The sequence below is a fragment of the Podarcis melisellensis genome (genome assembly GCF_964234715.1).
Source record: "Podarcis melisellensis genome assembly, chromosome: 14".
In the NCBI taxonomy this organism is placed as follows: Eukaryota; Metazoa; Chordata; class Lepidosauria; order Squamata; family Lacertidae; genus Podarcis; species Podarcis melisellensis.
Genome location: NC_138546.1, coordinates 21,582,544 through 21,635,940, shown reverse-complemented (window position 1 = coordinate 21,635,940; position 53,397 = coordinate 21,582,544). Strand labels below are relative to the sequence as shown.

At 44.9% G+C, this 53,397-nt stretch overlaps 2 protein-coding genes across 2 annotated transcripts; both read right to left on the bottom strand.

Moving 5' to 3' along the window:
- Positions 1 to 4,063: 4,063 nt before the first annotated feature.
- Positions 4,064 to 17,799, bottom strand: TEKT4 (tektin 4). Its single transcript, XM_081887449.1, has 6 exons — positions 16,388 to 17,799; positions 14,522 to 14,592; positions 11,173 to 11,316; positions 9,630 to 9,852; positions 7,839 to 7,993; positions 4,064 to 4,419 (listed from the first exon to the last, which is right to left on the bottom strand). Exons 1-6 carry the CDS (start codon positions 16,919 to 16,921, stop codon positions 4,203 to 4,205), a joined length of 1,344 nt encoding a protein of 447 aa, XP_081743575.1. The 5' UTR covers positions 16,922 to 17,799; the 3' UTR covers positions 4,064 to 4,202.
- Positions 17,800 to 22,107: 4,308 nt separating this feature from the next.
- Positions 22,108 to 47,403, bottom strand: HAPSTR1 (HUWE1 associated protein modifying stress responses). The gene is made up of 4 exons (XM_081887466.1): positions 46,828 to 47,403; positions 44,965 to 45,045; positions 35,394 to 35,669; positions 22,108 to 26,302 (listed from the first exon to the last, which is right to left on the bottom strand). The coding sequence occupies exons 1-4, from the start codon at positions 47,090 to 47,092 to the stop codon at positions 26,058 to 26,060; spliced, it is 867 nt and encodes a 288-aa protein (XP_081743592.1). The 5' UTR covers positions 47,093 to 47,403; the 3' UTR covers positions 22,108 to 26,057.
- Positions 47,404 to 53,397: the final 5,994 nt, after the last annotated feature.

Here is a 53,397-nt window from a genome sequence, read left to right as displayed (position 1 = left end):
GTGTGTGTGTGTGTGTGTGTGTGTGTGTGTGTGTGTGTGTATTTTAGTCATTGTTGGAAACCGCCCTGGGATGCGATGATGGGTTGCCTGTAAATGACATATTTTATATACAGTGATACCTCAGGTTAAGAACTTAATTCATTCTGGAGGTCTGTTCTTAACCTGAAACTGTTTTTAACCTGAAGCACCACTTTAGCTAATGGGGCCTCCCACTGCTGCTGCACCACCGCTGCATGATTTCTGTTCTCATCCTGAAGCAAAGTTCTTAACCCGAGGTACTATTTCTGGGTTAGTGGAGTCTGTAACCTGAAGCGTCTGTAACCCAAGGTACCACTGTAAATGATTTGCATAGGAGGGGTTTTTTAATGTTATCACACAGCCCCCAATGGAGTGCTGCATCACAATCTCAGATTTGGGTGAAGTCAGGTTTGCTTGGTCAGGGTGTGCGACACGGAGCAAAGGAAAAGGCCGGTTTTTAAATTGCAGTTCCAAACAACAGCAGGGGTTTGAATAAAGCAGGGATGGAGCGACACAGAGGAGCTGTGAGGGGATGGAGATTTGGGTGAGGTTTAAAGGGAGGAGGGAGGGGTAGGCAGGGTTGGTGAGCAATAGGAACAGGGACAGCAGCCCCTCGCGTCTCCTTATCTGATCGATAGTTACTTGTGTGTGCGGGTTTCAAATTTTGCTGAATTTCACATTCATGCACATTTCATTTCAGTTCTAGGGCACGAAAACAATGCAAGCCATGCAAACCAGACGCCATCCCATTGTGGTCCCCTTTTATAAGCTCATGTCTAGACTTGCATGCTTAGGTTTTGTTTCATTCTAGCTTTGTCACCCTGTGGTCCTGATAACAAGCTTCACTGCTTTCTATATAGGTGTGCCTCCTTGTCGCAGAATTGCAGAGTTGTTCTTTCTCTTTCACTTAATCTACTGGTGCAATATTGAGGGGAAATGATAAAATGCTGAAATTCCAGGAGTAGCGATGCACACAAATAGCTGCGCACCCTGAAGCGCTTGGAATCTTTACCAGGAAAAAAGGAGTCTGTTAACAAAAGATTATGGCATGAGACAATGGAAGGGACTTCTGAATATTCAGAAGCAAGTTTTAAATTAGTAATTACTAAAGCACAGCAGTGTGAAATATGCAGCACCAACCCCCTAGCAAAGGCTCTCTGGAACAGAGCCATGCATTAGCCTCTTTCCTGACAGAGAGGGGTGAGTGCCAGGGCAGACCCCCCCCCCGGAAGAAAGCTCCATCAGGTAGGGGCCTCCACTAACTTGGCAACCTGTTCCATTTAGGCCCCACCTGCACTACCCATTTAAAGGACTATGACACCACTGTAACCAGTCACAGCTTTCCCCCAAAGAATTCTGGGAACTATAGTTTGCTAGGGATGCTGCAAGTTGCTAAGAGACCCCTCCCAGAGCTACAGTTGCCAGAGCACTTTAACAATCAATCCCTCTTCCCAGGGAACTCTGAGAATTGTAGTTCTGTGAGGGGGAATCAGGGTCTCCTAACAACTCCCAGGACCCTTAACAAACTACAGTTCCTGGGATTCTTTGTCGGAAGTAATATGATATAGCTTGAAATCTATAGTGCATAAGGGGCCTCAGAGACAGGTGGCATCACAAGGACAAAAGTACTGGAAGGCCTCAGATGATGACCTAGGCAAGCCTTCCCTGACCGAGTGCCTTCAAGATGAACCAAAATTTCCATCAGCCCCAGGACACTATGGCCACATGGTCTACTCTTGGCACATCTGTGTGGGTTTTGTATTCCAAACATCTGAAGGGCCCCAGGTTGGCAAAGGCTGACCTAAGCAATCAGATGCTTCTATTTGGGAAATGTGTAATTACTAGGGATTTTAAAAGAGCGCTAATTGTACTTATTTCTCTGGGTGATGATTCACAGGTAGATATTGTTGAATGTCATGCTTATCAATCATGGATCATTAGAACTAAGGATCTACCCTGCAATTACTCCGCAATATTTATTTTTTAAGAGAAAAAATACAACAAAGTTTCATAACTGCATTAATGTCCCAGCAGGCGACTCGGCAATTAAGCCTGATAATCGCCTTCAATGGCATTTCAGCATTTAACTGACATTGCCTTCAGATCTCGCACTGAAAATGCAAGCGCTTCCACAGCAGCCCGGCTGGATGTTTCTATGGCATGGACCAGGATGACACGAAGGGATCGATACTTGCAAAGAGGCTATTACAAGGTCGTTTAGAGCCTGTGAAAAGATCCAGAGCTCAGACAGTTCTGATCGGTTCTTTTTTCAGCCGGCCTATTGATATTAGTAGCTCATCACCAACATTCAAACGATTCTGCGATTAACCGTCTTTTGTCCAAAGATCAATCTCTCTCTAACACCCCCCACACACACAACCCATCTCTCCTGCAAGCAGCACATTCCGCTTCTCGATAATGCCTTGTTTACAAATATTTATCAAGCCTTGTGCCTGAATTCAGCCTCAAAGAAAGATGGGAAGGCATGCTGTGTCCGGAAGCCACCTTTGGGCTTCAGGGAGGGCTGAAGTCAGAACGCAGGAACGAACACAGGGAGCTGGATTAAACCATTGATCCACTGGCAGCAATGGCTCTCTAGGGTTTCAAACAGGGAGTCTGTGTGACTCTGCAGCAGGAGACCGTGTGGTAGTACCACTCAAGCCTGTGGAAAACTGTTGCTTGCGGATGCATGCAAGGCAGATCAGGAAAACAATACAGCTCTGAAGAACAGGGCAGGGCATCTTTGGCCTCATTAGAACAAAGCAGCGGCTTTTCTTGAGTAGGGCTGGGTGATATATCAACATATCGTCCACAGTGGCGGAGCATATGTCTGTGCTGCCCAGGGTGGGCATGCTCCTGAGGGGGCTGGGGCGTGGGGCGCACTCCCAGGGGGCAGAGTGCAGAGGGTGCCCTCCCACGCACCACAGTTCAGGGTAGGAGGGGGGCAGGGAAGCTGCTACTCACTTTCCTCCTGCTCTCCGCAGCCAGGTCAGACATGACCTGGCAACGGAGCTGCTGCAGCTGGGTGCCCCTCACCATGGCTGAGGAGGGCTATCTGCCGCCAGGCACGAGGTGTGCCGCCCACTGACCTGCCATTTTGTCACCCCCCTCAGTCATTACACCCGGGGCGGACCGCACCCACCTCACCCCTTCCTACACCTCTGATGGTCCAAAACCAGTTTTGAAGTCCATATTGTGATACCGGTATCAGGTTTTGACCTGGCAAGATATCATGAATCATGATGTGTGTTAGGGCTGGGCGATATATTATCCTAAACCCAGTTTCAAGTCCATCTCATATTGGTTTCGTAATTTTTGACCTGGCAATATATTGCGAACCGGGGTGTGTGCGGTGCAAAAATCACAATGTGGTGAAAACCATGAAATCAGCCCATGCCTCTACATAGCTCCATCCTTATTTCAGACATTACATTGGTATATCGTGATGTTTAGCTGGTGATATATCGCAATGTTGAAAACCACAGGTATCACCCGGCCCTATTCCTGAGCTCTCCCTTCCTCCAGGCCAGGAACAGACAATGAGTCAATTGCTCCCAAAATAGGTCAGCCAGGGTCCTCTCAAAGGCATTCAGTTCACTCAGGTCTTCACTGCTCCAACTGCTTCAGGTTCCTTTGTGCTTCCCTCCACAGAAAGGAGGATCAGCACTCACTGATTTTAGGGCCACTGGGTCAGTTTGTGACCAAGGTGATATGGGAACACCAGAACATACCGGTAATAGGAAGCTGCCTTCTTGTCAGACTTCTTGGTCCATCTAGTTCAGCACTGTCCACACTGATTGACAGCAGCTCCTCAGGATCTCAGGCAAAAGGATCTCACTTCTCCTGTGTGGAAGTGCCAGAGACCAAAACTGGGACCTCCTGCATGCAAACAGGTACTCTACCCTTCTCTTAAGGACGTAGCAGCTTGCACTCTTTGCCACAACACCGTGTTTTGAGGACACCACCACCCCTCCCCACGTTGGCGTTTATAAACCACCAAGTCTCCCGGATAAAAGGCTCCAGTCTCCAGCAGACAACAGACAACTCCTGGCAAAAATGCCTTTGTTTTATTTAAACACAAACCAAAAACTGGGGGAGGGAAGAGAGGTTCACATTCCTATGCAACTGAATTTCTCGTCAGTCAAGGCAAGTGGGTCACTCTCCTCTACCGGAGGCAGCAATGGCTACTGATAGCCTGCTAGTCTAAGGATGGTAGGGTATCGCGAACGATGGGCCATGCATTTCTGCCTGTCAATAAAGATGCTGTTGGCCTTCACGGCAATCTCCTTCTCGAGATGCATCCGAGAGTCTTCGAGGTTGCGCAGAGCCTGCTCTGACTCTAGAAGCTTCTTCTTGAGAGCCTCAATGGATGCTGTCAGTTCTTCGATTTCACTGACCAGCCTGGATAGTGTGAAACAGAGCAACAGATGTCAGAGGTGCAGGGATTAATTTTCTTATAAAGAAAAAAAGGTTGGGCTGGAGAAGCAGGTGGTCCAGCCTGCCTAGAAACCACACCATCCAACATTTATTTCACAAAATTTATATGCTGCTTGACTGCAATAAAACCACGATGCAGTTTTCAGAAAAAGTAGAACAAAAAATTACAGTGAAGGTATCCGCCTGATGTCCATAGGCAGGAAGTTCTAAAGTGAAGACGCTGCCACAGTAAAAAAATATATATATATATATATATATATATATATATATATATATATATATATATATATATATATTTCCTACAAGTGCATAATGAGTATTATGTGGTGCCTGTAACAGCGTCAGTTTCACAGAAGCAGCTAAGTGGGAATATATGTGAATAAGGCAATCTCTTTTTCTTTTCTTTTTTTCCAGAGCTGTTAATAATGCTTCTTCTTTAAAAAAAAAATATTCACTTTTACACATCAAACAAAAAAAGAAAACAACTATCCATCACCACAAAGAGAAAGAAGAGGGGGGGGAAAGGAAAGAAAACTTGATACATCAACTAATATTCTCCTAATATTGAAATAATTATTGTCTTTTTTCTGTCGACCAGACTTTCCATCTACTCCCCACCTCAAATTCTCATTGTTTATACACTGCCCAAAGTTCTATTAAAGTTTGATCATCTTTGATCTGTCTTATCTTTTACATCATACTTAAAACTACTGCTGAAATTATTCGAAGGCTGCAACTGACCTTCAACTACAATTGTTATTTTTCAAATAAGTTTTAAAGACTTCCCAACTTGAAGTAAATACCTCTTTTGGTTTGTTTTTTTATTTTCTCTGACAAGCTTTCTAGTTCCGCATATTCGGCCAATTTTTGAGTCCATTCTTATCTCAACGGAACTTTGTCACTCTTCCAATTTGTCGCAATCTCACAGGTAAACTGACCCCAAGTTGTTAAGGGCTTTATATAGCAATAACAACAACTTGGACAGATAGTAAATGCCTGTCTCTATGCTAACAGGGTCTCACTCCTGTCAGCATTTTGTGCCATAGCATTCTAGGCTAGCTATAGTTTCTGGATCAAGCGCAAGGGACACCCCACATAAAAGTGCATTGGAGTAATCCAATCTCACATGAAAGAGGAATCCTCTTCATCCAAAGCAGGAGCTTCAGATCTAGACTGGTCAGCAGTTCTCCTTGCCTTCATTTGCATTTGCCTCTGGACTAAAACCAGCCTATATCGTTTATGGCTCACACAAAATCAATTTAGTAAGACAGGGAATGAGAATTGTGAGTCATTTTTGCATGTCTAGCAAACATCTTCTAAGTCTCTCCTTAGAGCCGTTCCATGCCCGTTTCTAATTTAGAAGACCAACAGGTGAAAAGGCATCAAGCAATTTCAGCCTTTTCTTCTCCCTTTTCCCCCCTCTCGCGTGTTTGTTTTGTACAAACATGTTGGTGACAGGAAACAACGGTGTTGACAGTCCCCCTTCCCCACCGTCAAACATGTTTGCAAGGTGATAAATGCCCACTTTGTTACTTCTGCACTCAAGAGTTGTAGATAACCTTTCTGCTGTAATGACAGGCCACAATTAGAAGCGCTGTGGTGAAAAGATCGTGTATGTGTGTAGGTTTTTAAAGGATGTATTAGTAATTTGTTGCAACTTGGAATCAATCTGTTCTGTACAATCCTGTACCCTAAGTACAGTGTACAGTCTGTCCCCTCGTCCCTCAAGTACCTTTCTGCAAGTGAGTCTGCTAACCAGAACTTAAGAGAAACTGTTAGAATTCTGTCTCACTCACACAAAACTACCACAAAGCACTTGTCTAAACACAGAGATAGGCCCATGCAGATCAGTTTCCTGGTAGCATCTATGCTGCTTATATAACCAGGTGTAGTGTGTATGTATCAAAGACTTGTTACTATTTCTTCAGCAGGGTCCCAAGAAGGTCCCTGTCTCCAGTATCCTAGAACCACTCAACCAGCATGAAAGGGGAGCTTTTTCATCCACAAGAAGATGACTTTCCGCCCTTTGTGCTGACAAGAGCCAATCAGAGTAAAGGAGGTGAGTCAGCCTCTGAGGATTGGCTCCTAGGGTCCTTCTGGAGAAGATGCGGAGGAAGAACACCAAAGGGTTGTTATTCTGTAGGCTCCAAAGCTAAGCGTTTAGGAACACTGGCAACAAAAGGGGCTCCAATTTCAAGGGACTGGTGTTCAGGTTCTGTTACGTACAATGGAACTTCAAGGAAAATTAAGTCATTCCAAAAGGATGTATTGGAGCACTCCAAACCATTTGCCCACATATAGGCACAGAAACTAGTAGATCTAGCTGAAGGGCAACACATGGAGATCTGAATAGAACATTGCAATGCCTTCCAAGTTCTTACCATTGTATATTTTTAATATTAATATGAATTCTGAGAACGGGCTGTGAGGATGAGTGGATGCAATGATCATGAAGGGATCCCGTATTCTTATTTTGCCACTACACCATTCCATGTAACATCTGAATCAAGCTGGATAGTGAGTAGCCCATCCTTGGACCTGATCTTCTTAGGCAATTTGAGAGCCAAACTGCGCATCACTTTAGAGTTTCCCGATTGGATCTGCTCGCGCATTTTGCTCCATCAAATGACAGCCAAAGGAGGCCATGGTTTGATTTAAGGTAGAGCTGCCATACACTGCAGGGATTTTAAAGGCGGAATTGATATCCGAGGAGGATTTCTGAAAGGCGGTGCTTTTGGTGTTTTTGTAATAAATTTTAAAAACTTTTTAAAAAACGGGGTCACCCCACTCTGCAACTCCAGCCCAGTCCTCCCCTTCAGAGCTGCTATTCTCCATGGCTGGCCAGCAAAGCAAAAGAGCTTGAAATGAAATCAAATGAATCTGTTTCTGGCCTCTTTCATATTTTTACCCATATTTCCATTCTGCCCTATATCCACAATAACCTATGAATTATTTTAAACCTATCAGCATATTTTTTTGAAAAATAGTCAAAATATGTGTTAGTGTATTTTCTTTCGAAATGAGCTTTTACTATTCTCTCTCTAAAAGAAGTGTTTTTAATGGGCTCCCACCCCCCTCCTGATGTGTATTTAAAGGCATTTTTCCAGAATTCATGGTTAAATGCATATTTTCTCTGTAAATGGGACTTAAAAGTCGTATCTCTCCCATATACGTATTTTTCTTGCAAAAAGGAATATTAAAGTTGCTGAGAATCATGTTACCACCTTCAGAGAAGTGCAAGATCTGCTGGGTAATTCTATTCCAATGTGCAGATTAGGTTAGTGAAAATTAGGTTATTTCACAGAAAAACTAGAATAGATTTTTTATTTATTTAAAAAAAATCCCTCAAGCCCCACCCCCACCCTGACTGGAACAACACTTACCTAAACTGGGCAGTGTCTCTGCAGAGATCCACATTGGGCCTGAATGAACGGTCATAGAGCCTCGTCTGAGCTACCTTGAGTGGAGTTTCCTTGTCTTTAATAGCTTGCTTGAGAGCTTCAATGTTGTGCTCTTGATCTCCAATTTCCTTAAGAGTCTGTTTTAAAATAATAAAAATAATTAATAATCATTTTATTATTTATACACCACCCATGTGGCTGCGTTTCCCCAACCACCCCTGGAGGCTTCCAGCACATATGCAAAAAGGGGAGGAGGACGCTTTAGAAATACTTTGGGGCATGTTTAGATTCCAAGTCTTTTATACACAAGTACCGTATTTTTCCGTGTATAACACGCCCCCGTGTATAAGACGACCCCAATTTTTTGGGACTCCAAATCAAGGAAATGGGGGGGGGGGGAATTGCCAAGAGTTATTGAGCTTTTTGGGGGGATTGCAGACAATCACTCACCTGGCCAAAGCCGCTATTGGTATGCCCGCTCGTCGCCAGCAGCCACAAATCGCCCAAACAATTGCCGCAGCAGCAGCCAATTGCCATCAGGCCTTGCTGCCGCCACCAATCACCCGCCCAAGCGCCACTGACAATCACCTGCTTGTGGCAGACACCAATCGCCCATCCCCCCTCTGCACTATCCGTGTGTAAGACGACCACCTCGTCTTAAACATGGAAAAGTATGGTAAATCTGCTTGCAGTATCCTGTTATGCAAAGGGTGGTGTTGGTGATAAGTCAATGCTGGAGACAGAGTCAACGCTTCAATTAGAGAAGCTGTTCTGAAAACAAGGAGGATACCGCAACACATCAAATGGAAACTAATTTGCAGGTGTAAAGTGCACTGGCTGTAGCTTTGTCAGCGGCCTGGTTGTCACCTAACACTAAACCAGAGGTTGCCAACGTGCCCACTACCGCCTCCTATGGTGCCCACTGGGGACCCCCACCTCCCAGGAAAAATTTTGCTCCACTTGCCCCAACACTTATTTTCTTCCCTCCAATCTCCTGTGTTTCTCCTCATTTGAATCTCCCTTGAGGTGAATACTGGATGGAGAGCAGGGGGCAAGTCAGCTCTACCAGAGAACAATATGCTCCTGGCTGGATAGCTAGACAAAGGGGGGTGGAGCAATAAATATCAATTTTACCTTTGTACAGTAGGCTAGTTTCCACACACACACACACTCCATTCTCCATCAAAGCAAACAAGGGGCATTATGGGAGTTCAACGACACACATTCCAGCCAAGCAAAAACACTCAGGGAGGATGTGAAGCAGGCCCAGTGAGGGCCTGTGGCCTAGGGACAGTTCTACGGGCCACATTGAGGCCTTAGGTTTCCTAGCCCTGCTTTACGGCATGCCTGGCCTGGTGTCAAAGGCCAGCCTAGTCAGGTATCTATCAAGCTGCCACTGTCAATGTCATACCCTCCAACATGTTGAGTCCCCAAACCAGAACACACATCTTCATGTCTGTGTTCCTGTGCGAGATCACAGAGCCCACGCTTTTTCTAGGACTCAAAAACTCGTGTTCTTGACACGAGATCGGGGGGTGCTAAATTGTGCAAGATCATGGCGCCCAAAATGGCTGTGCTCTCACAGGGGGAAATGGGATATCCTCGTTTTTCCCCCAGGACACTTGTAGGGTATTTCTCCCCCTGAAGAAGTAGATTCCCTGAGGGAAGCTGCCTTGCTCAAGCAACCCCCCCCCCCAACCCAGTGCTGATATTTGGAGTGGACCAATCCAGGAAGCTTCTCCCGCTCTGGGCTGTAGCAAAGGGGCCACGTACTTTCTTCAGGTGGTGCTCCAGTTTGTGCTTGGCATCCTCCAGCACCTCCAACTGCTGGGCGAAGGCGTCGTTCACTCGGTTGCACTGCATGCGGAGGTCCTCAGCTGTGTCGCGGAGGATGTTGTCGATCAGGGCACGGAGATTGATGGACGCCAGCTTCTCTCGCTCGGCCCGGTAGATGTTGTCGTGGCTGTGCTTGGCCCACGTCTCGGGCGTGGAAGCGCTGTGGCGTGGGCCCCAGGGAGGAGCGGCGAGAGCAGCAGGAGATGGGAAACAAAACGGTGAGCGCCACAATGTCCGCCATCTCCAAACAGGGCTAGGGGATGTTTTGTCAGACTGAGGGCCATGTTCTCTTCTTGTGGGAATGCCACATGGCAGTGGTGGGCGGGGCCCAAAGCAAACGTGGGCAGAGGAAATGATGCAAACATTGCTTATGTATAGTAGGCTAGCTTCTACACAGATGCAAACAGTGTTGTCTCTCCTCAGGCATCCTCAAGGTTCAAGGACACATTCCAGCCTGGCAAAAATCAAGGAGGCCTGAGGAGATTTCCAAGGGCCAGACAGAGAAGTTCAGAGGGTGGCATTTGGGCCCCACTCCTGGACTGCAAGTAAAAGATAAAAAAGGTAAAAGAGCCCTGGACAGTTAAGTCCAGTCAAAGGTGACTATGGAGTTGTGGCACTCATCTCGCTTTCAGGCCAAGGGAGCTGGCATTTGTCCACAGACAGCTTTCTGGGTCATGTGGCCAGCAGAACTAAACCGCTTCTGGAGCAATGGAACACCGTGATGGAAGCCAGCGCACATAGAAACGCCATTTACCTTCCCGCCACAGCGGTACCTATTTATCTACTTGCACTGACATGTTTTCGAACTGCTAGGTTGGCAGGAGCTGGGACGGAGCAATGGGAGCTCACCCCATCACGGGGATTCGAACCGCCAACCTTCTGATCAGCAAGCCCAAGAGGCTCAGTGGTTTAGACCACAGCGCCACCTGAGTCCCATCTTTGGAACTGCATCTATCTGGACTGCATCTATGGGGGATTCACATTTAAAATACCATGTATGGTTCTGCTCAGCTCACCAGGGATGGAGACGATGTGTTGGGTAAATTGTTGGACTTTGGGGAGACCCAGGTTCTAATCTCTACTCAAGCTGTGAAGGTCACTGGGTGGCCTTCATCCTGTAGAGGTTAGTCCATTGGGACGAGTGGGCCCAGCAACCTCAGCCTGCCTTTAGCCAGCCCCGCCCCACCTTTCTTACTTGCAACCAGTTCAGTGGGGCAGCCCTCCCTATCAGCTTCCTCTTTAGCTTTGTACAACTCAACAGAGGGGATAGTTACAAAACAAGAAATAGTTGGCTCTGCCTGTCATCAGCTTTGGAGCCACCTGCTGTTGGTCTCCTGGCCTTCCCTCCTACCAGTGGGCTCCAGCAGCCAATGCAAGTATCTCTCAAACATACAAATGGTGACACCTAAGGGTGGATACAATGGGTTCCTTACTCTGTGCCACCATTCTTCCCAGGTATAGGTGATCCAGAGGTTCTCACCTGTCCTCGAACCTCGATGTGCTTGGATGGAACTGGATGTTCGTGCTCTGGTTATTGTACCTCCCACATTTCTCGTCAATGTTGTAAGTTTCAACTTTGTCAGACCAGTCCATTTCACAGATCTCCTTGTGATCTCGATTTAATCTGCAGAATCAAACACCGCAAACCTCAGAACAGAGGGGAGCCTTGAAAGCACACTCCTTCCCCACCATTCACCTTTGTTTTGTAGGCAAAATGCAACCTACACACCAAATTTTAGTCAGCCCAAGAAAACCTTGTGAGGTTCAGTTCCTCAGAGATTTGTGTTTCAGAGACCAGCCTGTCTAAATAGGTACTGAATGTCTAACAGCAGCCTTGCCCAGCCTAGCATCTCTCCAGATGTTTCGTACTACAGATCCCATCAGCCCCAGACAGTGCTGCCGTGTTTTGGGTTACAACTCCCATCAGCCCCAGCCAGCATGGCTGAGCTTCCAGAATTGTATTCCCATACCCTCCAATAACAGACCCAGAATTACGAAAGCCAATCTGATAGCTTTGATCCCCTGCCTCCAAGTTCAGGGAGGCAGATGAGCCGGCCATTTTCCCAAATGGCGGTGGCAGATGCAAGGGAGCATCCTGTTGTCTCTCCATGGCTGCTGCTGCTGCTGCTGCTGCTGCCACCCTCCTCTCTTGGGCAGCTTGTAGTTGTTGCTGAAGAGCGGGCAAGGAGGAGAAGAGGCTGCTGCCGCCAAGGCCCAGACCTACACAATGCGTTGGCTCTGAGGGGAAGGCAGAGGGGCAGGACCACCCTAGGTAGGAAGAAAGGTGGAGCAGAGCAGAGTGCAAGGAGTCTTGATTTTTTTTATTTTTTAAAAAATGTGCATCCGCATTTAATCTTGCCCCTTTCTAAAATGTATTTCTTGGTGTGTGATCTTCTTTTTGCAACTCTACCAAAGAATTAAATAAGATAAAATGGAGATGAAGAGGTTTTCTCAGTATGGTGGATGACATATGTGCTGTGTCCCATTGGTGTTGCGTGCTGGTGGCCCTCACCCATCTTCTGATAGGAAATGCTCAGAGGGAGAACACAAAATGGAGGAGTTTGGATTTGATATCCCGCTTTATCACTACCCTAAGGAGTCTCATAGCGGCTAACAGTCTCCTTTCCCTTCCTCCACCACAACAAACACTCTGTGAGGTGAGTGGGGCTGAGAGAATTCAGATAAGTGTGACTAGCCCAAGGTCTGCATGTGGAGGAGCAGAGACGCGAACCCGGTTCCCCAGATTACAAGTCCACTGCTCTTAACCACTACACCATACTTGGCTGGTCAGTTGGGGAGAGAGTAAGAAATGCCCTTATTTTCATTTAAGGGATGTATTCCCCAAGGCCTCTGCAGGACACCAGAATGGTGAAGGCTACCTAACAGCCTGAAAATTTTGGAGAGGCCTGAGATTTGCCTTCATACAGTACCTTATTTCAGGAGCAAATGGTTCGACACCTCAATAAAAAGACCAGTTCTAGGAAAAACCCTTCCATTTAGATCCCCATGGGAAAATTTGCTATTCACAGATAGATTTGACTGTTGGATTCGAATCCCAGTGAATATTCAAAAAAGGCCCTTTCCATCCATCTCTCCATATGACACCTGGTGGCAGTTCCAACCTTAACATTACGTTATGCAATGCTGAGAACATGTCAGACTGAAACGCTCATCCAAGAGCAAAATCCATCCTTGACACACGCTCAAGTGAGTGCAATTAAAAGTAATTAGAACATAATTTGAGAAAGGCAAATCAAGTAATTCAGGGTGCACATCAAGATCTCACTTTATATAAAAATTAGAGACAGTCGTATTTGCCAAGAATGTTAGACATTTTAAAAAAGGTGTATGGCAAAATCCAGGCAGGCAGGTGCAAAATGAGGCAGAGTTTTTTTATTCTGCCAACAAGAGGAACCTGTGACCCTCCTGGTGGCTAGACTACATCTCCCATCATCCCCAATCATTGGCCAGGCTAGCTGCAGCTGATGGGAGCTGTAGTCCAACAACATCGGGAGGGCCACAGGTTCCCTGCAGACTTATTTACAAGGCAAACCCAGACATTTGTGCTATGGGACAAAGGCATTATGCCGCTTAGGAGACCAGAAACCACCAATTCTGCTTCAAGTTTCTAGTTCTTTGCATTTTTCCAGGATGCCCAAAGGGGGAGCTGTGTTCTTTCCTCCTGCAGTGCTACACACAAGCTTCATATATTTTACTGCAGTGGGAGAGGGACACAGGCTCTGCCATGGATGTTACAAGCAAGCGTGGGGGACAGGAAGCTTCAATCGTGGATGATATTCTTCCCCGAAACCATCCCTTTCCATATTATCCAAAGCAGTTCTGCAGCTTGCCTGTGTGTATTCTTGTTTCTTAGTTCATAGTGCCATCTGGTGGCAACTATAAGAACACATTTTCCCTGTAAAAAGATATACAGTATTTATTATAAAGGAAATCGAACATTAGGATGGGGCTAGTTTTGGCTCAGTTTGGTAGCCAGCTAAAACTATGCTCTTACCATGAACTTGTCCACAGCTCCAGAAGAAGACAAGGTCAATAGGCATTACACTAAGCTGAAGACCCCGGGGACGTAGGAACACAGCCAGCTCAGAAGGACCTGGGCTTTGTACACTTGATACCAGCATCCCTTAATTGTGAAATAACCCAGTATTTCACAGGCAGCCAAAGGGGATATGATCCTCCTTTCACTGCTCTGTACAACAGCCAGGCACCTGCATTCTGCATTCTACCAGGCTGCTACCAAGGGCAGCTCCATGAAGACTAGATTGCAGCATTCTAGACAGGAGGATTATTCATGCATGAATCCCTGAGGCAAGTCTACTGTAGTCCACTAAAAAGTCTCATGCCAATCAATGATGCAATGAACCATTAATCTCCTAGGACTCTGGTGACACGCAGATAGATTTGTCTTGTTATTATCATTGTTTTATCATCACAATCAACAATTTGCAAAGCAGTTCGCACACTTATTAGTTAATTAGTTCAATTCTACGCCCACCTTGCTTCTATCATGAATTGAAAGGTGGTGTGTGTGTGTGTGTGTGTGTGTGTGTGTGTGTCTGTCTCCCATTTGGTCTCCCATCTAGACAGTGACCAGACTCAGAGCTGCTTAGCTTCAGAATGCTGGCTGGGCTTTGCATCACCAGGCTCTGCACATGATACCAAAGTTGCAAGACATCAGTTCACACATACCACCCTCTGCAGAGCACAATGCTTTGATTTTCCTCCCAATTGATCACATGTTACACCAGGACTAGGTTCAAGAGTTAGTTAGAACACCAGCAACCCGCAACAGTGGAAAGAGATCTTACTGTATCTGATTAATAGCTTGCTTCAGAGTTCGCTTCAGTAGCTCCTGGATGTTTCTGATGAGCTCGGCTTCCTAGATAAAAGCAGTAGAGAGATTAGCAGCTGGCTGGGGCTGCTGGGAGTTGTAGTCCAAATCCCCTGGAAGGCACCAGGTCGGGGGAGGCTGTCTTATAGGAACTGCCCAATCTTCAAATGAGGTTCTTCTCTGGGTGCCCCAAACTTCCAAAGGTTATGCAATAGCCTTTCCAGTTTGGGCATTCAGTGCCCTCCTCCCAATCAGGCACCAACATGAGTGTCTTTTAGATATCATATTAAGGTTATTATATTCTCCAAAGCGGAACCGTGCTACTTCTGTTTTTCACTTGATTTTGTATGGAGAAATAAGGTGCATTCAGCCACAGGAAATAATTGCATTAGTTTTCCTGATTACAGTGGTAGCTCAGGTTAAGTACTTAATTCGTTCCGGAGGTCCATACTTAAGCTGAAACTGTTCTTAACCTGAAGCACCACTTTAGCTAATGGGGCCTCCTGCTGCCACCGCGCCGCTGGAACACGATTTCTGTTCTCATCCCGAAGCAAAGTTCTTAACCTGAAGCACTTTTTCTGGGTTAGCGGAGTCTGTAACCTGAAGCGTATGTAACCTGAAGCGTATGTAACCTGAGGTACCACTGTATAACGCTAGCCCTTCTGTCCCATTTCCTAATGTTCCTTCCACACTGCAGTGACTGCTGTGTGGTGGAACTGTGGCTTTTTGACCAATATGCCAGCATTTTGCGCCAATTTTCATTCACACCAGTGGGCGTGGTGTGGCACAACAATAAATGTCATTGGCAAGATTGCCCCACCTTTTCTGCACATGCCTCCATCTCTCCCCGCCCCCCAGAGGACAAAAGCACTTCAGGAGTGGCAACAGGGCCTGCCCTAAACCACAACCCTTGTGACATGCCCCCCCCCCAAGCCATGGACCAACCTGGCAGTGGGCCAGATAACATGCAGATCTGGGAATGGGGGGGTCACTTCTCTTCCGGACACAGTGCTTCCCATAGGCAGGTTTTAAATGCATGCAAATATACACACTGGTTTCTATTTGACTGGCAGCATCTCTCTAGGGCAGGGGTCTGCAACCCGCGGCTCCGGAGCCGCATGTGGCTCTTTTACACCTTTGCTGCGGCTCCGGGGCGGATACTAGCGAGGGGAGGAGGCGCATTGTGCGCCCCGACACTCCCCACTGTGGCGGGCGCTGTACTGGCTGTGACGTCACATGGGGGCGGTGCGTGCGTTAGTCACTCACCGTCCCGACGTCACCTTCCCGCCCACTGTCAGATCGCGGCTCCAGAGATATATTTGTTGTAAATGTCGCAATGGTTTTGCGGCTCCCAGATTTTTTTTTTCCTTCGGAAACGGGTCCAAGTGGCTCTTTTTGTCTTAAAGGTTGCAGACCCCTGCTCTAGGGTTTCAGGCAGGGAATCTCTCCCAGCCTCACCTGGAGATGCCAAGGACTGAACCTGGGACTTTTTAAAGCTTTGGCTGCTTCCTGTTAGGGACATGGGATATATAACCTTACATGGAGTCAGACCATCAGTCCATCTAGCTTAGTGTTGTTTCCACTGACTGGTAGCAGTTCTCCAGGGGTTCAGACAGGAAGCCTACCTTCTTGAAGATGCAAAGCAGGTGCTCTTCAATTGAGCTGTGATGCTTCCCCAAAAGAAACGGGCCACAACAGCATGGCCCCTTGAGAGCCAGTGTGGTGTAGTGCTTAGAGTGATTGCAAGTGCCAGATCAGGGGGAAGCGGTTTCATGTCCTGATGTTTTATCGGTCCAAACCAACCCCTTGTCCTGAGCCCAGAATGAATAAGGAAATGTCCTACCTTGAGCAACTCCACCTCCACCTGGTCCCTCACCAGATCGGGAGGCTGCCGGCGCTCACGGCATTGCAGGTTGTCTGTAGCGATGCTGTACGGGATCTCAGTAGCGTCGAGGGCCCTCTCCAGGCGCAGCTTCTGGGCTGCCAGCAGGTTCGTCTCCTCCGTGAGGTCCTCAATCTCCCTCTGGAGCTCTGACTTCCAGAAGTGGATGTCCTGGAGGCGTTCGCCTACCTTAACGGTGGAGTCCTCCTGGGTGCGCTGGGCCAGCTCTGCCGTGAAGGCAGCCACATTCTGGGACTCAAGGCGGACTCGCTCCGAGTGGTCGCGGTCAGCAAAGGCTTCATGGTACCGGGTGTAGTTGTGCTGGTGCCATTCCTCTGGCAGGTACTTGGCCGTGCGGAAGCCAGCGGTGGCCAAACCACTGGAGGAATCGGGGCCGGTGTTCAGCGCCGGCTCGTAGACCTTCATGGGCAGTTCGCAAACGGGGATGGTCTGAGGAGCTGGCTCCTTGGTCAGGAGGATACCAGGGTGAGACATGGTGCCAGTAACTCTTCAGGCCAACCACGGGTCCAAGAGAACTCCACAAAGAGGATTCCCCCAGCCAGGAAAGTCCCCAGGCTCACTGGGGATGCTCACCTACTACGAGAAAACTGCAAAGCCTTGCTGAGGCTCCGTGTTGTCCTGTTGCCCCTGGTGACGCCTGAAGCCAATGAGCCACGTGGGGAATGTTCCATTAGGCCTGACACGGCCTCTTGTCGCCTAGGGAGACTGCAGCGAGCCAATGGGGCGACAGGGCTGGGAATATCATTTGCAAAAGGAAAGATTCTGGAGCTGAGCCCCCAGTGCACTAATCAATGTGGCTACAAATTGCCCTGTTAGTAAAATCAAAAATATAGCAGCATCATAATTATTTCAGCTTTGTTTTTCCTTGTGCTGCAATTACAATGGGGCTTCCCACTGTTGTCCTCAATTGCCTTGCAATTGTTTTAGTCAATTTTTTGTTCTTGTTAATTTCATCTTACAAAACCCTCCTCCCCCTGGAATTAATTTTAATCAAAGGGCAGTATTTAAAAAAATAGATCTTGTCTCAAGGCTCTGAACTCACAGGAGATCTCAGGCAAGCAGTGGGGGAACTTTCTCAACCTAGACCCTTCTGAGGGGCACGTGTCCGTGGCAAAAAAAAGGTGAAGCATCAACTCATAGAATCAGAGCTGGACATCAAGTGAGCAGCAGCTGTAGCTCATGATGAAACTGAGGTGGGGAAAACAAAGCTGTCATAGTTTACAGGTATCTCAGGGCCTAGAAACATCAAGCCCAGGGTCAGATGTGTTCCTCCAGGCCCCTTTATCTGTCTCCTGGGAGGTATAGGCCACATCCCTCATGGCTTTGCCTGGCTGCACTATGCCACTGAAATGTAAGGAAACCCTTGCTTGCATGCATCGAATGATGCATTTGCGGGAGATGGGGATGTAACATGCCACACACAAAGGATAAGAGTTGCCCCCACTTTTAGCTCCAGCCACCACCTCCACTGCCATGTGGCTCCCACCACAAGGGAATGTTGATTTGGGGCTGGAAACGGTCCCCCATCTCTATTGTAGTATAACTGATGGAGGCACCTCTGTTCGTTTCCACTGCTGTCACTTGAAAAGCACATGAATTTACCAATTATCTGTACAGGATCCTAGTCAACTCTCAAAATTGGATTTATGGGTTGGAGGGGAGGACACTTGAAACAGAAAATTCATCAAGTCCGATAGGGAGAACAACCTAAGCATCTAATGTCACTTAATCCACTATTGCACAACTTTCAAAAACAGACACATCCATTAAATTGGAAACTTACTGGTAGTTATTGAAATATATTAAGTGCTTTCCTGTGCAAAGCAAAATAGTTTGTTCAGGGATCTGCTGGAGGCACAGCAATCTTCAAGCAGTCCAAGGAAAGTTTAAAAATGGAGACTTGCTGGTCTATATCAGACCAGCTTTCCAGGGAACAGCTCTTCTTTGTGTTAGACCAGCATTTAGCTGGAAATGCAAGGGACTGGACAGGAGACCTGCCTGCAATGCAGGTGGCTCTACCACTGATCGATGAGACCATTGCAGTCAGACCACTGGTCCAAACTCAGTGCTATCCAGTGTGAGTTGTTCTCCAGGATTTCCAGCGGAGGTCCTTCACAGCCCTCTCTGGAGATGCCATGGGTTAAACCAGGGACCTTCTGCTTGCAAAGTAGGGACACTACCAAGATAAGGCTCTTCTCCAGGGAACAAGTTTGGTATTTTTGTTTTAATGCAAAGGGTTTTGTTTAGTCACAACTTCCATTTCAAGCAGCAAATGAAACAACTTGTTGCACCAGACCAAGTACTTCCAGCTAACATTTGTAGGATAAATGGTATCAGAAGAGCCCTAGTTAATGTATTTTGACAGCTGCCCACAAGGTGGTGCTTGAAGTACAAATCCTATCAACATAAATGGCTGCTTTTTGGACTTTTTGCTCCCATCAGTCCCAGTATGCACAGCAGCATATTCCTCCGGCTGATGGGAGTTGTAGTAAACCATCTTGGAGAATACAAGTCCCTTTTTTGGGCAGTCTGCAGGTAAACACAGTTGTCTGGCCAATTGGTGAGAATTTGCAGGCTAGTTTGGGATTTCTAAATAGGGGTGAAGATAGTTATTTCCACCCCTACTTGGAGATGTCTGTCAAGGATTACTCATGTCAGCTTAGCTGACAACTCTTAAACACCCCCTACAGCTTTTTGAGTTCTACAACTCTACTGGCACAATAGCTGGTGGCAACTGGGAGGATTGGAATGGATTATTACAATGTGGGTGGAGCTGGCCTTGCAAAAGATGTGAAAACTTCCAAGTGGTTCAAAAGACAGCTGCCACAAATATAACCCATTTAAAACAGCTGCATTGCTTGCCAGTTCATTTCCGGGTCAAATTCAAGGTGCTCAGGTTAGTGTTTAAAGCCGTAAAAGTCTTAGGCCTCAACTACCTGAAAGACTACCTCCTTCCCAACGGGACTTAACTACAGGTGTTAAGATCATCAGGGTGGGAGGCTAGTTTCACCACCTCCAGAGTGCCTTCTCTGTGGCAGCCCCTAAATTGTGCAACTCCCTCCCTACATAGATGCATCTAGCAACATCACGACAGCTTTCAGCCAATGCTGACAGCAAGTCTCTTTACCTTGGCCTTTGCCACCCAAGATGTAAGCCTACCTTTATGTGACTGCGTGTTTTGTAATTGCCAATTTTTAAAGATGTTTTATGGTTGTATTGTAAATGGAACCCACCCTGGGATCTTAAGGGTAAAGTGCAGGTAATTCATGGATTTTCTCTTGCATACATTTGCACTGAACCAGTGAATGAGTGATTAAGATTAGAAGCAGTTGCTGACCCAGAAATATTACTTTAGGACATAATCCACACTTTGGCCAAATACAAGGCTAGTGATATGTAATACTTGCCCAGAAACAGAGAATATGTTTACTCGGCATGAACACAGGACCCCCAGCAGCTGGGCTTAATCTTTAATAAAAAGTTTTTTTTAAAAAAAAATCCCTTGCGAAGGCATTCTTAAAATTATGCAACCAATGGCAGCTCGTCTTGGAAACCACAGAGGTGGCCATCCAAGTAAGTCTGGTAGGAGCATGGGGTCAGGACTAGAGCACTACATGTATTCTTAGTGCAGAAATACCTTTTCTTGGTGCAGAAATATCTTCAGCATAGAGGCTACCTAGTGCTGATGACTTTGTTGTAATTTGGTGGAAGAAAATGGAGGTCCGTGTGCAACTGTGTCAAGAGCGATTCTGAATTCCACACCCATGTACTATAATGCCACACGTGGCCTAGCAAAACCTGGGTTCAAATTCCTAGTCCTCAAATCCACCCAGAAGCCATGGGCATGTCAGCTCTTGCTCCAAACCTCAAAGGGTAGCTTCGAGGAAAAAGCCACCACATACACAGGCCCGGGCTCAGAGAGAAATTTACAACTTGATCAGAGAAGTCTACAACCAAGTGTGAGAACTGTCACAATCAATTATCAAGAACAAAAGGTTACCCATTTTAGAAGGAATCCCCTCCCCCACACACAGATCAGATTTGACAGAGACTGTTTCCCCTCCATTCTGCTTATTTTATGGCTTGGGCCAATGGCACTGCCTGTACATGCAACACACAGTGGTCTCTGTTACCTAAGTTGACCTGTTTGTGCATCCTACAAGTGAAATGAACTCTCTATCAGGCATGGAGAATCTCCAGTTTGCACTCTGCAGGCAAATGTTGGCCCACAAGCCCGTTTCCCCCCAAACTACAACCACCTGTCAATCAGCCATCACTAAGTGAAGCAGATCCCTCCCCTCACAGCGAGTGGGACTAACCATCTCACTCGCCTATCATCATTATGCCATATTACTGACAGGTGGGTAGCTCTGCACACTGGTAAAAGTTGGGCCTGAAAGGCTTCCTTCTCCTTTAACAACAAGGACTTTTACACCTGTGCATCTCCAACTATCTGATGTGGCAGAGTGGCACTCCCCACCAGTCAATGTGCCAGATTTTGTCCTTGAAGTGTCCCACCCAACTGCGTTGTGGTGGAGTCACTGTGGACCAGCAGCTGGTGGCTCATGGTCGGTGAACAACTGCTTCTGGGGAGCAGTGTTTTTGCTCAGCCCTTTATAGCTCACTTTCTTCTCATTCCATGAAACTTCTGCTACTTCTACCAAGCAGGGAAAGGATGCGCCGTTACAAAGCAATTCAATCCCAGCCTCTGGGCAGGCAGCTTCAGGACTGCTATTATATTCACAGCCTCAGCGTACAAACACACGTCTGAAAACAGGCAGTAACTGTCCTGCATAACATACGCACAGTATGTTAAAACAATGGTGGCAATAATGTTCATAAAAATGTAATATGAAGTTGGATCACTTGGTCCATCTAGTGTGGGGCGGGTGGAGAACATTATCCACGTTAGCATTACGGTAGTAACTAACATGGGTAAAGTTAGTTAATCCAGCCGTGGGACCACTTTCCTTATGGGCTGTCTTCCAGGAGCCACAGGCCAGTGGTGGGTGGGCCAGAGGCCAAACTTTTACCTTTGTACAATAGGCTAGTTTCTACAGACATACCTACCTTTCTTTTTCTCTTCCATCCAGCCAAGCAAAGATCATTATCAGAATCCAAGGACACATTCCAGTCAGGTAAGCACACGGGTACTAAATAATGCCAGTGGAGGTTGTGGCCTGATCTTACATCAAGACCAAGATGGAGAGGACCACATTTGGTCCCTGGGGCCCACTGATCTGATGGCAGCAACTCTCCAGCATTTTGGGCAAGAATCTTTGTTAGCCATACCTGAAGGGCTTGAACTGGGGACTTTCTGCATGCAAAGCATATGCTCTACTACAGACTTATGGCTGTTCTCCCAATGTATGTGAAGAACTATATAAACATTCTCATGTTCTACATCCAAAACAATACAAATTAGAGCTTTACATTCAGTCACAGCACAGCTAAACACACTCAGAAGTCTCCAGGACAGTGAGAAAACGGAACTACCGGTAATCATTTTCTTCTTCTTACAAGTAGGATTAGTCCTCCATAAATGTGAGATTTTAAACAGGCTATGTTTGACCTCGTTTGAGTTTGGCGATACTTCCCACCCTCTTTTCCGGATACCTAGAGAAAGTGAAGAGAAGTATTAAAAAACCAAACGAGCTAGGTTGGTTTATTTTGAATTTTATTAGGGTTTTAAAAAGGTATCTATTTCTCCAGCAGGGTAAGTCACATTTGAGGATTGCAGGAGTTCAGTTTCAGACAAAGGAAGAAGAAAAAAATCAGCTTTGCATTACTTCATTATAGCTCATGTGTTTTAATATTTAAATTGAACTTTTAGTAATATGCAAGCCAAGCTCAGCTTCAATGCAGGATACACTATTATGTAAAATCTGCCCCACATTCATGTTAAGTTTGGTTTACATGGGGAAAGAGATGAGACAAACGTCACTGGAAGGCATTCAAATTGAACCAGGTAAAAATGCGGAACTGCAATCGACTAATTTCCCACCACATCCCAAAGCGCTAAACATGTCTGTTTTACAATAGTCTTATTCTTCCAGAAGTCACAACCAATGGAAATAATCCACACTGGATATTTAAGTTAATTCGTTACACACCCATTTCCCAGATGAGGCCATCATGCAGTCTAGCTTTTTTGTTTGTTTTGGCAGGAGGCTGAATATTTCAACAGTAAATACAAGGGTTTCAAAAAGCAGTAAAAATAAAGTTTGTCGAAAGACTTACAAGCACACACACTATTAGTGCAGCTAGATTATCAAAGCCAGCTTTTCTTTTACCGAAAAGGAAAAAAATGGCACCAAAAATGTAAAAAAAAACGCTTGACAAATTTTGTTCAGAGGAGCTAGACTGATAGCAAAGCTTCAAAGCATTAGTGAACAGAGGAATTATTATATTCTATCTGATAGGGGTTGAGGGAAGAAGAACTCCACACATCAAGATCCACATTTCAATCTTTTCAAACTCATTAAGCGATAAAACAAACGTATCGTATCCTGCTCCAACTAGCATTATGGGCTGGCCCTCACTTAACTACTTTGGAGAAAACATACCACTGATCAGAAAAACCCAGTGTTTAGTGAAGCCCTAGAAAAACCTTCCTCTACTAGTTCTGTACACCTATGAACTAAATCAATTTAGGAGTGAGGGGGTTGGGGAGCATAGCAGTGGCAGACGTTATTATGCGACGTTTGTCCATTCCAGGCTGACTGCTACCAAAAATACAAGACACTGCCCAGTGTTCTGGGCTTCTCAATTAAACAGTCTCCTCCTATGTTTCTGAAGTGCCACTTTTTTGGCAGAAAAAGCTGGTGGGTAGTCAGGTTTTTTGCACTGTGGTCTTAAGCCACTACGGCACATACCAGTGTGAATTCTCACGATGGAAGCTAGTTCTAGACCACATGCAAATTACAAATGTCACACAGAAGCCGTGGTGCACTTTTTTTAGGTCAACAATAGTGAACTAGCTGTACATACATTGGCAACCTTTAGAAAGTGTCGTCTCTGGGTTTGTTTTAAAATTCACGCATAGTATCATGAACTACAAACCTGTAGCCACAAACACCACGTAACTTTAAAAAAAAAATATTTGTTTAGCAACTCCCCCAAGCTGTTTGTATTTTAGCAATACTTAAAAGCTCTACAAAAGCAAAAAAGCAACATGCTTCTTGCAATGCATGTTCCTGGCCTCAGGAAGTTATACGAGTACCCTGTGGTTCAAAGCAGACTTCTTCTAAATGGTGGCAAAAGGGCACCTGTGCCAGGACACCTCAAGGCTGAAAAGGCAGAAAAATTCAAGAGCTACTTGTGACTCAGTACCAGCCAACTAGTCATGCTGTTGCATCCCATGATCCAACAGAGTTCCCCATAGGTATTCGAAGCATAAACAGATTCCCCCTCCCCTGCCTCACAACAGCCATTTGCAGGGTGCTTACAGCCAGGAAGATCCACATGCATTTTGAGCTCTCCATCCTGTTAAGTGAAATGCGGAAGTGACCATGGGGGTGGAGACCTGGGTTTGCATATGCATTATACGGTGTAGAGAGGGTCCTGATGCCGCCTAGCTGGTCAGGCCAAGAAGTTTAAATTGAATTACTTGCAGGCTAGGCTGCTTAAAAAAGCCCCCAGTTATGGAAGCAGAAAGTAGGCAAGACATCATTCCACTCACCACTTGATTAAGACTGGGAAGATCTCAGGAACTAGGCATGGGTGGGGCCTTCTGCAACAACTGCCTCAGTTCACACATAACAGTAGCTAAACTATGGCTTAAGTGTGAATAGTTTGAACAAGTGGTGCAAGGGTCCCTGGACTGAAAACAGCAGCCACAGCCCCCTGCCCAAGGTGCCCCGCTAGCCAGAGTTAAGCCATAGCTTGGCTTAGTGTTGCATCCAAATCAGGCCTGTGGTTTTGTCTCTCCCAAAATGAGAAACCAAGAACAAACCATGGCTACAGTTCATGGCTTGTCTGCCCACTGCAAGCCCAGGTTCGGGTGCACCACTGAGCCAACCATGTCTAACGTCACTGGGCAAAGAGAGTAACAGCTGCAATCTTGGGCACAGGAACCAACCAGCCCACTTCCTCAGTTGCGCTAAGCCACTGTTTTGACTTACCGTTACATGCAAACTGGGTCACTGTCACCGGTTTCTTTCCCCCACAGGCGGAGGAGAATAGCCCTTACATGCTGGTCCTCTTCTAAGCCTCCCTTCAACATTCTCCAAGGTTCACTTAGCTGATCAAACACACCACATGACTGACATGGAGAAAACATGGTACAGCCAGAAACCTGCTTCACCTAGGATGCCACAGGGTGGCCAGGGTGGCAAGAACTTGGCTATTAGCTCACATTCAAGGCCAGGTCAGCTTAAACCCAAGACTTTTCTTTCAGTTTGCATCTGCTGCATATTGCACTGAAGCCACTGGAAACATTTCAGGATTATTTCCTAGAGAAATTTATTTCATGGGACTTTGAAAACAGTCACATCTTGCCCCTGTCGGAAGACCTGCACTGGCTGACTTTGGTGATTTAAGTCATGTCTCCTTAAGCAGCTTGGAAGTCACACACAACATAGTGGGAAAACATCCAATATCCTTTAAAAAAACAGAAACAAAAACTAGTGCCATTCATCCATTTCCTCATCATTCCACAATGATAATTTCTTCACAGGAAGCACACAATACAAGTCATGTAGTACCCAAGCCACCTGTTCGCCAGTGACAGAACATGTTCCTCTGTGGCAATTAATGAAGAATTATGCTGATTGCTTACAAGGGAATACTCAAGTAATAATGGCCAATCAGCTGAAAGACTTCCAATTAAAAGTTCTTGGGCCAGGAGGGTGTGGGAGGTGAGACTGGTGCAGCAATGTCAGAGTTCTCACACACACAAAGCAAATCCAATGAAGATCCTTTTTAGCACTGATTTAGTTTCCATTGCAGAACCATCGTAGAACCTCTTTACATTACCACACGGCCACCATCAACTGATTTGGGAACTTAAAAAAGGGTACAGGCCAATACTTAATTATAAATTTGCACACTTAACTATATAGAAATTAATGCGCCCAGTAGAACTTTTAAGAAGAAAATATTTATATATATATATATATATATTCAAAAAAAGAAGCCTGCAGGTCTTACATGCCAAGTCATGTTTTTGACATTGTTGTCAAAATGGCAGTACTGTTGAAGCAAGTATTTAAACACAGCAAGAAAAAAAAGGACAGAAAAGCATTTCTAAAACCAAATAAATGTCTGATATTTCCTTTTTCCCTTTAAGAGTACAAGTAAGGTCACTTTTTAGCCTTGGAACGGATGCATGTTCTGCCTGCGATGAGCTTGCTAGCTACTACACAACATTGGAAGTCCTCTGCTAAAGAAATCTAAATTTGAAGAAAGCTGTAGTTACGAGAGAAGAATCTACTGTCAGTACGTAAGCTTTCCTTTATGGCAATTATTGAATCTGTGTGACTTGGGAGGAGAGCGCCTCAGGTTTGTTTCCCCAGCAGTAGGTACGCTGTGGATCGAGTGCCTTTAAAGCAGCATGGGGAGGGGGGAAATGAGGAAGAGGGAGAGGTGGGGGGTCAAAAGGTTTTGCCATTTAGATCATACGATTGCGTTTATGGGTTGGGGAGTCCGTAATGCCATCACCACACTGGGCTGAGGTACGCTTTCTAGTTCCACCATTGTCCAAGTGGAGTGCCATTTCTTCGGATATGAAAGTGTTCAAGTCAACGTCATGGAGTCCATTTCTCCTTCGACTACTGTTGGAGCCGCTGCTCACATGAGTGGGTGAGCCCGGGGTACTCGAACGAACACTTATGCTAGCCATTGCACCACTAAGACCTGAAGGAAGGAAGGAGAAAGCAGAAATTAGAAAAGAGTCAGCATCCAAAAAAAGCCCCATCAGCCCAACTCCAAAGTTAGACAGCATTTGTCTTAAGGACCGTTCCCAACCCTCATGACCTAAAGATCAGCTCAAAATAGGAAGTCTCCTCCTGCAAAACAGCCTGCAACATGACTGGCAGAATCAGAAACCACAAGTCACACAGAGCAATGTAGTGTATTTCAATTTATTAACTGAGGCCTAGGGATCTTCAGGTGCTTTGTGACTTTTGAGGATCTCCAAAGAGCAGCCCAGTGGGCATAATCAAATCAGTTAGGAACATTAGAAGAGTCCACATACTTTCCACATGCAAGAAGTTCAGAACAAGTTGGGACAAGTTTATGTAAAGTACTTCCTGTGGCCACAAGATCAAGGTCAAAGATTGAATTGGAATTTTTCCCCCCTTGAAATTTCTCTTATGCAGATTAGGGTAACTTACACTGGAAAATTCTCTTGTGCCCTAATTTAGTATGTTGACATAACAACAGACCTGTTGGATCAGGACAAAGTCCATCTAGGCTCAACACCCAGTTCTCACAGTAGTCAACCAGATATGCCTCTGAGAAGCCTGAAAACAGGGCCCAAGTCTACTTGCATTTATCAAAGAGCAAAACTGCAGAGCCTGCCAAATATTGTACTTACAATGGCCATTCATTGTTATTAATGAATGTATCAAGCAGAAAACCTTCTTCACACATAAAAAAGTAATGTAATTTTGGGAAATGGGGATTTTCTGCCCCACAACACTGATCACAACCAATGTCCTAGTCCAGCCTTGTGCCCCCAGATATTGTTGGACTACAACTCCCATCAGCCACCTGAGGACTCAATATTAGAGAAGGCCACCCTAGCCCTCTTGAGGCTTGCACAGATGTGTTCTGCTTCAACCAGCATCTAATGGAAGGTACCATTTCCTGGCCCCCTTTTCCCTTCCCATGTAGAGTGCCAATTCAGGCAAGACTGGGAAGGCGGCCAGGTTCTTGGTTGCCTTGGTAACCCACAATGTTATACAAGGGGTTGGGAATTCAAAACATTTTTCCAACTCTGCGTTCTGGTCACTTGCTTAAGCCACAGTACAAGAATTCCTGAATTGGGGGCAGCTGCTTGTTGTCTTTCTGTGGTACTTAGGAATCTGCACTTTTGTTACTTGTCAGAGTGTTAGTGGTAGGTTCAACAAGGGTGATCTGGGTAGGTTTATGGTGATCTGGGTAGGTTTATGAGATAGTCACATTAAACTTGGGTAACACCAAAGTCAGTCATTGCAAAAGCCACAGCTTGTCTACCTAACATCTAAACCAGGCATGGCCAAACTTGGCCCACCAGCTGTTTTGGGACTACAACTCTCATCACCCCTAGCTAACAGGACCAGTCTAACAGGACCAGTGGTCAGGGGTGATTGGAACTGTAGTCCCAAAACAGCTGGAGGGCCAGGTTTGGCCATGCCTGGTCTAAACCATGGTTATGCTTGCTAGGTATTAATGCTGCAACATCCTCATCAGGCCATACAAACTTCTGGGGAAATATAGTTACCAACTATACTGAAAGATACATAGTTTGGGGAGGGAGGGCTGTTCTAGGAGAATATCATTTTATCTGTATATCTCCAAGAAGCACGTCAAGACTACAAGGGGAAAGAATTTCAAAATTCCATTGTCTGACAGCAGAAGGGAGCCTAAAGCACTATTCCCAAGCAAATACATGACAGAATGAGATGCCCCTTTTAAGGAACTTAGAAGCAGCCTGCTGGAACAGCATGCATTTAACTAGCTACTGGGCTTGTTGTCCAGTCACAGCTTCTACCTAAGAACCTAGAAGCCTGATGGTTCATGCCAAAGGCCCATCTAGCCTAACATATCCTGTCCTCTTGTGCTGTTGCTCAATGGTGCATGCATTCAGAGGCATATTGAAGTAGTACAACGGCACATTTAAAGTAAAATGTTTTAGTTGGTGCTAAGTTTCAATTCACCTTGGCAGATAAGGTTTCACATGTTTATAGTATTAACAATGTCACGCTAAACAGGTATTTCTAGCACAGCCTTTATAGATATGGTCTGGAGTTCTCCAAATAGTCTGTGGCCCACCCAAGCCCCATCAGCCTTATAACCATACACACAGACAGACAAGGTAGCAAGGAAGTAACATGCAGATTTATGCCTTGTAGCAGTCAGTAGAACAATTTTTAGGGCCAGGCTGTTAACCTACACTGGCACATAGCTCTAGTCAAGAATCTGGTTGATCAGTTACCACAAGGCGAGTGATCAAATTAGGTTTAAAGTTGCATATTTCAAGACCCTTAATATAGGTGCTACCAAAACCTTAAAAGATGGTGGTGGTAATACTCTGCCCCTCTGACAGGATTGTCCCAGCCAGTCTGGGCCGCTTTCTATAGAAGTTCTAAAATTCACAGAATTTATTCCTGAAGAGCACAGATTTGACGGCAATGATTTACAAAATTCAACAGTGCTCCCTGATTCAAGAGCACAAGGTTCAAATCACATCCATGTTGATACCCACTATACACCTCTGAAATACTTGTTTCATTGAACAGTCAAATTGTTATGGCCAAATGCTGCACAATAAAACTGAATGTGCACCGACAGTATGTAGTTTCCAAAGGCAGGCCCTTGCAAACCAGCATTCAAAAAACATACTGACAGGCCCCTAAACGATACTGGATCAGAATCCAGAAGAGTAGCATCAGCCTTCTGCAACAGCAACAACAAAAACAGAATGTAGCAGATGCATCTGACATAGGGAATTGCCTGAAGAAGCCTTTGTTAACGAACACATTGTTGAGTAATGTGCACCAGGGTTCTTATGTTTGCATCTCCCTGCTTTCAGATCTGACAAGAAACAGTTGTCCTTACCAGTCACCAAAGAATCAGTCACATGAGAAAAACACCTTTTGCCTAACCTCCAGTCTCGGAAATATTTCCAGATAGTGTCACATGAGCAAGTGTCCTTCCCTGCAGGAAGCCTCAGAGGTGGGGCTGGCTTATTTCCAATGAGCACCAGCTCCGTCAATTTAATTCCTAAACCTCAACCAGTCCCAAATAAACTTTTCTTAAAAAAACAAAGGGACACCTCCAAATCCAACATTCTGCTACAGAAGATTCCCAGAGGAAGGAGGAAAGATTATCTGACCAAGTCACACATTCAGAAGACTGTGTGACTTGGTCAGATGAATTTACAGTTTCATGAATTTACACACTAAATTGGGCAAATCTACCAACTCAATTGGGAGGCCACGTGGTGCCCTCTAGACATCACTCCCATCTTCCCAACCAGTGGCCATTTCAGCTGGAGAATTATAATCCAACAACAGTATCTGGATATTAAGATTTTAGACTTGCTCCAGGCTTAATTCCATGTAACCTACGCAGCAATCTGAACTTGAGAACAAAGAACTTCTTAGAGAAGTCGACAAATTCAGTCACTGATGGCAATCACTTCTCCCCCCTAAGGAGCAACTCTCTTTTTTTTTTTTTTTTTATAAATATTTTATTAGGTTTTTAATAAACAAATTTCCACTTTCAAATACATACTTCCATGAATCCAATGGACTTCCCCCATCTCCCGAGCACTGCATTCCCTGTGTAACCAAAACCTCAGCAATTTGTTGACTTGTTTTGTACATAACAATATATCTTCCATTTTATCGTGTTATCTGATGTAAACATTTCGCCTAAGGAGCAACTCTCAACCAGTGTCCCTCTGTTCCCTTATAGGAGGCTGTCTTACAGAGAGTCAAGATTATTGGTTCATCTAGCTCTGGAACATCTACATTGACTGGCACCATCTTTCCAATGTTTGGCAGAAGTCTCTCCCAGACCTATCCAGAAAAGCCACCCAACCAATCCAGTGAGTTGCTGAGAGGGACATGACACTGGGCTTTTAAGAAGTAATTTCTACTTATTCCAACATCCAATGCAAAGTGAGACAAAGTCCCCATCCTACCACCATATTCTGTACACATGGAAGACACCTGGGAGAGGAGAGGGAGAAGGTATCACTAATAATGACTGGCAACAAAGCCAAGCCAGAAAATTGTGGACAAGTCTAAAGATAGTCTGCTGCTACATTCTGACCGAAATAAATACTGTTCAGTATAGAAATCGCTTAACAAAACAGTTAACAGAATGGAAGACTGAGGCTCAAGTACCTGAAAAAAGTATCTTCTCTAGTACTGCTCTGCCCATCTATTAATATCTGTTCTACTTGTTAATCTGACTTCAACTTCTGTTGGGCAGGAGATGAAATGGCCCCACTCCCCCTAAAATTACAGAATTCCTTCCCAAATGATATTTGATTGTCCCTCATGCTGGCCTCATTGAGGCACAAGGCAAAAACTTTTATTTACTCAGGCCTTTGGTATGTAATTGGCCCTTCTGCTGCCATTGCTCTTCTGCACACTCTGTTATGATGTTAACATTTTTGTTGCTGTGACGTGTGTACAATAGTGTTATCGTTAGCCACTCTGTGCTTCCATCGGGAAGGGTAGGATATGAGTATGGGGAAATGAATTAGTATTCAAATTAACCCTACTCTTGATCTCTCCCAGCTGCCAGAATGTCACTGGAGAATAGACAGACTCCAGGCCACTCAAAGTTGCTCACAACAATATGGGAGACAAAAGCCAGGACCTAAACTGCATAACCAGTTCTCTGTGTCTGAGCAGGTAGCCACACCAGTAGCTGCAAGCCCTTATCCTACCAAGTAGCAAGCCACTTTGACAGGGAAAAGACTTTTGAAAGCTGTTTGCAAGATGGCAGGAAAGCCACATTGTTCAGAGAGGAATACAAATAGGGAACAGGGCACATCAAGCCCATCTGGGATATGACCCAAAGTAGCTTCTCCTGCAGCCAGTGTGTCAATATACTTCCACAGTGCACCAGAGAAACATCAGGTGCAGGTGCCAATGGCCCTACAGGCCTCTCCATAGGTTACACACCCTGTCAAGAAACATCCCTTCTCCCTACCAGTGTCTTCAACAGTCCTGCTTTGCACCCTCCTTGGAGTTAAATGTGTTCTTCAGCTCCAATAATGCTTGTTTGGCTGCATTATACCTGAATCTGGAATGTGAATGTGAGGTATGGGCACAAGAACATGCATGCCATGCTCCTCTCTGAACATTCCTGCATTGAATGCGAAAGCCTAAAGGGGCCTTCTAAGTGTGTTTGGGCAACTGGGGCTCCCAATTCTGGATCAACTGAATTTGCTTAGAAGCCCCTTTCAGACCTCCCTACTCAATGAAGAAAGATCAGTGAGGGCATGTGGAGAGGCCAGTGTGCACACCCACTATTTGTTTTCCGAATCCCCATTCAAGCACAATGCCTGAACAGGGCCCAATCTGCTGATGGAGTGGTTCGCAGAAAGCACAGCTTTTCTAGGCAACAGCTGTCAAAAGAGGCAAGGCAGAGATGAAATCCTCCATGTTCAGGGCAGAACTTTAGAACTGAAGTTGCTAAAGTCAATGAGAGTCTCCTAGGTAGGAAGCCCGAGAAAAGGGGCTCAGTAACACTAAGCTTTTCTATCTAGGTTTTTTTAATCAAGTTCAGAAGCACAACTGACAATATGTTGCCATGACTGGCCTGGTGCTTGCTGACCCCAATGACCCTGGTTGAGATTCAGACAAACATGTCCTGAAGATTCTTGTTAGGAAAAGGTTTAGATAATCTTAACAAATAAAACAAAACAATCTGAGGGTTTAGACTATACACTTAACCGTGTTTGCCACCCAAGTATTCTAATTTCAGATGACTGTGGGGACCTCCACTGTGTGCACAAGCTGGAAATAACCAGAGCGAAAGACCTCAAGGAAGGAAAAACCCACAGCAACCCCATGTGGACTAAACATGCTACATGGCCAGGAAATGCTACCCAAGGCAATGTAGCACAGCAGTTATGAGTACCAACCTAGGACTTGTGGGGACAGCATTCAAAAACCCCTAAGCCATTCCGCTTCACTGGGTAAGTTTGGGACAGTTATTTCTCAGTCTAACCTACTTCACCAAATTGTTGTGAGGATAAAATGGGGAGTGGGGGAACCACTGAGCTCCTTGGGAAAAGATCTGATCTAAATGTAAAAATAAGACTGTAGGGATAAGAATGGAAAGCCAGGGAAGGAATAATGGAATGGAGTATCCTACTGGGGGGGGGTGGCATGGACAGCACCCTAAACAGAAGCATTCCAAACTGCAATAATTTACCACAACCTGAAAGAGTTTCTATTCTAAAGCTACCAAAAAAGGACAGAGATTTCCTCAGTTCTATCTTCCAGACCCAGCATATATCCAATTAGCACCTCCATCAATGCAGAAACATGCCCTAATCCTGGTCAATGGTAGCTTTCAATTCAATACTGGAACTTCAGGTTGTTTCTGAAGTCTTATTCCCAAGCACAAAACCCCATGACATTACTAAGCAGCAAGGCAAACACGAAAAACCAGAAGCCAAAACAGCTCTACCTTGTTCCAAATCACAGCACAGCTATGCCTACCTAGCGCTGCATTGTGCTCTCTGACTGGCAGCAGCTCTTCAGTATCTTGAACCCTGTTTCAGGGATCATTTAATTGGAGATGTGGGGAACTGAACCTTGTGCTGAGATGTAAGTCATTATTCTCAATCCCAGACACAGCCAAATAGATGCACAAATACGTACGTAACAGAAAGCCTGAGAAGGTAGAGCATATTCCTCAGCTATATTGGCCATGTTAGTAAAGAGGCAAATATTCATTTTATAGTTTGCAGGCATTTCTTGCAACTATAACTATCTTTGATATTCATCCAGAATGAAGAGAAAGCTTGCAATTACAGCCACAAAGGCTAGGCATCAGCTTGCAACCTAGTAACAGAAGCACTTCCCATTTCCATCTTGCTTTGAAAACATTGGAAGACCAGTGTGTTTGTGTGAGGGGGGCGTCAACAAAAGGCTCTGCCAAGATACACCTGTCTCTAATTCCACTTTAGGCCAGTGGTTTGCATAATTTGAAGATAAATAGTAACCCAACTACAATCCATGCTATTATCTCAACACCTCACTATTTATGTTAGCTTACCAAATGAGGTCTTGAAGCCAAGAACACCTGCACAATCACAACCCAAACCACTAATGCATGATATTTAGTCACCACTAAACAAGCATCCACTTCAGCTCTCTTACTACTAAAGGATGATTAGTGGGACCTGTGGGAAATGCTATTAGTGATCCAAACAATGCAACCCACAAGTCTCCCAAGGCACACTACTGAATGTTTCCCTTAAAAATACACAGTGCTTTGCTCTATTAACACTGGGATTCTCAAAGTCTTTTCTCAGGCTGAAGGCCACATTCCCCTCTGGTCAACCTACTGGGGTTGGGAGTGGAGGGTGACGCAAGAGACAACAATTTTACCTTTGTACGGTTTCTACATACACACATACATACACACACCTCCATTTTCAACCCAGGCAAGCAAGTCATTATTAGAGTTCAAGGGCAATATTTCAAGAATTTTAGCCAGCCAGGCGACAACAATCAAGGAGTGTGTGAAGCAGGTCCAGTGAGGAGTGTTGCCTGAGCAAGGGAAAGAGGGGCCTGGAGGGCAGCATTCAGCACTAGAGCCTGAAGTTTCTATTCCTGGTTATGAGTTGCACCAAAACATTTTTAAAAAATCTTGCCTTGCTGTGTTTATCCAAACCTAGGCAACTTTTAGAAGGGCATCATAGCTTATGCCTCTGAAAATAAAAAATCAAACATTAAAATGTGTTTCTTTCCCTCAAAAAAATGCAAGTTAAATGTCACCTCTATAGTATGAGAAGTTAAGCAAGTGTGGGTCTGATCAGTGCCAGGATGGGAACCCAAATAAGCTATTCTGCAAGATCAGGTCAACTTGTTCTTCAAACATCCATTATTGAAATACCCACACCTCTGAAAGCTTACAACCCTGGCGTCTTCCATCTTCTCGAAACTGAGTCATCAGTAGTAATTTATAAGAGAGCTTGCAATCATTCTAAATCAAGCCTCCTCCCCCATACATGCAGGTGACTTCGAATGGTTTTCTATTTCAGTTGCATCAGCCTGCACTTCAATTTGAAGTCTGCACCACTGGGTGGCATGCACTCAAGTGGTAAGTTTAGCACTGTGAAGCAAGTAGAGAATAGCATTTCAGCAGGAAGCATGTTCTTTTCTTGCAAGGATGAAGGCGTCCAAACAAGCTAGTAATGTTTTAAATTCCTCCATGCCGCAAGAAAGCTTTCAAAGTAATAAGTACACATTCATTTGACTGCTGGCCAGCTACAGATTCCAAATTCATGTACACTTAGCCAAAAACAATCATGCATCACATTAACAAATAGAGAGCATGGATGCAAGCCTCATCTCATGATATACAAAAAGGTGTCAGCCAGTGTACCCAAGTGAAAAGTCTACAAAGCTGGAACTACTTTCGCCTAAATTGCACCTTAGACTTTATGATTCTTGCTCAAGTCCCTGGGAAGACAAAATGGCTGAAAGCATGGCTTAAAGATCCACAGGAGCACGGCTGTCCCATGGACAAACAAAAAAACGCTTAGCAGTTTTCTATCTTCAAGCAGCATATCCATTTTGTTAAATAAAAATAATCAATTAAACTCCAAAATTTAACGTTTTTGAAGTGCCCCCTTTTCCCTCTGCTAGGAAAAGTTTCTTCTTTTTCCCAACATATGTTTCTTAAGCCCTGCTCAACTATGTTCATAACAAGCAAGTGGTTTTTTAGTGTGTTTGGAGCTTGCAGAGTTAAGGAACAGTGATTCAGAGCTATACAACCCTTTGATACCAACATGGAATATTCCCTGGAAAGTGCACTAAGCGGTTTCCAGGGCAAGAAACAACAAATTACTCTACAGCTAGATGCAACTGCAGAAAATGCAAATGAGGTGTCAAGCTACTGAGAGCCAGTCCAACTGTGCCTTTACTCTTGATGTTAGCTGCCGTGAACACCTCACGGTCATTAAAGAAGTTAAAAGAGTTTAGAGGTGTGAGCTTTGAACACCCATTCCTATGAAAAGCATTGAAAAAGCCAGAACCATTACCATGGAGAGCTATGGCTTCTCGGAAGGGCTGCAAGTCCGTCTCCACAGAGGAGCTAGTTTCTGTCGAAGTAGCTCGGTTAGGGGATACTACAGTTAGTCTTGGGGGAGCTCTAGAGTTTCGTGGAGGAGGCGCTTTCCCACACAGGAAGCTGATTAAGTCTTCTCTGCGAATAGTTCTTCTGCGCTTTTTAACCCAAGCCAACACATCCTTGTTACGACGCTGATAGCCAATATGGATTCCTACATCGAAACTCCGCTGATGGGCATCCACGCTTTCTGGAAAAAGAGACAAGAATTTTAGGAGGTGCATTAGATACACAGTTAAAATCTGCTTCTGGAGTCAAATACTGACTTCATGTGACTCACTTAAAACACTTTTGAGCCTCTTTGTGCAACCTGTGAAAATTAGCACTAAATGTATGGTTTCTTTGCTTCCCTCCACCACTTCCCATGGAGTTGCACACATTTGAAACTGGTTTTTGTTTTAAAACATCTTTTTCCTGCGTGAAGTTTCTCTAAACATACAAGTGTCCTTTTAAAAGTTGTGCTTTGCTGGATGCAGCATGAAGGCAAAAACCGCTCTGGTTTGCTGAACTTGCAGGGGGGTGAGGGGAGAAGAAGCAATTCAAGTTCAGTCAAAAGAAGCATAGAAGTTAAAGAAAAGCAGCATACAAAACAAGCTGCCAGATGTCCTGGCTTTGCTCTCTGAGAATGTTTTGTGTCCCAGGGTGAGGAGATAATAAAAATAAAGGCAAAACGGGAAGCATTTATTTCATGATTATGATCATAGTTAGAAAGATTGGTCTGTTTCCTGTATCCATCTCCTCGTCTCACTCCAATGGGATTAAAATGCGATTTAATCCTATTAAACTTCTGTCTGATTAAAAAAAAATCTTTTGCCAACCTGATGCCCTCCAGATGTTTTGAAGAACAGCTACCATGAGTCCCAAACTTATGGCAAAGCTTGGCTTAAAAGGTTAAGCACATAAACCACATACCTAGTAACTGTATAGTAATGATTGTAGCAAAGTATTATTTGAATATTTTAAGCTGACAAAATCTTTTGGGGGGCAACACTGACTAAAGTTCTTGCCACACATTCAAGAGCATTGTCTTGTGCTGCTAAGAGGCATGCAATGTGCAAAAGCAGTGGCACACTCTTAGTGAACCCTGATGCATAGTGGTGCTCGTTCAAATTGGGAGGGTTAGCACAGTAATATTTAACACAGAAAAGTGTAACCTACAGATAGTGTCAATGCTCATTAACTCAAGGGGAAGATTTGAATTGAGCATTTTTGAGCACACATGTAATTTTACCCCAGGAGTTCTGTAATATCCCAAGGTAAACAGACTCTTGACATCAGACAGAAGCATTAGGAATAAGTTTAGGAGTCAAGTACAACTTTATTAATCCTCCAAAAGGGTTACCAACATCACATCTGGCAAACTATTCATGCACGCTACCTAGAACAAACTATTTCAAATTTCAAAGTGGCATGAAATTTTTGAGGAGAAATCATTTATACAGAAATACTCCTCAAGCACTGCAAACTGAACTGCTCATTTTACAAACATGAACAAACAGGAAATCATAAGACTTGCCTAGCCAACACATGGAATCCAGCAGCTGATTCCAACTGTCTCAACCCAAGCCAAATGGTATCCATGGTAGATCATTCTAGCTCTTGCAACCGGCAACAGAGTACAGTTTACACATTCATGCTTTCACATTTGATGAAAGCAGCACCCAACAGTGGCCTACATGTATGATCAAGACACGCTAGATCATTCTCCTATCAGTTCAGCTCAAACAGAATGTTTTTCAACCAAGTCAGTTTGCATATTCAGCAGTGAGACCATCAGGTGTTGAGTAACCATGCACAACAATGTGACCCGGCCCTTGAGCTGCAAACAGTGTAGAATATCCATTTATTCCCAGGAGAATGCCTAACCCTAGCCCTGCAATCTGAGTAAAGCCAGAAATGAGAACAGCCATAAGTTGTATCAAAACTACTCTGGCAGTTTGAAACTGCACACATGCCTTAAAACTCAATTTAAAAATTGTTCCATTCTTTCAATTCAAGAGAAAACTATATATGATGAATTCTGAAATAATATCAGAACTTTTGGCATATGCAAGAGGCTTGCTTCACTTAACCATTGTGCTTCACACAACTTCACCCATTCTATTACTGGATGAGTATCCATTCTTAACAAGACAATTTAAGCCATTTAGCATACTGTACCAAACCCCTTTTCACTGCTAGATGTTGGGGGGGGGGATCTACACCTATGAAAATACTCTAGAACAACTATTCGATTTTCACACTATATGGCAATTGCATTTCCAAATTTATTCACAAGTCAGCCAGAGCCCACTATTCAGGATATCCACAGCTGATATCATATCAATAGGTTATCAAGATGAGTGGCTGTTCGCATGGGGTTCAGAATTGAACTACAGTCATTCTGCTGCTGACACAGCAACTTATAATGCAGAACTATGACTACAAGGAAGAAAAAACTCCACAAACCGAAAGCATTTGTATTAGGAGAATATTATGCCTTTCAGTTTCTTCTATGAAGTCTCATTAAGAACCCTTTGGTAGAGTTACAAAATGCCTTGAAGTAACTGTTTACTGCTGATTTATTGCTGTTAACCACTGCAGGAGGTGCCCCATGGCTATAGCATTTGCTCATGGCCAGTGGGGTAGTTTGGTGTTAAGTGATGGCTACAAGCACCAGGAATAATTTACAGTAACTACAATAAATTACAGTAATCCCTACCCTCCTGCAACCAACACAGCTTTTAAAGAATTGTGTTTATTGTATTTCATATACAGTATCACTTTATTGTTGGACACCTTGATGCTTAGGGGAAGTAGATGTTTAAAGCAAATGAACTCAGTCATGAGAGCCCTGAGTCACTTCCTCCTCTCTGGGTCAACTAAAGCTGCCAGGGGTCAGTAACAGACAGATGACAGCCAAAATCAAGCCAGACAAACAGATCACAGAGGAGGATAATGGGGGTAGGCAATAAAAAGAAACAGGTGCAATCTGACAGCCACCTTTATGTTTCTTGAGAGGGAGGGTGAGGGTAAAACATCTGCTATTTAGTCCAGGCAGCACCATACTGCCACATTGTACAAGGGTTTCGATTACAGGCAACTTTTAAAGGCAATGTTGTAAGGCAGCAATTGAGGTGAGCACCACCATCAGTTATTAATCTGAAGTGCCATGGTGTTTAGGCCCATTACCACCATCTTAACTTTGTTTCAATACACTTGTCTTATTTGTATCGGTGAATTAGGAGAGTATTGGTGAATTAGGAGAGTAGACTGAGCAGTTTCATCAATTTGATCCCAATCTGAACAAAGATTGTTTCCCATGGGAAACAAGCAAGTCTAAAAGTCTCCTTACGTAAGTTTTTTTTTTTTAATGGAATTGCATGCATAGAACTAATGTTAAAAGATGCTTCCACGACACAGAAATTGCCAAGGAAGCAAAAGCAAATTTCTCTATCAATATACTAATGCTAATTACATTCAAGTTATATAAAAAGCATACTGAGCTGCTTTTCAACAGTAAATACATATCTGCAAAGGTGATACAGAGCAGTATGAGAAGTTACGCAACTCACTTAACATGTTTAAGTCTACTTTCTATGACTGCACACTGACAACCATCTACACTTGTATCTGCCCTCTACATAGATACTTCAGCTAGCATCCAGAATAGACACACTCAAGAGTTGTATGACACCACATTCCAGAGTTGCAATGACAAGAAAAGCTTATGATCTTCATACCAGCCAAGTAGTCACATGTCATTTCAAGCTGAAGGAACTGAAAACAAGCCTTCAGCTTTGTTTTTAACAGACCTTATAGGGAGATTTCAAAACATTAGCACTACTAACAAAAAAAATGGTAAAACTATATCATGCTTTTATTGGGCATCTTCAACCACTAGCAAACTACACAATTTGGCAACTATTTACACCAGCACTGGACCTATATATTAGAAACACTCCTAAAATTCGCTTGACTTGCAAAATCCTCAGCACAAGTTTTTACCTGCTAAAAAGTGTTGCAAGTTTGCACTCTCAATCCTATCCTTACTGAGTTAGGAAATACATGCATTCCACTTTGTCCTTGGCAACTTTGTAAATTGCACTGTGATTTATCAACAGCAATATATCAGAGTGAGAACTACAGTCTTAGACTGACACTCCTTGTTTTTACACATCTTCCTATTCTGCCTGGTGCCATTACGCTTGGCATGATTGTCAACAATTTCCTTACTTAGGGTTAACAGACTGACCTCCCACTGAGCAATTAGAACTACCACATTGTATTGACTGGGTGACCAAAGCCAGTCCAGAAAGCAACTTGTTTTACCTTGAAAGGCCACAGTCAGTAGGATCCAAATGAAGAAATAGTTGTTTACTTGGTGTATTATGAGTAATTGAACGATGGTGGATGGACATTTTTGAAGGACTGCTAACACATATACATGTGAAATCATCTGTGTGCACAGTGTACCTGTGTCCATTCTTGGAGTGGAAATAGCAGTACACAAGTCTGGCAGTAAATAATAAAATTGACACCTTTTTCCTAGTCAGATTCATACATTTGGAATAGTGTTCATTACTCAAGGAGCTGTACCAGTTTTGAAAAGATTAAAGCAGATTTGCTACCTTGATTCTACGCGCCCTTTGAAGATCCAACTGGAATTAATGTTGCCATATGAGCAGAACATACACACATAGATCCAGCTACTGAGGTTGAGGTGGCAAACTCAGTAAGAACAGGGCTATCTGCAAGACAATGTGAATCCATGGCAAAAGCCAAGCAGTTGCCTCTATCTTAAAATTATCGATGTGTCAATTTGAAAGTCAATGTAGTACAGTGGTTAGCACGTTAAAGCAAGGACTGGGAAGTCATGGATTCAATCCTGAACTCTGTTAAAAATCACTGGGTGGCCTTGACCCAGTCACTCTGAGCCAAACCTACATCACAGTATTACTGAGAGAATAAAATGTGAAGGACAAGGACACATGCTACCCCAGTGTAAGAAGAGGAAGAGCAGGAAGCAAACAGCATTTACGGTATATACAATTTTTGCTGTACTATATAACCCTTATAAATTACATGTACAGATAGGTCAGTACTAACTTCAGTTACAGATGGAGGGTGTAAAGAGAGAGTCATCTACACAAGACTGCCTAATGAGTCCATAGCCAATACATCTACTAGAGATTTCACAGTTCGCCTTTTTACAGTACAGGGCTGGGCAATAACTGGTTTTCAATATCACAGTAGATCACCAACTAAACATCATAATACATCGCAATATCTGAAATAAGTATGGAACTATGTAGAAGCATTGGCTAGCTTCATGGTTTCTCTCACATTGTGATTTCACAATATATTGCCAGGTCAAAAATTATGACTCCGGTAACACAAAATGGATTTCAAACTGGTTTTGGACAATTTGTCTACCTATTTGTGTAGGGAAGAGCTGTAGCGCAGTTGAAGAGCACATGTTCTCCATGCTTAAAAGGAGCCAGTACCTGAAGCTGTGGAGAGCCACTGCTGGTTGGTGTCAACAGTGCTACTGAAGTCATGCTCACTATAAGGCAGCTTTCTGTGTTCCTATGTTCTATTCTATGTTCTTATACGAGAAGATGGGATTTCATGAGAACCTCTGCTCAAGAACTAGTGCTGCTGCATTAGCACTGGCACAATTTCCTGCAGTATCCTGCAATTTAAGTGGGCTGGGCCACCAGACTTGGTAAACATCCTGTCCCAACTCCACCTACAGTCAACTTTCCACAGCTTTGAGCAATGCTCCTGCGCTGTCCTAAGCTGCCCTGTAGTACTCAGTGCACCTGTTCCTACCCACTTTCTGCCTTGCACAACTGATGGGCAGGATGCAGTTACAAGACTAGCCTAGCACACAGGTCTTTTGACTCCACATGGCAAATTAACGCTTCACTCTTTACAACCCAATTCCATGGGTTTTTATTTTTATTTTCAACAGGTACATGCATAAGGCAAGTCACTGCTATGACACAGATGTCTTCCCTTACCAAGCAATAAACAAGCAAAATGGAAGCTGGCTGCACAAATAAGGAAAAACAGCACTGACTAATACTATTGGCTGAGTTGGCAAAGACCTCCCTTGATGACTAAGAGGTTGCCATTTTGAGTGTTGCATTCCATTCAAACCACTACACACTGGAAGCTACACCATCTAATTACACCTATTGCTCTATAGCAAGTTACTCACATGATTGCAGAAAAAGTTAAGTCTGACTAAACTATTGTTACCCCACCATATTGGGTCAAACGTATCAAAAGGGTAACCTGTGGTTTACTGAAACTTAAACCATTTTGTCAGATGGCCAGTTACTTCTTGAAGAGTCTCCTTATAGAAAATGGGAGCAACTTCAGACACAGTCAGTAGTCCTGTCTTCAGTTTTCCACCATGAGTGGATGGAAGAGAACATGTGAACCTTATGGAGGATGTACCAGTAGCTGGCAAGCTATTCTAGTCTCAGTGTGCTAAGATTCCTGTGCTGGTCTGCAGTTCATAAATCAGAAAAAAACCCCAACCCACAAAAACCCATAATCACATTCTTGCCCCCTTCTCATATAAGACAAAGCAAACACAAACTGATCCATTTAAGTCTAGCAGCACAGCACACTAATTTGAGGGATGAACTGTTGCTATTTAGTTATATTCCGCCTTCCCCCGCCCCATTGGTACTCAAGGCAACTTTACTGTTAAAAATACAAATATGCAGATAAAACAGGAAAAGCTAAAAACATAGGAATGATAATCATTAAAAGTAAAAAGAGTAACATTAATACCCTGGCAGTCAGTATGCACGCTGTCTTCTGTGACTGCGAGAAGGAACTAGATGCTCTGTCATCTACATTCTGGATGCCAACTGATTTGCAAGTCACTCAGTGTCGCTAAGATTTAAGGTTTTTAGAAGACAGTATAAATAGCACCAGACTACTACTAAACCAGTTCTCTCCAATGTCAGCTACTACACAGCCAAAGTGTAGAATCACTTTGTTCCTATGGGAAACTATGCTATAATGGGTAGCTGGAAACTATTCTAGGAGTCAGCCTCCCCAATTCAAGGCTGTCTGCTTGTAACATAACTTAAGGGTAGAGATTTAACCACTTCTAGACTTCCTTGTAGACTCCAGAAATTCCTCTTCCAAGTGTGCAAATCAACTTTCTCATGACTCCTACAAGAATGGAGGCCTTAGGGCACTGAGTCACAAAGCAACTTTTCATCCAATAATGTGCTAGGTGACTCAAGACCCCCATTTCGAACTGTTCAGAAATTAGCCTGAACCACACCTAGGTTTCTTAGCTGAATAATACCTGTACTACATATCCAAGGGCCAGGTGTACTACAATAGGTGAGACAGAAGCATTCTGCCACTTGACAGACAGACCAAGGTAATTCTGTCTGTGTTGTGATAATGAAGAACCTAGAAAGCTCGTCATTCCTATGAGGCAGAGGGTCAGAATGAAGGGAATGAAGACACAGATGACATCCTGGGGCACCTCAACATTCCTGTTCTAGGGATAGGAAAACTGGTGCTCTAGGTACTGTGGGACTCCCAATTTGTATCAGCACTGACCATTGGTCATACTGGCTTGGGGTGATGGGAATCCAACACCTGAAGGACCATGGGTTCCCCACCACCATTCTATTCTATCACAGTTAGGTCTCCAGGCTTACACCACCAATTCCACACTCTATAACCAAATCCACCGAGGAAAAGGTGGCTCTCAGACTGCCTTATGCACAAATGTTGAGCAATACCTAGGTGTTCTTAACTTACAAGGCTCTTTTGGTCAAAATATAGTTTGAGAAAGGCTTCTGTAATGAATGGACCTTATTATCTCAGCGCACTTGTTCCTAAAAGGCATTCAGACCCAGGTAGACCTAACAGACTGCTGGTAATGCAGGTCAAGGACAATGCAGCACAAAAATGGCTGACATTCAAGATAGGGAAAGGAATGGACAGGTAGGCTCCAAACACTGGAGCAGATAAACTGATTCATTTCTTCTTCCAAGAACTTTGGCAACTGTCACATCAGAGTACATTTGGCTCTGTCATTCTGGCCAAAGGCTCCTTACAACGAAGATTTTGTCACTCACTCACAATTCACAATGCATCTCCAAGAACAGTGAAGGGCATGATTCAGTAGCTTCTATCTATACGATGGAAGCAGAAGGCACTCAATACTGAGTTATTTAGATGCAGGCACCTCAACACATATTATAATTAACAATTATTAACACTGAAAATATCATGGCACCATACTCCAGAAGTGTTCTGTTTTCTAGAATGGAAACAGTTCTCTCTACAGTGTGCAGCAGTATTCTGGGAAAGGGTGGAGTAGGCCTTATTCTACAACATACAGCACTGATTTCCAGACCTCAGCATTCTCAAATTTATCATTTATGAATCACTCCTCTCTTCCCAGAAGTCTATCATACATGTCTCTAGTCTGGGAAATACCCAGCTACACACTGCAAGTCACTACTTGAAGGCCAGTGTTCTTCAACCTTGTAGTCCCAAGAGCACCTGGACTACTGACTCCCCAGCCAGTTTAGCCAATGGTAAGCGATAATGGGAGCAGTAGTGCAGCACCTGGAGACTCAAAGTGCTAGACCATTTATAAAGAACTATATCCCTGCTACCCTCCTAATCAAATATGCAACTCCGCAACATTGCATTTTTGCCAAGCTATCTGTAACCACCAGCACCCTATTTCCATATTTATTGTCACAAATATACAACTGCATTGTCCAGCAATGCTCACTAATTGTGTGGGAAGGCAAGAGGGGAAACCTGGCTGACCAGCCTAACTTTGAAAGTGGCAAGTTATTCTGCTATTTGTAACTGCAGTACCACAGTCAGGTAAAGCACAGCAAACCTTTACCAGACTGAAGAACCGTGTGGCCACAATTTGTGCAACTACCACAACAGAAACAGAGAGGGAGGGAGCAGGAAACTGCAAAACAGTCAGTGTGATGTAGCGGATAGTGTTGGGCTAGCTCCTGGGAGACCAGGTTTTAAATCCCCACTTGGCCATGAAGTTCACTAGGTAGACAGTCGCTGTCTCACAGTTTGGCCGACCTCACATGATGGCTGCAGGATAAAATGGGGAGGGAGGGTTGAACTATGTATGCCACCTTGAGCTCCTTGGAGAAAAGATGGACTATACATGCAATAATAAAAATAAATGAACAAACTAACATTTCCTAGCAAACACATTCCCCTGGCCCTGGTGGAGCAGAAATGCCCAAGAATATGAAGTGAAGACCAGTATGCATTTATTAACAAGACTATGATTTGAAGGAGGTAAGAGATGAAGATGCACAGCATGACTGTCAAACCACACACACACACACACACACACACACAATAACTCAGTTATTCCTCTATTGAAGTCCATTTCCTACTTGTCCTCTTCAGGCCCCATTCATCCTGCCACCCTCCCCACAACCCACTACCAACCTGAAATCTCTCACCTTTGTACAGATTGGTGACAGCAGTGGCTGCATTCTGGAATGGGACCCACAAGGAGAGACCCGGCTGCTGACACACACGGTCTGTGCGGGGGGGGGGGTGCCAGGAGGAGGAAGAACAAAAGAACAAAAACGAGAAAATGAAGAGAGAGAAAACCACCTAACTCGCTTTTATCTCTTTCTCAGGCTCTGCTTATGATCTGTCACTCAGACCCTCCCTCGGCCATGTTGGGCTTCGCCATTTTGTTCAGTTCCCTGGACGGAGGAGGGAGGGGGAAATGGGATACCTTTTTTGAAGGAGGGGGACAAAAAAGAGTGAAAAATCAGGATATGAAGAATCCTGGAATCAACCAAGTCTTCATGGAAGGGGGAGAGAGACTACTGGAACCAACCACATGTGAATGGAGGGGGGAGTAAAACAGCTTCCCCTCACGTAGGGGAGAGACTGGAAACAGGAGGAGGGAAAGGCAAACACCATTAAAAGGAAGGGGAAAAGGGAAGCCTACAATAACTCGCTTTTTTCACGTCGTCTCCTCTCTCCCCTCCTGCCACAGGCCCCTCCCAGCCCGAGCCTCCCTCTCGCCATTTTGTCGGTGGGAAGGGCCGACGACGGGAAGCTGAAGGGAGGGGCCGGGACGAACCCACTTGCCAAATGCGCGGGGGGGAGAGAGAGAGGGAGAAAAGAACGAAGGAGAAACCAGCATGTCTTTCTCCCCCTCCGCCCCCCACCCTCCTTATATTTATTTCGTGAGGGGAAAGAAAATGGGGCGCGAGGCGAGAAAAGGAGGGCGGAGGGATCCGCCTCACGCCATTTTGTGTGCGCGCCCGCCGTGTCTGTGTCACGGCGGCCGACTGGAAAGGCCGTGACGGGCGGGCGAGGCCTGGGAGGAAGGAAGGCCGGCCGGCCGGAGGGCCCCCTGACAGGCGCTTCCCGCTCTCCGCCCGCGGCCACTTCCTCCTCGCCTCCCCCTGCAGGCCCCGTTCCCACGAAAGAGAGGGGGCAAAGGAAGCGAAGCAGACACGTCGCCGCCTCTGCCCCTCACACACGTATCAATGAACAGACATCGCACGTGTGTACGTACACGCGTCAATGCCCAGGCACACGAGAAGCGCGGAGGCAGGAACGTGTAAGGCACACGCGACTGCGCACGTATGAACGTGCCATGTGTTAACTACACGCATTAGCGCGTACACAGGCTTCTCATTTCTCGCCCTCCCCCAGGATACTCAACTGCCCCACGCAGAGGCAGAGGAAACCCCCTTCTCCTATTAAGCTGCCCATGGAGACCCGTTTGTTCTTCGACCTGCTCCAAACCCGCCAGAATCCTCGTCTTCTCTAACTGTGCCTCCTTAATAGGGGGGTCCCCCTTCCCCAGCTCCATGCCAATTGGCTTCCCCACCCCGTCTCCATGAATAGGGCACCTTCTACGGATCCCAATCTTCCTCCAAAAGCTCTTCGACCTACCCCGAGAACCTCTCCAGGGTCTCCTGAATGGGGGTCCCCCATACCCCTACATGAATAGGGGTGCCCTTCCACACACCACGCCTCTATACAAGGAGGCCCCCACTAACCACAAGCTATTCGACGTGCCTCCAAATCTCCTCCCCCATAAATAGAGGTCCCTATCTCCCTGCTCCCCCCCCATCCCCAACATAATTAGGGGACCCGCTTCCCCTCCCCCATGAACTGGAGATGCCTCCTAAAACCTCAGCCTCTCCTCCCCCAAAAGAAACCCCTCCCCCATGGCCCTGGCACTTCCTCTATGCCTCCTCCCTCCCTCCCAGCCATCTTGAGAGGGGGCGCTCCCCGTTCCCTCCCCTCCCCCCCTTCCGTCCCTCGGGGTCTCCCCCTCCCTTCCTCCTCACCCTTGTAGAGCTGCGCCACGGCCGTGGCCGAGTTCTGGAAGAGGTGCCAGAGCTTCTGCTGCTTGTGCTCGGGCTGCGGGGTGGCGGCGGCGGCAGCTGCGGCGGCGGCGGCCTCGTCGTCGTCCTGCAGCTCGGGCGGCAGCGCCCCGTCGTCCTGCTCGGCCTCCGCCAGGCACTGCCGCTCCCACTTGCTGAACCAGTGCTCGGGCCCGTGCAGCTCTTGGATCTCGGCGTCGCCTTCCTCCTTGGCCGCCTTCTCCTCCATCTTGCCTCTCCCGTTTCTGTCGTGCGCCGCCGCTCAGCTACCTAAAGCGGGCGCCTCTCGACGGGGACGGGGACGCCATTAGCGGCCCCATAACGACGACGACGACGACAACAACAAGGCCGGGGAGCGTCCGGCCCCTCCGTCGCCTCCGACCACACTGAGCCCGAGACGCCGCCCCGAGCGCACCAAAAGGTGTCACCCGAACATGCTGGCTGGGTGATTGGTTGGCTGCGGCCAAAAAAAAAAAAGGAGTGAAAAGAAAGGCTGAAAATCCCGCCTTCTCTGCCTTCGCTACGCCACTGCCGATCGTCCCTTTGGACGCCTCCGCAAGCCTATTGGGCGTCTGACGTGTCCATCAATGTCATAAAGGAGACGGAAACGAGTCGGGTCTTTTTTCTCTCTCCGCTTTCCTTCCCCCGAAACATATTATGAGCATTAAGGTTGGTTGCACCGACAAAATGGAAGGGAGGGAGAGAAAATAGGAGTGGAGGGGCTAGTCTGCGCAAGCGCGGGGTGGATGTGAGGGAGTTCGGAGTTCTCTAACTCCCTCGCTCGCCCTCTGGTCTATGCTTGCGCGCAGGCGCAGCTGCTTTCTGTCTCTCTACTTAGCGTGTTGTTCTGAGTTGTGACCCTCCCTAAGAGGCGGGTTGGGGGAGGGGAGCAGAAATGTCCAGAGAGTTCTCTTGTCATTGCAGAATAATTAATATTTTTATGATTTCTGCAGATTTATCAAAGATTGATTGCAAGTCTTCCTTCGTCCTTGACTCCACGAGGCCCAATTAATAAATGTTGATGAACCTATGGCCGCGGAGGTGTCATTTATTTTATTAGGCGTATGTATAAATTGGAACTCATTTTAAAAAAAAAGCATAAAAACTTTTATAACATTTGTGGTTTAAGATTGTGTAGATCGTCTGTGCACATCCTAACTGCCTTATGAACACAAATGTATCATAAATGTGCAATAAGAAATGGCATCTTTATTATACCTCCACCCATCGGATGGCAGTTAGGGCATTCCAAATTTAAGTAGCTATTATGAAGCAAGCCAATTTAGCCATATGGTGGAAATCATGTAATTCAATAAGAGAACCTAGTGATCAATACTGGAGGATATGGAAACTGATGGTGTTCCTAGTATTAATGAAAAATCAGCTTTGATTGTTGGGTTGGCTTCCTCTTCCCAACACATTTGTGTCATTTAGAATATAGAAAGAAATGGGCAAAAGTTTATTTCAAAATAAAAGCAGATTATATAATGTGAAGCCATGGAAAGAACACAATTTATATTTGAAAGATTACTATACAAAAAGTCAACCTCTTACAGTTGCAGAGATTTAAGTACGTTTAGAAAATAACCAAATTTTATAGCTGCTGGATATCAGTTGGGATCATTTCTTACAAATATACAAATTAAAAATGAAGCAACAAGGAAAGTAAGAGAATGTGAAAAGAAAGTAGTAAAATGCAGCTCAATGGATAAGAGATTAGTTTACCTTTTATACAAAACTCATATTGAGAATCAATTTTGCTCTCCCCCCAAATAAAAAAAGCTGGTGGGAATTAAATTGGGATATAATACAGTGCTTTTTTCTGGTGGTACGCAGTATCAGCACCTTTTTTCTAGAATAAAAGCACTGGTTAAAAGTGTGGCACTTATTGTAACAACTTCATGGTGAGTCCTGGCACATTTTTTCTAGTAGAAAAGCACAGGATATAAACATTGAAGAGAACAATGAAACATATTATGGGCAAAAGCAGCATGTAAATTTCTGTCAGCAACTACTAGGGAACATTCACTAAAAATTGTTTATGGATGATACAGTATTTAACACTGAGGTGCCTACATAGGCGCCGACTCCATGGGGCTTGAGGGGGCCCGAGCCCCCTCAAAAATTCGTTTGGGGGGGCTCTGCCCCCCCAATAATCTCCGGCGCCCCTCCAGCAGAGCGCCATCGCCACCCCTCCCCCAGCCCAAAATGCACAGGGAGGGGCGGGCTGCATGCCTCCTGCCCTCCCTCCCGAGCAAAAGCTCCACCCAATTTCCTTTGGAGCTGATTAATAGGCGCAGCACGCTCTCCCCTATTCGCTCACGAGGAGGCGGCGCCACTTTATTTGCATATTCATGAGCTTATTTATTATTCATGAGCTTTCCCGGGCCCCCCCAATATTTTTTATAAGTCCGCGTCCCTGGGTGCCTATCTTATATATAGCCCAACAGCTCTCTCTTCTGTTGGAGAGGATGCCAAATTTAGGTACATAGCAACATATGTGGTGGGACTGTCCACAAATAGGCCAATTTTGGAGGGACATTTGTAAAGAGATATCTCAGATTACAGCTCAGACAAACGTAATAACCCCAGCATTATTAGCCTTACTTAATTTATGTACTGTACTTCAGATATGGACCAGTTAAGGAGTAAGGAATTAATAACACATTTATTAACAGCAGCTAAAACAGTAATTGGGACGCAGGTGGCGCTGTGGGTTAAACCACAGATAAACAGGCGCCGATCTGGCAGGAAGGTAAATGGCATTTCCGTGCGCTGCTCTGGTTCGCCAGAAGCGGCTTAGTCATGCTGGCCACATGACCCGGAAGCGGTACGCTGGCTCCCTCGGCCAATAAAGCGAGATGAGCACCGAAATCCCAGAGTCGTCTGTGACTGGACCTAATGGTCAGGGGTCCCTTTACCTTTACCTAAAACAGTAATAGCTAGAGCTTGGAAAACCTTGCAATTAATGAATATTGATCAGTGTTATAATATAGTCTGGCAAACAGCCACAATGGAAAAGCTGTCACAAAAATTGAAGGTGGCAAGGGGAAAGGAAAAAAACAAGATTTTTTTGCACTTTATGGTGTGATTTTATTAAATATTCAAATGAAACAACACATGGATGAGAAATACCTACAACATATATTGCAATATGGCCTAGATAAGCAGGCACTGCTCTTTAGCTCACTCCTATTACTCTGCTATTTCCAAGTTGATTTATTGACAAAATCATTTTACTGGCTTACTGTAATCACCACATTATATTGCATTGTAAATATGTTTAGTATTTTACCCTCCTATTGACCCATTTTTTTGTTAGTCATACCATGTCTGATTATTTATGTGTGTAGAATTGGTAACAATATTTATTTATTTTTAAAGACATCTAATATGAAATGTGCTTTCCTCGTGCATTATTTTAAAAATGGCAGCAGATTCCCAATGGACCACCATCGGCAACTTATACAACCCCAAAGGCATATGGGAATTTTTCAGTCTTTTTTAGTATCCTGAGACATCCTTTTTCTAAGACATTTCCTCAGGGGTGCAAAAAGAAATAAACTTCACAGATGGCACAGTGTGAGAGTTGGAACAGTTTTAAGTAAGAAACGGCAATTGTGACACTAAATTTATTGCAGTGTGTGCACACCTAACACCAGCTTTCCCTATCCTGAGGTTGCAGGCTGATGGGAGATGCAGCCATCGTGCAAAATTTGGTTACGATCTCTTAAGAAACGTCCAAATGCATAGCAAACAGACTGACAACATTCTGAAATCTTATTCATTAACACCATTTCTATAACGCTAATAATAATAACAAAATCTCCAAGCACTGCACAGAAAACTGAAGTAGCAACAGACAACTGACAAGATTGCAAAATTACAAAAATGCAAAAATACAGAGTTGACATATAAACATGTGGCATTGATACAGAATTACTAATAAATATCAAATATTTTGCCTTTGGACACACCCTCCCTCTCCACCTCCTGGCTCTCACCCAGTACTCCACCCATCCACCCTCCCAGACTCTCACTCAGAGTCTTAAGCAATCTCTCAGCTCACCCACAAAAATCTCACAGCAAGAAGGCGTGTTGCTGACATCACTCTAGTCTCTCACCTTAGGGCACTGAGTGGCCACCATTTTCCATTTTCCAGAACACTCCAGGGCTTTACGGTGAAATAAAAATGGTGGCTTGCAGCTGCCCTTCAAACAATACCCTTTCCTTCATTGCATTGTGGGGGGGGGGGTGTTGCAGAGTAGACAATGAATAAACGTGGCACTTCCCGCAGTTACATTTCCTTCAAGTGTTTTATCCGACCCTTCAACTGACGCGTCTGCCAGTGCTAAGGCTGCCCGTGACCTCAGACTTATGATTTAAAAGATATGGCACAAAAGGAAAATGGATGAGGAGGGAGGAAAAAGCAAACTCAAGCGCTATATCTTAGCTACAAGACCAGCTGTAACAAGCCAATTTGGGAAGAGGGTAGAGGGAGCCAAGACTTCCTGGTCTTTCAGCAGAGCAGAAGGAGCAGCTCTCCATTTCCATCTCTTCCTTCTCTGGCAGCCTGATGGAAAACCTGCTGTAGTTGACACTTGAGGGAAGATACAGTGCATGGCTTCTCCCAAACAAACATGGGAACTGTGGTTTGTTAAGGGTACTGAAAATTGTAGGTCTGTGAGGAGTAAACCACAGTTCATGGGATTCTTTGGAGGAAACCATGACCGTTGTATATTATCTTAATTCTACCAGTGTTTGATTACATTTTAATCATTGTCTTTTTATGTCTTTAGTATGTTCTGGGGGAAAGGTGAGTAGTAGTAGTAGTAGTAATAATAATAATAATAATAATAATAATAATAATAATAATAATAATAATACACCCCTTCCGGAGAGTACCATCACTTAGTTGTAGCTATGGCAACCTAGCTCATTCTTTGAGATGCTGTCGAGAGCACTTCTATGGCCAGCTAAGGTCGTTGTCTCACAAAGAAACTTGTCTGAGCAGTTCAGCAGCCTCTTCTGCTAGATCCAGGACCAAGGATACCATCCAAACTGACCTTCCAAACTAATAATAATAATAATAATAATAATAATAATAATAATAATAATAATAAATTTATTTATATCCCGCCCTCCCCAGCTGAAGCCAGGCTCAGAGTGGCCAACAACAATAAAGGGAACACAGTTCACATAAATTCACAATCAATTGAAATGCATTCTAAAATCAATTCATTCTAAAATCAATTCAAAATCAAATTAATGGCAACCATTGGGTTAGAGTTCTGTGAGGATTAACAATATCTTTTCCCCGCAAGTCGTCACCATGTTTGTTTATTACAAACCAAGAGCACCCGTCACAACACAGTTCTCGTTTCCTCTTCCTCTGCAAGCATAGAGATACCACGGTCTCCCACAGCAGGTGAACTTCCAAACAAATTCTCCTTGGCACTCCACAAGGGAAGTCTGGCAAAGGGTTACCTGTGCGCATAATAATTTCCCTTTCCACCGACAAGAGTGTTCAAGGCACAGCACATGCACCACCTCATTGTAACCCATTACAACAACCCTGTAATGTAGATCTGCATTAATATCCCCATATTGCATTTTGAGGGGAGAAGTGGGGGGGAACTGAGAAACAAGTGATTTGTCTCAAGCAACTGATGAAACCCATTGCAAGTTCTAACTCAGCACTTCCTGGGTCACACTGTGATCTCTTAGACACTGGCACCCCAGCTCCCATTGACGGCACTCATTTTTGGAGTGTGCATGGTTACATAGGAAACTGACTTATCCAGACCATTGTTCCATCAAACTCAGAACTGTCTACACTGACGGGCAGCTGCTCTGGAGGGTTGCAGCTGAGGAATGATCCTATACTTGAAGAGGGCAGGGATTGAAGCTGGGACCTTTGCATGTAAATCAGACAGGCTACTAACAGAGCTGGAGCCCTCACTTGGCTTGGGAAAGGTCCTTCAGTGGCTCCCCCTTAATCCAGAAGATGCAGGGCTTGGAACTGAGAATTCTGCTGCTCTGCCTTTGACCTCGCTGGGTGCCTCTGGCAAAGCAAGAACAGAAGTGTTAAGGCAGGGGATTTGTGCATGGGTCAGCAAACCTTTTTAGCAGGGGGTCGGTCCACTGTTCCTCAGACCTTGTGGGGGGCCGGACTATATTTTGAGGGGGAAATGAACGAATTCCTATGCCCCACAAACAACCCAGAGATGCATTTTAAACAAAAGGACACATTCTACTCATGTAAAAACATGCTGATTCCTGGACCGTCCACAGGCCAAATTTAGAAGGCGATTGGGCCTGATCCCCACCCCCCGGGCCTTAGTTTGCCTACCCATGGTTTAGGGTGTGTTTCCACCTTCTGGATCCATACCTTGGCAGACTTACCAAGAGGTAAAGTGCAAAGTGCAAGCAACTCCTTAAAATGGAAATAGGCAAACGGAAGAGGGAGGTTCTGCCCTATATTATCCACCAGAGGGCATCCTTATATCCTCAAACAAAAACAGCAGTGGCAAA

What these genes read in the sequence shown, in the direction of transcription:
- TEKT4 (XM_081887449.1), bottom strand. Translation starts at nt 16,921, where the DNA reads ATGTCTCACCCTGGTATCCTCCTGACCAAGGAGCCAGCTCCTCAGACC. An exon ending in TGGAGGTGGAGTTGCTCAAG is followed by an intron (nt 14,593 to 16,387) that starts GTAGGACATTTC and finishes GCTTTTATCTAG; the next exon opens with GAAGCCGAGCTCATCAGAAA. An exon ending in CAAGCTATTAATCAGATACA is followed by an intron (nt 11,317 to 14,521) that starts GTAAGATCTCTT and finishes TTGATTCTGCAG; the next exon opens with ATTAAATCGAGATCACAAGG.
- HAPSTR1 (XM_081887466.1), bottom strand. Translation starts at nt 47,092, where the DNA reads ATGGAGGAGAAGGCGGCCAAGGAGGAAGGCGACGCCGAGATCCAAGAG. An exon ending in CGTGGCGCAGCTCTACAAGG is followed by an intron (nt 45,046 to 46,827) that starts GTGAGGAGGAAG and finishes CCCCCCGCACAG; the next exon opens with ACCGTGTGTGTCAGCAGCCG. An exon ending in AGAAGCCATAGCTCTCCATG is followed by an intron (nt 26,303 to 35,393) that starts GTAATGGTTCTG and finishes TCCTTCCTTCAG; the next exon opens with GTCTTAGTGGTGCAATGGCT.